This window comes from Cryptomeria japonica, chromosome 10, assembly GCF_030272615.1.
Source record: "Cryptomeria japonica chromosome 10, Sugi_1.0, whole genome shotgun sequence".
Classification (NCBI taxonomy): domain Eukaryota; kingdom Viridiplantae; phylum Streptophyta; class Pinopsida; order Cupressales; family Cupressaceae; genus Cryptomeria; species Cryptomeria japonica.
Genome location: NC_081414.1, coordinates 346,907,718 through 346,979,806, shown reverse-complemented (window position 1 = coordinate 346,979,806; position 72,089 = coordinate 346,907,718). Strand labels below are relative to the sequence as shown.

At 37.9% G+C, this 72,089-nt stretch overlaps 2 protein-coding genes across 2 annotated transcripts; both read right to left on the bottom strand.

Annotated features, from left to right (window-relative positions):
• Nucleotides 1-30,243: 30,243 nt before the first annotated feature.
• On the bottom strand, nucleotides 30,244-40,794 carry LOC131050904 (protein WVD2-like 2). Its single transcript, XM_057985211.2, has 8 exons — nucleotides 40,357-40,794; nucleotides 34,277-34,750; nucleotides 33,727-34,155; nucleotides 33,442-33,503; nucleotides 32,450-32,552; nucleotides 32,252-32,323; nucleotides 31,913-32,023; nucleotides 30,244-31,106 (listed from the first exon to the last, which is right to left on the bottom strand). Exons 2-8 carry the CDS (start codon nucleotides 34,679-34,681, stop codon nucleotides 30,576-30,578), a joined length of 1,713 nt encoding a protein of 570 aa, XP_057841194.2. The 5' UTR covers nucleotides 34,682-34,750; nucleotides 40,357-40,794; the 3' UTR covers nucleotides 30,244-30,575.
• A 27,280-nt stretch (nucleotides 40,795-68,074) lies between these two features.
• On the bottom strand, nucleotides 68,075-68,704 carry LOC131050899 (uncharacterized). Its single transcript, XM_057985206.2, has one exon. The coding sequence runs from the start codon at nucleotides 68,702-68,704 to the stop codon at nucleotides 68,075-68,077; it is 630 nt and encodes a 209-aa protein (XP_057841189.2).
• Nucleotides 68,705-72,089: the final 3,385 nt, after the last annotated feature.

Here is a 72,089-nt window from a genome sequence, read left to right as displayed (position 1 = left end):
TTATTTTGTATTATATATTATGAACACTCCAAATGGAGAGTGACTTAATGAAATATAATGATATGAGTAGGGTAGATGTTAGTGGACTGGTGTTGGAATTAGCCACCACACTAGATTATGCATTCTTTTAATTTGATTCTACAATATGATGTTATCATAGGAACATTTCAATATGTTGTTTAATATAAACATAGAAAAGTAATGTTATGAGTATAATATTTATTGAGTTCTCTCTTAATCGACTATGTGATCATGAACCATGCTTAGATATGTTATGAAAGAAACTGATTATGCTATAATTGAATTGCTAAAATATTGTAAAACTAAATAGATTCAACTATTAAAATCCTAGTCTTATGTAATGGAATCAAACATAAAACCAATGAAAGGCCTAAGATCATGTAAAAGCATCAAATGAATGGATTATATCATTCACATGTTCTATTGGCATGTCTTCATTGTCCTCCTATCTCCATTGATCTTGCTTGATGTAGTTGTTCTCAGATTTTATGTGAGAACAACAATTCAATGGTGAATGGATGGTAGTTGAATATGTAATTCAACAAATTTTGGATACTTGATTACTTTCTTCAAATGAAAAGAGAGAGGAAGAGGTCTCTTTTATAGAAAACACCCTAGAAATGGAGGGTTAGGATTAAGAGGGTAGAAAATAGGAAAATATTAGAAAGGTGGTTAAAGGTGAATCAAGAGATGAATGACAAGTGTGATGGAGGGAAAAAAGCTAATTAATTAATTAAATATATGAAGATTAATTTAATTAATAGAAGAGGTGAGGCCAATCAAATAAATAAAATATTTATTTAATTTAGGAAAGGGATAATTTAAATAAATAAGAATATTTATTTAAATTAGGATGGGATAGAAAAATATTAGTGAATTAATTAAATAAATAAAAATTTATTTAATTAAAGGAAGGCTTAAGATAAAATAATTAAATAAATTAAATATTTATTTAATTAGGCTAGGACAATTTTTGGTGCCTATATTTTGCCCCTCTTTGAGACAATGCAACTTGTTGCATTGTTTCAAAGAAAAATAATACAGTAACACAATAGGTTGCCCCTAGTAAGGAAGACAACATGCCCCCTCGAGAGATTGGGTGAAAAATTTGTGAAAAATTTGGAGAATTTCTCGATAATAAAAAAGGCTAGGATAGGCCAAGTAGGATGATAATGCGGGTGAAAAAGACAAAGGACAAGTGTAAAGGGAGGCTTAGGGGATCACGATGACCACAAGAGGTTACCATAGGTACCTAGGGTTCCCACGCCTATAAATAGGAGCATTGGGTAGGGACCACCTCATTTTCATCCATTACTTTTATTGATTAAGGCATAGAGCAAAGGAAGGCTAGTAAGCACAGAAACGGAGCTATGTCTGAACATTTCCACATATTCGAGCGCATCCAATAATACAAGCGGTGAGAAGAGTACGAGAAGTTGATAAGTACATTCTCGCTTTTTTTATTTCATGCATTTATTGTTTCATTAATAGGTCTAGGATTTAGGTCGAACCAAAAATGCAACAATAAGGATAAATTTTGAAAATGGGTATGTGTCGAGTCTTAGCCTATATAGGCTAGGTTTCAACGTATTTATGTTTAAAATGTGTTTTTGCTTGCTAAAAGTGCATCTATGTCATGTATAAGTGTGCTTATGTCAAAAACATGTATAAGAGACTCCTTAAAAGTGTGTATATGTATAACAGTAACACGTTTATGGTGCAAGTGTGAATGTGTTGGGTATAACCGTGTGTATGATTTATTGATGTGTATGTGTGTAGTAGTGACACATATGTGTATCTCGATGCATTTATGCACACTCAAAGTGTGTGTTTACTTTTCTAGAACATATATGATAAACTTTAGCACATATATGGTCGAAGTAGGAGAAAAATAAGCTACCGATTGGATAAACAGAAGCAACCAGTAGGTTAAATAGTCAAATTGATGAAACTCGATGATTGCCCCAATAGGATAGGTTGTGTAGTGATTGATGAAGTTGATAAAGTTGATGAAGTTGTGAGATAAAGCTGACAAAGCTTGACTAAAGTTGATAAAGTTTGACACTAATGCGATTGCATTTGTGATTGCAGGCAGATCTAATACCCTTAAAATATCGGAAGAGATTCCCATGGACATAGAGATTGAGATCACAATTGACTGAGGACGACCATTTGACCCTATCAGTAATTGGATTGTGGCACACAACCTTTATGTCTGATATTCAAGATAATCTTAGTTTGTTTTCTGGTTTAGCGAAGAGATGGTATAGTGATTACTATAATTTCCACCTACCGATAGGTGAGATGTTTGTTACACTCGAGGATGTCTATTAGATTTTGTGGATTTTAATTCTTAGGGAGCTAGTGGTCTATGATAGAAAGGGAAACGATGTAGATGTGTTGCACTGAGTCTTTCATTTTATGGACCCAAAGATTTTTGGTAGCCACATGAGCTAGGATGAGATGTATGAGTGTGCTCTACCAGGATTAGTCCAAGTAGATATCATCAAAGGAGTGATTAGTGGATACATATGTCCTAACAAGATGACTCATGGCATGTCCATAGGATGGGGTCAAGCGAGGAGATGATGTTGATTGAGGGGACATGGTTTTCTTGGGGGACCTATTTACTAGCACATTTATATCATCATCTTCATCAATTTGCATACCTAAGAGGATGCAGTATCTTAGCAAGGGTGACATTGTTGCAACTATGGGCATACAGGCATATCAAAGTCACCAGACCAATTTGTTAGAGAAGACACAAGGCAAACCAGTCCTATGTGCATATGTATAGCATGATTGTCTCCCAACCACAGCTCGGGATCGGTCTAGTCACAGGCACAAGTTTCATTGCCACAGGTATAGGTAGTACATCCCCAAGATCAAGGAAAGGGAGAGTAGGAGGGAGCGAGAAAGAGTTGGGAGGTAGCAAGACAAAATTATCTTGTACAAGGACAGGACTGGAGATGGGAGGGTAGATATGATCAACCTAGAAAAGGACATGGTTGGGGATGGGATGAGCGAGATGATTTGGTGGGTTTGAGAGACCAAATATAAGTTTTAGAGGGACAAGTCCAAATGCAAGCCACCTAGATTACAACATTATGAGAGCATGTCAAAACTATGACCTCTAAGCAAGATGCAACTATCGAGTGGTATGGTCAAACTAAGGAGGTTATAGATCGGGCTATGGTGACTGGACATGGCGATGTCTAATTTGGTATGGACTATGTGTTTAGAGCAGCCTAGGAGATTGTCTATTGGCAGTGACTATATGAGGAGGTCATACTTGCGAGCCAACAAGAAGGTAGTTTTGTGATGATGTATGAGGTGAGGAGTAGGGACAGGAGGCAGATGTCCAAGAGTGGGGGTTTCATGGAACCTCCCAAGGCAAGGATAATGATAGGCTCAGGAGGGATCAAACCATCTTTGGCAACTTAGAGGCCACATAAACCATTAGGGTGAGGCGGATGGAGTTCACTATAACTCTCTCAAGTCCATATTTTGTATCAAGGTATATTTTGTATGATGATGTAGACACTTGCGAGTGATTTTGTAGCCATTTATAACATTTGAACATAATTGTATCATGACACTATTATTTTTTATGATATGAAAGATGAGACCTATTCCTTGTGGTAGTTATATGCATGATTCTATGTGATGTTATATGATGATTTATATGTGATTATTTTATGCATTTGATGTGATGTCTTTTATTATGCTTCATGTTTCCATGTGATGATATCATGTTGTTGATAATGATGATGCAACTAATATACCATGATTATGTAATGTTATGATTCCTAGATAAAATGTATTATATGATATATTTACCTATGATGATGTTGGGATGATCTATGTGATACATTTCTATTTATGATGTTATTGTAATTCAATTTCAATTTATGTAATGCAATTCTTCTATATTACTCTCTATAATAATGCATGTCCTATTTTTGTATATGCTTTCACCATGATTTATGCATGATGTGACATGACTTATGTATGCCCCTATTTTGATTAAAATTTATATGTTAACTTATATGGATGTAGGATGTATGCTTTTGATTATGAGATGATTTATGATATTCATGACTAACATGTGGTGATGCAGGATGCAATGCGTGACTCTATTTTTGGTGTGTCATTATACTCAGTCATATGATGTGTAACTACATGGGATCAGGGATACAGAAAGGATTTGGATGGTGGAACTTAGAAGATATGAAGGTGAATGAGCTTCTTGTGCATTATAATCATTGAGCTTATTATGTTAAATGCTTGAGGCCATCCAAATATAGGTTTGACCTAGATAGCTAATGTATCATTTGCTTGGAGATCAGACCATCGCAAACAAGGAATGCCCTTATTCACACTAGACCCATAATGTCCTCATATCCTTGTATAAGTCATAGTGTTACTAAGAAATAATCTACAAGAAGCACTCAGCTGACCATGCCCCATCTCAGCCACTCTATTCCTTAGATATCCTTGAGAAGCATAGGAAACATGACACCACAAAGATCAAATCAAATAAAAATCAAAGACCTAACACTAATAGATATCGAAATCCTCATGTTCACAAATATTTTCTTGCCGCATATGTTAAAGTGTTTGATCCAATTCGATGTTGTATCATGGTACATGACAGATAGCGTAAAGATCTCAAAATACTATTAAAACCATAATCTACCAAAAGATTGATTTGTTGAAATCCTAGTACTACTTGTGTGTCATCTAAAAATTACTCAATCCATGAAACTAATACTTTATTACGAAGAAGAACATAACCTTTATTTCAGCTTTACAATGCAAATAAAATTTTATTGTGGATTATGCACAAAAAGAAGGAAGGTATGAAAAAAGTAATCCTCCTCACAATCTATGATGCCAAGGATCCACTTCCGTCACTAGGTCAAGGATATGCCTCCAATTATATATAGTACCTGTAGTCACATAAATCTGTCCAGCTTAATTAAATAAATATTCGCTATTTATTTGATTAAAAATCCACCCTTGATTAAATAAATAGTACCCTTGATTGAATCTTTCAATCTCAACCATCCATTGCTCCATTTTCCCTATAAATAGAGCTCATTCCTTCATAATCCAGATCCTGAAAACTTGTATGCATCTAAGCTATAGACATTTTAGAGAGCATTTTAGCATAATCATCTAATACCTTGTTATTTTGGTTAAAATATATCATTTTAGCATCAATAGCATAGCATTAGCTTCTCATTTCATACTCGAAGCACAATATTACAATCTCAATCCTCCATAAGCATCCATAGTGCAAAAAGCTGCTGAGAGCTACACTATTTTGGAACTTGGAGAGGACAGGAACAAGGGAGAAAGGAACTAAAACCATGCTAAGAGGCATTTGGAGATGCCTCGTTATCTTTGCTTCTTTAGTTAGATATATTAGCTTGCTTTTAGCATCTCTCTTGGTATGCCTTTTTAGATTAGTTTTTGATTGACTAACACTGACAATCTAACGTTTTTGTGTCTTTTTGTGTTGTTGATCATTCACTAACCTTGTGTCATTTAGGAGGGCATCATTTGGTGAACCCGACGTGAATCGAACCACCAAAAACATCTCATTTTTTTTCTAACTAACATGTTTGATTGTTGAAAGTGTCACACAGGTTGCGCTTTAGCGCTATTGAACACATTCTGGCCCTATTGACACTTTTTCTTTTAGCGCTATTGCTCTTACAATAGCGCTATTGTAAAAGTTTCAGCGCGTTTGTCACTATTCTAGCGCTTCTATTCTTCTTCTAGCGCTACTGAGTATCTTTTAGCGCTTTTGACTCTCTGTCAGTTTTGTTATTTCAGCGCTTCTGTGTGAAATAAAGCTTCTGTTTAAACGCAGACTAGCGCTATTGCAACAGAATGTTGTAAAACTCACTTTGTAACCGAAAAATTGAAAGTCTTAGGCTTGTGGAAACCCCCCTTTGGACATAGATTTTACTAACTATTCATTGTTTTTACAGGTTTAAAAACTCATCACTAAAATCACAAATTTTCCTTTAGTGCTCTTAAAACACTTTAAAAACAAACATTTACTTCCATTGCTAGTTAGGATTCATCTTTATTTTGGTGCTTAAAATCAACACACAAATTTTCTTTCTTGCATCAAACTTAAAAAATCACAATCCACACTTCAATTTTTGGACAAGTAAAAACTTACAATCCACTTGTTCCAATTCTTGCAAGCGATTTACTTCAAGCAAAACATGTTTTTCATTAAGTTGACCAGGATTTTCGAATTCTAGATTACAAAACACATTGCCTTTGAAGTTAAAATGAACACCATGGTTGTTGGAGCAACATCTCCAAATAGTTAGATCACATTTGCAAAATGTTGGATTAAAAAGAACAAGTGTTTTACATGTTTGGCACGCTTGTGCAAAAAGGTCAGTCAAGTGGTCCTACCTCTAACACACATTATCCTCTCCCTTGGCTCTCGTGGTCCTAGGTGCAAGAGAAAAGTGTTAGTAACGCTCAAATTTTATCTTTTTAAGAGAGGCCTGCCAAGGGATCGATACTCTTGGGAACGACCTCGAGCGGTAAATCCTTCGAGCCACTATAGAAATCAGGTGAGAGCGAAAGCTGTAGCCTTGGGTATAGCTGTTCCTACAGTGTAACTGGTCGAAAGGACAAATGGGCCCCACCACCAATTACAAGGCTCTTAAGTGAGTCACTGCAGAATGAACTTATGTCCAAAAACATCGAACATGACTAAACACCTTTAAGTAGTAGCCCACCCATTCTATTGATTGAGGATATTTGCGATATCATTTAGTGCAAGAGCATAGATGGTTTTGCTCCCAAGATACTCACCATACATATTTCCTTGAGTAGAAACATAGCTTTTTGAAAAGTCACTTGTGGCTTCATGAAAGTGGTGACTCCCCCATCATAGGGATCATCTATTTGTTATGCTCGCGCAAGACTTAGTATATCACATCCTTACCTGCCACGACGGGATTCATAAGGTATGTAGTACCAAAGTCGAAGAAATATCAAGATGTGGGCTAAATTTATCACAACTGGCCATTTGACCTTAGGGATAAGAAGTGTTTGAGGTGTGTTCATTTTAAAGACCTAGTGCAAATTGAGCCGACTTCAGGCTTTGGAAATACACCTTAAAATACATCTAAAGGAAGGGTCATATACAAGTCCAAGGATTGGGTTGATCTAGACCCATGCTCATTTGTGCCTTTGAGGCAACATTCTTGTGTTTGTGTGCTTGCTTTGTTTTCTTGTCAAAGAAAAATCAGAAAATCACTTCCCAAAAACAAAGTATTCATCCAACCAAACATCTGTCAAAACAACCAAAAACATCAAAAACAAAGTGCAAACAAAGAGTCACAAACTTTATGACCATTCTTCACATCTTGCGAAAGAAGAAGTGTCATCAGAATATCAACTTGAAAAGAAGACCATTAAGCTCAAAGGCTTTTATCAAAAGAAGGAAGTTCTTCTATATCAATCGACAAATCTTTGTCTCACATAAAGTCTTTCTACATCATATGCGTTTCTACCTTCAAGGCAAAACAAACGAATTTGATTCTGAATCATTGAACCGCAGAGCTTTTATGCAATATAGAGCTCTGAGTTATCACAAAAATCAAGGAGGAAACATTAATCCAAACTTCTTCCCAAACATCTGCATCACCTACAACACAGCTCAAGAAATACCACCAACACCCGAAAGGGAAGAGATAGAGTTTGTCCCATTTGTAACACAAAGTTTTTATTGAAAGTTGAAAACATTTTCATCCATCCTCTCACTCATACATCATCATTTCATCATCAATCCATCCCCAACTTTCAAACTCAACCCTTGATTGAATCTTTCAATCTCAACCATCCATTGCTCCATTTTCCCTATAAATAGAGCTCATTCCTTCATAATCCAGATCCTGAAAACTTGTATGCATCTAAGCTATAGACATTTTAGAGAGCATTTTAGCATAATCATCTAATACCTTGTTATTTTGGTTAAAATATATCATTTTAGCATCAATAGCATAGCATTAGCTTCTCATTTCATACTCGAAGCACAATATTACAATCTCAATCCTCCATAAGCATCCATAGTGCAAAAAGTTGCTGAGAGCTACACTATTTTGGAACTTGGAGAGGAGAGGAACAAGGGAGAAAGGAACTAAAACCATGCTAAGAGGCATTTGGAGATGCCTCGTTATCTTTGCTTCTTTAGTTAGATATATTAGCTTGCTTTTAGCATCTCTCTTGGTATGCCTTTTTAGATTAGTTTTTGATTGACTAACACTGACAATCTAACGTTTTTGTGTCTTTTTGTGTTGTTGATCATTCACTAACCTTGTGCCATTTAGGAGGGCATCAGTACCAAATTATTATGGGTGAAGCAAAAGGTGAAAAAAAGGTTTATTATGTATGGTGAAATGACCCTATGTATATAAATGACAAGCCATGATAGGGATGGCCAAATTTATTATGGATTGATGGCATGTGAGTGTGTACAAAGTGAAAAGAGAGTGATGTTGATTCCTGAAGGAGGGAGGAGAAAAAATCCCTATACATGGCACCGGTAACCCAATTTTCACCATGCTACTTTCCTAGGACACCACCGAAGTGGTTTTCACCATTGAACAAATTTGTTTCTCTTCTTTTTTTTCAATTTTTTTTTGTTATATTTTTTTATTTTTTTTGTATTTTTGAGGGATTCTCTGAAAAGCTATATATAGAACCTAGAAAGGTCCATGGTGTTGATAGGATCATAAATTGGTTCCCCTTTAGGGGTAGATAGATTATATGCACCCTAGCTATTAATTGTTACAACAATGTTGGGGCAAAGACAATATTGATTTTTAGGTTTTTCTCTAAGGACCAAGTCACCAACCTAAAATGTGTGAGGTTTCACCTTATGATTGTAACTATGGCTCATGCGTTGTTCATATGCTTTGAGGTGAGTAAAAGAATTTTATATGCGCTCATCTAGAAATTCCAGATCCTACAAATGAGAGACTATAATCTTCGTCACTAATAAGATCACACAAGAAGAGTCATAAAGACGTAACTCAACCTCAATGGGAAATATGGATTTTTTTCCATAGATAAGTGAGTAGGTTGTAGCTTGAGTAGGGGTGTGAACACTTGTGCGCTAAGCCTATAAGATGGGATTGAGTTGGATGTTCCAATTGCAACCAACGTTAGTGACTATCTTCTTGAGGATTTTAAGAACAATTTTATTAGATTTTTCATCTTGACCATTACCTTGGGGATACTATGGAGTGGAAAAGTGATGTTGGATATGAAATTTCTCACCAATTTCATGAACATCTTTATTCTTGAAAGGACACCCATTATCTGTGACGATGGAAAGGGGAACACTATAGTGGAAGATGATGTAATTTAGGATGAATGTTGTGATCTATTTACTGATGATTTGAGTGAGGGGAATAGCTTCAATCCACTTTGTGAAATACTCAGTGGTTGTTATGATGAACTTGTGGCCATTGGATGATAGAGGGTGAATCTTTTCTACGAGATTCAGTCTCAATTGATACAAGGGTCATGGTGTAGCAATCAAGTGTAGTTCCTATGTTGGTACATGTATTAGACCTCCATGAATATGACATTGCTTGCATTTTCTAATGAACTAATATACATCTTTTTCCATTGTAGGCTAGTAGTAACCAATCTTCATAAGTTTCTTGGCTAAGGTTGGACCCCTAGAGTGCACTCCACATATACCTTCATGGACCTCTTGCAACAAGATTTTAACTTCCTCACTTTTTAGACATCTAAGGAGTGTACCATTGAGACCCTATCAGTAAAGGGTATTAACAATAATAGCGTATCGAGAGGTTTGACGAATGAAGGTACGGTGTTGATTATTGGAAAAGTTGGGTAGAAGGGTATTGCCGCAAAGGTGGGAGAATATGCCACCATACCAAGAGGAACCAAGACCAAAAACACATATTATTTCAGATGAAGGGATCTCATATACGAGGACCAAAATATTACCCACCAAAAACTTGTTATAGCCTCTCAAAATTTTGTATAATTTTTCCTAATTTCCAAAAGTCTTTAGCCCTCAACCCCTAATTTATTCACATATTTGTCTCTTCAAGGTTAAAAACCCTCATGTTCTTGGTCTTAGATTTGTAATTTTACTAACTTTTGAAATCCCTTGCCTTTGTCATATCTTTATTACCATTCCTCGTAGTCCCATGAGAGATGTGGGTTAAATCAAAGAGTTAATAGTAGGGTGGCGGTGCCTCAAAATCTCTAAACAAGGCCTCACCGCAATCTCGCATAATTCAATATTTGAAAGATGAGAAACCTTGAGGTAAAGTGGTAAGAACACAAGCTCCTAACCTTCACAAAACATAAGAAAAGGAAGCTTGTGGGGTAGTGGCAATTAAAATAAGCTTAATTTGATTACCCGTTATCATGCGAGAAAGGATAAGTCAGCCAAAAGATCACATGCAGTAGTGTGATGCAAGTATCTGAGTTTATTGTTGGCCCGCTAGAGGAAATAAGTTGACTCACAAGTGCATGGCGGGGGGAAATAAACCCATAAATATTACAAAACATATTTGAGGGAAGGTTGTGGTAAGGTGGCAAATATAGTCACCAAAGCCCCATAAGAATGCAAGATGAGTTTGGAAGAGAAATTGCAGTCGGTATGAGCGTTTATGATCACCACTAACCCACTTGACTTAAAGGATGGATTAGAAGACATGTTGTGATACAACAATGACCTAAAGTATGAGCAGGGAAGAAATCATATGGCCTAGAGTAATTAATTTGGACTCAGTCATTATGGTAAAAATATATGAAACATTCAAATTTGAGAGTCGACCACCTTAGCACGAGAATGCATTATAGTGAAATGATAGATTGCAAAAGCACATAAAACTTGATTTCAATCTTATTTTTGTTACTCTGCATTTAAAGGAATTTCAAACTGGAGCTATATGCAGCTTGTGGAAGAGATTTATCATCAAGTCAAGGTCTTGAGATAAGTAACTAACTTTTTCTTGTATAGTGGAAGGATTCGTTTGCATATTTTAAATTTCAATAATTTTGTGAAGTGGAATTCAAGTAGAGCTAGTTTGAGAAGTGAAAATTTTACAATGGCCTGTAGGACAAAGTCAAATAATAAAAAGGGGGATTGCCAAGTTAGTAATCCCTAATGTCTTTGTGGATTTTGAACTTATTAGGGTATTAGCACAACATTATCATCCTATGACAAAATAATAAGAATGCCTAGTGGGTCTCCTATGGTAACAGTCACTAAAGCTACCGTTATCGAATGCTTTATGTTAAATAAGTAAGCTCTAACTAAAATTGATCTAGAGAAGTTTGAGAAAGACTATAAGAGATTGAAAAATACTTATAGGCATGATGAGATTCCATTGTATAGAAGAAGGAGTCTAAACAATAGAACATTGACCATTGTGGATAGTGTACCCTTTTTAGTAGATGATTTATAGGCATATTTTAAAAGAACATACTTTTCCTTGTACCAAGGACATAAAATGATTATTGGCCTAATGATGATGGTCATGAGAATACAAATTTCAGTGGTAAACATGGAATTTGATTTTGCCTTAGAAATCGAAAGATTGATACATGAACAATTGGTCAAAGTGAAGGGAAAGGCCTACTTGAGTTTAAATATTATTCATTGTTTTGTCATTTGATATTGTATCAAAATAGGAGTAAGTGGAACCAAAGGTTATATTTGGGAATTATTAATAACCAAACGAATAGGCTTCCAATCCAATGATGGTGTTATATATGGGACAAGAGATACCAAAATAATGATTATGTTATTTTTATAAATATTTCCCAATCACCATAATTGCTACTTTGATTTATGTTTCACCAAGATTGCTCGAACAGATAAAGAAAGTGTTGAGACCATTAGCACTGAAGCCAGAGCAAGGACATACACATAATTTTTGTGACTATTTTTTTATGTATAATTACACACTCATCAGAGTGTATGGATGCCCACAAGCCCCACATCATCTACCCAAATTTTTCTCTACAAGGGTAGCCTTTTTGGAATGCATGTGGCAGATGATGTGGATGGAAAAGTATGTTATGGAAAAAATGAAGGACACCTTTTTTCCACATGTCACTGAATGTGTATGTTTTTCAATTGGCTCAAACACCCTAGAGGATGTACAAAATTATTTGAAAAATATGTATTCTTTGAGGTTAGGGATAGAAATGGTTTTTGACCTTAAGGATCATATGAATATTGTGAAACAAAAAATATTAACTAAACAAACAATTCCACTACTATGATGAAGATGTCATAAGAAATTATCACAACACTTGAGGTATTCCAAAGAAAATGGAAGTGGAATATCCTTATGAAACTTGAAGAGAAGAAGAAGAGAGACCCAAGTTTCTTAGGGTTCTTTGTAGAAGAAACTAATCCTATCAAAAAGATTGATTTTTATTTTTATTAAATAAAAATTATATGGTAAAATAATAGTTGAAGTTGAGGGTCAGCCAACCAAACCTACTAAACTCTTGGTTTAAAGACCAAAATGAGTTGTGAGTGTTGAACCTCCTCCAAATGTAGTTTAAGTAAAACAGTATTCACCTAGCCCACCACCAGATTAATCAACCTCTAAGAGACATAAAATTAATGATCATGATCCTCTTGTGTCGTATGATGTTATTGAAGAAGTTGAAGATACAAAGGAGGTGGTCAATGCACTAAGGCAAATGAAAAATGATGTGGAAGTAGAGAAACCATTGAAGTCACCACCTAGGGTTGAAACTAAGGCTCATAATCCTAAAGCTAAGGTGGATGTACAGACCCAAGAAGAATAGGAGCAACATGAAGATAAGAGGATTGTGGCCTCTAATCAAATAAATTAATTATGTACAAAGGATAAATTAATTATATATTTAATTTAATTAATTTTAAAAATCTATATTTTTCCCCTCTTTTATGCAGGGGAAAAATTGGCGATGGGTAAAAGACAGAAAAAGATGCCCCAGCGTGAAGATGCGGGCAATATATGCCCCCTCGAGAATTTAACCAGAAAAATTTTATAATTTTTGGGAAAATTCTCGAAAAGATAAAAAAAGAGCAGGAAGAAAATGGAAGAAATGAAGGAGAGATAGGAAAAGGAATGAGAATTCAGAGGAAAGTGAGAGAAACGAGGAGAGGAGAAGAAAACGAGACAACAAGGGGCCCTATATAAGCCACACGGGTCTCAAGGAGGGGTCATTGTCACACATACACCTTAGAAATTGAGAGAGAGAAGAGCTTAGAAATAGACATTGCACACATCCCGCACCACGAGCACCACGCAAAGAGGGTTTGACGCTTCCAGCGACCGGCTAAGTACGACCCACCAGTATGTACCCCATCCTAGCTTTGTGATTTTGTAGGATAGGGCATTAATTAGGGTCATTAAATGGGTTACAATTGGTCGGAGCATAGACGTCGATCGATGGATCAACGTCTACGTGAGGGATTGACGCATGTGTAGGTGATTAACATCTGTGCGGGCACCAAACAGGCTCAAGGAGGCTAATCCCCGCCCACATATGCGAATACCACCTGCGCAAATGTCAATTTGCGGGCATAGAGAAAAAGAGGGGATAGACTGAGGATTGACGTCTCCGCTCTATGGATCGACGTTTGTGTCGTAGTTTCGGTGTCTCCGCCATGGAGAAACGTCATCTCCACTAAAAATGGTAGAAAAGATTAAAAAAGAGGGATAGAAGAAAGTAGGAAAAGGGGTTGAGGGATCACAGGAATGCCCCAGGGGTAGCACAGGCATATAAATAGGATAGAATAAGAAGGCTAATGAGGTGATTTTGTTGGATGTAGGCGAACCTTGATCCGATTAACTCTTAGGAGCACTGGCCGTCAACGATAGTGTTGTACAAACAGCTATGGAGAGACAAGTGAGAGATGCTCAACGCGGTGGGATTAGGGTTCATGGGCATATGGTCACTGAGTGCTGGGATAGTGAGACATGTACCTTCCACTTACCTATAGGTGAGGTCTCCATCACACTGCTTAATGTCTAGCGGATCCTAAAGGTGCCAATCAAAGGGTGATCTCAAAGTATAGATTAGACCATGGGGATCACTACCTTCATAGCATTTGTGAGTGTGAGGATCTACCTATGGATTGGATGAGGATGTGGCTGGGAGAGGTCATGCAGTTTTGACAGACTAATTAGCGGGTGGATGATGCCAAACCTGATTAGCCATGGATTATCGATCGGATGGGGCCGATGTGTTTACTATATGCTCAAGGACTGCGTAGAGTATGCATGGGGGGCCACTATACTCGACTAGTTGTATCATGACATGCATATGTGTGTATACCAGGGTTACAGGAACCTCGGGATAGGTGTTACCCTTCTACATATCTAGGCTTGGGAGCACATTGAAGAGATGCGGTCCATTGGAATCCAGGATTGATGACGGTGATTTCAATACATTGACCGATACAAAGGCCTTTTGCACTACAGCCAAGTCGGTGCACTATGGTTTTGGAGGAATATTGTTTATAAGCTTATGTTCTTCACTTGGAGGCCATATCTAGATAGCAAGAGATGGAGGGGAGATTGGAAGTTGGCGTTTGCTCAAAGTGAGTTATGGTTTTTTGGGTGCACCATCCACGTCATTGATCAATACCTACCCTATCGGGTGATGAGACAGTTTGGTCACATACAGGATATCGTGGGACATAAGCGCACACATCCTTGAGTTACAAGGGAGACAACCACATGGTGACAGGTGGTGAGCCCTTTTGGGGTTAGGCTCAATTGGACAGGTGCAAATATGATCCCATGGGAGGAGAGGCTATAGGCAGGAGAGGATCCTTGGTGTAGAAGAGCCTCCACATGTTGGTGGGAGGCCCACAGGCCAATTCGTCTCAGCATTCTTGGAGTTTTTGAGCTTGGTGAGCTTGCACCATGTGTAGATGAGGTTGTCGGTGGCGAGGGCAACACACTAGGAGAGGGGGAGGTTGTTGGAGGGGGGAGAGGGTAGAGACAAGGAGGGGGAGATAGGGGACGAAGACAAGTACCAAGGAGGAGGGGGAGGGGACAACAGCTACCTTGAGTAGAGGTACATTTACAGGTACAGGTGCCAGCAAGGCAGATTGGAGCACAGTCTGGGGATCAGGGAGCAGTAGATGGTACAGAGCCAACAGATATACCATCCAAGGAGTGGAGATAGGAGGGAGGAGAGGCAGAGTAGGGACAAGTACCACAAGTCAAGTATGATCAAGCTATTTTGTCTCAGGACATAAAGCAGGCGAGGGCGCAAAGCTTAGAGGATCAGCTAGCTACTAAGAGGCAGCGGGTTGACCAGGAGAGAGCCCGAGTAGATAGTCTCCAGGAAGAGGTTGACCAGTTGAGGAGGGAGGAGGATTCTATTAGAAAGGATTTGCAGACTGCCATCTCTGAGAGGGGTAGCCTATAGGTGCAGTCCGATGAGGTGGAGAGGATGCTCGAGGAGGCATGGAGTGGAGGATCCATAGGGAAGCTTCGAGAGGAGATGTTATGCATGGCTGATGAGTTGGATACCCTCTAATCTCGATTGAGAAGAGAAGAGTCAGACGCCACCAAACTCGGGAGTGAGAGAGATGTGGCTCGGCAGTTGTTGTCTCCCAGCAAAATAGGGCCCCTCCTATCCAAGATCACAGCGGCGAGGCAGCAAGAAGAGAGGATGGGGAGGGATATTTAGTACTACATGGATCTCTACCATCAGGTCGTACTCAGAGACAAGCGAGCACCCTCCTACGATGAGAGTACCAGATCCCACAAGACGCAAAGCCAGTAGTCAGGTGCCTATGTGGAGATGAGGGCACTACGACCAGCACCCAATGGACCCTTAGGTACAGGTGGAGGAGACAGGGAAAGTACAAGCTAGTGCTCATTGATGTATATGTGACATAGTTTTTACCCCTTGGGGCTTATATCATTGTACTATAGTTGGACACATTTATGTTTTTGATATATGAGATGGGATGCAATATTGGCGGTGAGATGCATGTGTATTTATTATGGACTGTATATGGACTTTATTATATGTGATGGATGATGATTATGATTTTTTAATGATATGATGATGCATGTGGTCTGACCTATTTGTGATGCAGGATGGATGGGCATGATATGTATGTTATATAATGTTTTAACATGCTTGTGGATGCAGGATGTATGTATGCAATGTGTGCCTATATGATATACAATTTTTATCTATCATGTTGTGATTATATTTATCGTGTGACGTATGTTGGTGTGATGATTATGTTCTATGGATGCAATGTACATGGATGTTCTATATTAATGTAAATGCCTTTATTTCCACTCATATTTTGTATATCGTGTCTTTATTATATTTATGGGGAAATAATGTTGACGATATGCTCATGGTTTGATCTTTTTTGTACATATGATGTGATGGATGCAATGAAATATGACATATCCTAGATGAATGTAATGTGTCTATTAAAAATGTAAATGAATGCAATATGTAGTAAATGCGTTTATGTATGCAACTAAACAGATGTAATGAATGGACCTAAAATGAAAGATGCAATGTAATGAAAAATGGATTTATAATGAATGTGAATTGTGAATGAATGCAATTACAAAATGTTCCTAAATGGTAATGCAAATGCAATAATGGAATGATAAATGATAATGGTAAAGATGTGCAAATATGGTATTAAATGAAAATGATAATGGGAGTGAAATAACAAAAATACAATAATGATGACAAAAATGAATTGATAATGGTAATATGATAAAATGTTCCTAAAATGAATATACAATTAACTATATGAAAAATGATAATGGGATAGTTTTTGTAATGTTCCAACCATAATACAATAATATAGGACTAGACAGAAGAACAGGGAGAAGTGAATAAATTAGGGTCTCCAAAATGAAAGGCGTGATGGGACACAATGCAAAATGAAGTGGAGGGGAATTTGTTGTTGTGTATATTGTGGAGAGAAAACCTAGTTTTGATATTGCCAAGGATAATCTACATCACTGATTATAGGAATCAAGATGTTATGAGGATCCAAGGTGTGGACTAGACTCTCATACAATAGGTATCTCTTGCACGCAGTTGCATAAACACAGTGATGATGTAGATACGGGACTGCATGTTCTTACAAGAGAGACCGTCAAACATGCCATACCACAAAAACATGCTCCAATATACACCCACCGAAAATGTACCAGGATATAGATGATCTTGGTAGTCGTAGATAGAAGTAGTCGTGGGACAAAAAGATGCAAATCAAAGCAAAAAGTTCAAACCACACAAATGTCATGCACATGGCCAACTGACATCTCTTTCCAAGAGAAGGATTAGGACTTAAGATGGTAATACCGGACATGGCAAGGATGCATCTTGATGGGCAAAGGGTAACTGACAAGACTGTTTAAGCAATAGAGTAGATGGGATGTGCAAACGAATGCGGATAGAGGAGTAACTGCTTGGACTTGGTTAGGCTTACGTGGATGAGTGCTTGGATGATGTGCAAGTCAAGAAGAAGCTCAGTTTGATGAGATAAGCTCAAAGATCGAGGGAAAGATCAGTGTGATGGAGTGATCCTTATTCACAATTCGGACAAAGACTCATCATCTCAAGTTGAGGGAGGGGGATGAGACGAAGCAGGGGGTCTTTGGTTTTGGATAATTTAGAAATCGTTCCAATTCTGTTGTGAATGGGCACTGACTGGAGCGGGCTAGAAAATGATGGATTAGAGGCAAATTTATTCTTGACATCACTGATGGAATGTGGAGGGCGGGAAAGGGTTAATTCATTCCTGACATCAGTAATGAAATATGGAGACAGTGTTGGGGGGAAGATAAATGGTAAAAATGGAAACACCCTACATAGATGAAAGTGGACACACGGAAGGTGGCTTGGAGGCAAATTAATGGCTCACACTACTAAAGAAACATGGAGGTTGGATGAGCGGTGTGTTTGGTAGGGGAAGAAGACGGTCAATTAATGGCTTACATGCGAAGATATGGATACCAGGCAAGAGGGCAGGAGCGGAATACGTTGTGTCAGAAGAGTTGGTTTGTCCTATAGGATGATGGATCTAGATTGTTTACCTTAACGCCTGAAACCAAGTTTTTACCAAGGTACTTTCTCATAGCGCCACAAAGTGATTTTCACTGATGGACAAATTGATTTTTATTTACATTTTTGCTTTTTTCAATTTTTTATTTTTTATTTTTATTTTTTGATATTTTTGATCTTTTTCTAATTTTAAAAAACTGGAAACCTTTGAAGACTAGGCATAAAATCTCTTCAGGTGCATAATGTTCATAGGCTCGTCTAAAGGATGTCCTTCGAGAGTGACCAATTGATAAGCACCTGGTCCATATTTTCCTGTGATCACATATGGTCCAAGACAATTAGGCTCGAACTTGCCTTTTGTTCTCAAGATCCTATAGATTTTTTTTATTTTCCATAAGCACAAGGTCACCGATGGCAAATTCATGGGTTCAAACCTTGTTGTTGTATCTTAACCATAAATGGTTTTTATATACCCAGAGGTGGTTCAAGGCCTCCAGGTGCCTTTCGTCCAGTAGTTCTAGCTCTTGCAATCTGGCAACTCTATATTCTTCATCAGGGAGAATGTTATGCATTGATACCTTGAGTGATGGGATCTTGATCTCAAGGGGGAGGACGACTTTACAATCGAAGGTTAGGGAATATGGGGTAGCACCTGTGGGTGTGTGGATGCTTACGCGATAGGCCCAGAGGGCAGGATGGAGTTGCAAGTGCCAATACCTTCATTGACTATTTTCTTAAGGATTTTGTTTGAAGCCTCAGCTTGGTCGTTACCTTGGGGGTAATATGGAGTGGAAAAGCGATGTTGGATGAAAAAAATTTGGCATAATTCCTTGACATACTAATTCTTGAAAGGTCTACCATTATTTGTGGTGATAACTTTAGGGATTCCATAACGGCAGATGAGATAATTCAGGATGAACTTGGAAATTTGTTTGCCAGTTGTGAAAGTGAGGGGTATGGCTTCCACCCATATAGTGAAGTATTCAGTGGCAGTTATAATGAATTTATTGTCATTGGATGAAGCGGGGTGGATTTTTCCTATGAGATCAAGACCCCATTGTGAGAAGGGCCATGGTGTGATGAACGGCTGCGGATCCTAAGAAGATGCATGAATTTTGTCATTGTGTTTTTGACAGGGGATACACTTCTTCACATAGTGATATGCATCTTCTTCCATTGAGGGCCAGTAGTATCCTATGCGCACAATATTCTTAGCCAACGTGAGGCTACTTGATTGTGCTCCATAAATACCTTCATGCACTTCACGTAGTGCCCATTCAGCCTCATCTTTATCTAAAAACCTTAGGAGGGATCCATCAAAATTCCTTCGAAAGACGGTGTCACCAAGGACAGTATATCGGACAAATCGACAGATACAGGTTTGTTGATGGGTTTTAGTGAGGTGGGGTGGAATGATGTTGTCTCGTAGGTAAGTGTAGGTTCCCTAATACCAAGGGGAGTTAGGACCAACGAGGATGCATGCCATTTTTGGTTCAGAAGCATCATATGTCGGAATTAGGAGTTGCTCGACCAAGAATTCACACTTCTGACTAATTCTCGACATTTGTAGGAGGGAACCAATTGTAGCTATAGCATCAGCAACACAGTTGTTTGCTCTAGGGGTTTGATCAAACTGGATAAGGGGGAAATATTGCTTGAGGTCTTCTACCATGTTGCGATAAGGAAGTAACTTGTCATCATTTATTTGATATTCATCATTGACATGTTTTATGACAAGTTGGGAATCGCCATAAACTTGAAGCTCGGTGATCTTCCATTGGATAGCCAAACGGAGTCCAGTGGTTAATGATTCATCTTCCGCTATGTTGTTGGTACAAGTAAAGGCTATCTTGTATGACTTTGGGATGCAATCTCCTTGAGGTATTACGAGAAAGGTACCTGCCCCCAATCCATTTTATATGTAGGAGCCATCAAAATAAAACTGTTATTTTGAAGATGTGGTGACAATTATAATAGAATCATCAGAGAATTCTATAATAAGGTAGTGATCTCCTTGTATGGGTAATCGGCCAATTGATCTGCTATGACTTGTCCTTTGATTGCTTTCTAGTCTATATACTCAATGTCAAATTCACTCAAGAGCATGACCCATTTTGCAGTGCGTCTAGTGAGAGCAGCCTTGGATGGCAAATATTTGAGGGGATCAATCTTTGCTATTAACTTGGTCTTGTTGTTGAGCATATAATGTCACAGTTTATGTGTGTTGGAGACTAATGCAAGGCAAGCTCTTTCTATGGGGGTATAATTGAGCTCATACCCTACAAGAGTGGGGTTGATGTAGTAAATTGTGTGTCCTTTGCCTTTGTCATTTGTCTATGCTAGTAATGCCCCTAGTGCCACTATAGTTGTTGATATGTACAAAAAGAGGGGTTGTCCTGGGATTGGTGGCATCAATACTAGAGGGGAGGCCAAATATTCTTTCAATTTGTCGAAGGCCTTTTGATAGAGGCAAATCCCACTTGAATTTGGTATCTTTGCATCGGAGGTGTGCAAATGTGTGACACTAATCTGCCAGTTGTGTAATGAATCTGTGGATGGACTAGAGCTTTTCTTGGAGGCTACGAAGTTGTCTGAGTGTTTTAGGAGGAGGCATTTCCATTATAGCTTTCACTTTTGCGGTATCCACCTCAATGCCTCTACAAGAGACTATGAATCCTAGGATTTTTCCTGATGTAATTCCACAAACGCATTTCTTAGGATTTAGGCACAACTTATATTTCTCAAGTCGCTTGAAGATTTATCTTAAGATTGGAATGTTCCCATCTCTTGTTTTTGACTTGCCTAGGAGATCATCTACATAATCTTCAATGATTTTGTGCAAGAGGTCATGGAAGATAGTTGTCATTGCGCGTTGATAGGTTTCTCATGTGTTTTTAAGACCAAAGGGTATGCCTTGATAGAAAAAGGTGCCCCAAGGTGTTGTGAATGTTGTCTTGTGTTGATCTTCTTCAATGATCCTTATCTGGTTGTACCCAGAAAAACCATCCATCAAGGAAAGCATCTCATGTCTAGATGTGAGATCTACGATCATATCTATGTTGGGTAGTGGAAAGACATCTTTCGAATATGCTTTATTAAGGTCTCTGAAATCAGTGAAAATTTTGATGCCCCCAGTAAGCTTGCCAACAAGTACAATATTTGAAACCCACTCTGGATAATCAATGGGTTTGATGAAACCGACATCCAACATCTTCTGTAATTCTGCTTTGACTAGGTGTAATCTAAGGATGCATCTTGTGTAGCTTTTGTTTGAGTGGTTTGGCATCATGACAGGAAACAAGATTATGTACTACCAAGTCAGGATCGAGGCCTGGCATGTCAACATACGACCAAATGAAGTTGATTTTTGTCTCATCTAAAAAGCTCATAAATTTTTGTCTTTCTTGATCCGTTAGAGACTTGGCTATGAGTACATTCTTTGGAGTGCCTTTTGTACCCAAATTGATTGTGTCTGTCTCTTCAATGAGTAGAGGTGATTTTTCCTAATGTAGGGGAACCATGGTAGGGAGGTCAAGTCCCTCATCTTCTAGCTCCTAATCCAAGTTTTCATTAGAAGATGCGCCCTTTATTTTTACTTTTTCTGTGTCTGAAGGTGCCTCAAAGAGGTTTTCACCAGGGGACTTCTGATTTTTCTTTTTATTTTCATTTTTGCGACTGAGGGAGTTGACCTAATTACCAAAGTATGATTTCGGATGAAGTTGAATCCCATTGACGAAAGTGTGGTTCTCAAGGTCTTGCATGTTGAGTAATGTCAGGAGAGCATCATCATCGACACAAATGTCAAGAATAGGTTGTCCTCGTTGGCCCCAGTCAATAAGTTCAGGGTATACAAGTTTAAGCTCAGATGGAGGGGAAGGGATGACGGGGGTGATGGTGTTTACATAGGCATCGTCAAATATGTCATCAATGTATTCGAAATACATTTCATGGAATTCATCTTCATCGGAGTTTTCGACTTTAGTAGGAGGATTTGGCTAGGCACCAGTGATGGTGATCTTAGGTATAGGAGAGTAACCCAAACCTCTATTGTACTTGTAGGAAATCGGGGAGACGGGTGTCTTTATACCTTTTTCTTCTGGTCCAAGACCATGTCCTTTGTAACCCATATTATCTACCATAGCGGGAGCCTTTGGATACATCTATTTTGGAATATATGCTAGTTCTTCATCTTCTTCTCAGTACAACCAAGAGGTGACATCGGTTTCCAAACTTTCTTCATCAAGTGGATGGGCCACTACTAGAAGGTAGTTTTCTTGCACTTTATAGTGGGTTTGTTTGGTTTCTTGATTTCTTTCGGCTTTCCATATGACTTGGGAGAAGGCGGAAGTTAGCCCACGTAGAGAGCATTTTGAAGGGTATACTCTCCACAACCATTATCAATGATCTTGATCTTGACCTTGACCTCGGGTTAAAATGAAGTGGAAGTGACATTTGAGGGATCAAATGGCGGTGGTGGAGCAGGTGAATTAAGCGGACAATGATAGGGGTGCTTCCCTTCAAGAAGTTTTCAATATTAGATGGGTTGCAGGTCAGCGTGGATGGTGATTTGAGGCATTGATGATAAGTGGAGAGGACAACTTGAATAGAATGTATACATGGACAGCTGAGAAGGATGTTATATGGAAGGTCAAGATCCAAGATCTGGCATGTTGTTTCCATAATAGAAGAGCCCCCACTTGAAGAGGTAATGTGATTGTGCCTTTTGAAACCCTTTCTACATCATCATAGGATTTTATTGTGATCTTTCTTGATGGATCAACCAGGTCTTGATCAAAGATTCCCAGTTGCTTAATTAACTTGTATGTACAAAGGTTTAAACCAAATCCACCATCTATAAGGACCCTATTGATTTTGTGTTTCTGGACAATAGATTCAATGTGGAGGGGCTTATTGTAAGATAGTTCATTAGCAGGTGTGTCCTTGGAAGTGAAAGCAAGGTGGTGTTGCACAACAAGGTTGCTAATGAGGGCTTGAATTTGGGTTGCATTGATATTGTTCGAGACACGGGACTCTAGGAGGGCTTGCTCAAGGATTGTGAACGGTGGATGTTTTGAGGAGCTCAAGGATGGAGATCTATGGAGGAGTTTTCCCAAGATGGTCAAGGATATCATATCGGCAAGTGGATGACATGGGGGGCTGCGAGGGAGGTGGAGGAACTCCATGGATGGTCACTCTTCCTCTACGAGTGGTAACATTGCAGTCATTTTGAGAATTTGAAGGTGCGGCACCTTGAATAACCTTTTTTTCTTGGGAGGGTCAACTTGAAGATTGTGGAGGAGGAGAACCTTGGATAGTGATTATGGGTCTATGAGTGGTGGGAAAGGGATCAGCTCCTTTAACCATGATGATGTTAATCGAGGTGTCAATGGGTTCTATGTGGCCTACGAAGGAGTCAAAGTCGAACACATAATTGGTATAGTCATAGTTGATAGCATGAGATGATGAGGTTTCGTCTTTACCATGCTTAGGAAAAGGATCCTAGTACATCTTAAGTTTGTCGTTTGAATTACCAAGTTTCACGATATCAACCTCAATGTCACCCTTGTCAATAAGGTGTTGGATGTAATTCTTGAGTTTCATACACTTGCGTGTGCCATGACCATTGACACAATGGTAGTCATAATATTCATTTTCATTATACCATCGAGGTTTAGGTTGGTTGGGATCAAAAGGGCATGTTATCGAAAAGACAACAGTGTCAGCCTTGACTAGCTTCTAGAAGATGACCTTGATGGGTTCAGCAAGTGGAGTGTACTCGTGTTGGGACTAATTGTTGGAACGGGGAGGTCGACCTTGGACGGAAGGATTATTGCGGAGTTGTGATTGATTGTGGGAATTGGATTGATTGCAAGGGTTGGATTGATTATTGAAGAAGTTACTGGTGGTGGTGGGTTTGGATGGGGTGGCGCTAGTTTGGACACGCTTGGCATCGGTGACTCCATCATTGACCACATGCTTGTTCTTAGACCAAAATTTTGGCTTGTCATTGTAAGAAGAGCCTTGGTTAGTTTTTTTATAATTCTTTAGAGTCCCTTCTTCTAAAAGGACACGTTACAAGGCTAGACCTTTCTTGGATATTTCATCAAAGGTACTCAAGCATTCACAAGTCAAAGGTTTAGATAACTCAGGTACCAAATTTCATTGGAATAACTCAACTTGGTGTGGTTCTGGTATGTCCCAAGTGAATTTATTGATGAGATGTCGCCACCTTTGGAGGAAGTTGGCGAAAGTTTCTTCGGTCCTTTGCTTTGCGTTGCATAAGTCCATCATAGAAGCGTCATTCTCAATATTATAAGCGTAGTGGGACGCGAACTTTTCAGCTAGGTCTAGAAAAGACTTGATGGAGCCATGGGGTAAGGTGGAAAACCAAGCAAGGGCATCCCCACTAAGACTCTTCAGAAAAAGTCTTCTAAGGTAAATGTCACTATAAGAGAACTCTTGACATAAGATGTAAAATTCACGCACATAGTCTCTAGGGTCACCCTTGCCTTTGTATTTTTCAAATTTGGGCATTTCAAACCCGAGTGGGTAGGGTGTGACTGAGATAGACGGGTCATAGGGATAAGGACATATTTCTTCGAACGTGTAGGGTCTCTTGTTTGTCCCATTCTTAAGGTTCTTGATGAGGTCCTTCATGTCCTGGATTTCCTGTATGAGATCGGGTTGTTGATTAGGGACATGAGGGACATAATGACCCATGTTAGGCACAAGGATTTGATGAGATGGAGATGGAATACCACCACCACCAATGTATTGATATGAGGAAGCATATTGTGATGTGACTTGAGGATGTGATCCGCATATAGTGCTAGCGAGAGGCAAACTTGTGTTGATGTAATTGAGGGAGTTGTAAAGAGGTAGGGTCGACCTAGGAGGTTGAGACATGGTTGGATGAGTCATACTTTGAGGTATGAAAATTGGGGGTAAAGATGTTAAGGGTGTGGATGTCACAGGCGGTGGGTGAAGGACAACATCAATGACGGGTTGATCTATGAGGTCATCTTCCAGAGGTCTGTCAAGGATAGACCGGTCAAATCCTGGGGGCAAGCATGCCCCTTGAGTAATGAGATGAGCTACAAGCCCATTAGGATTGTGTTTGAAAAATCTCTCCATCATGTCTTGATTATAAGGATCGACAACAAAAGATTGGACACGTGGAGAAAGCTCAGGTTGGTCAACAAGTTGCTCCTCTTGTTGGGGATCTTGATCGAAGTGGTGACTAGTCTCAAGCATCACGTTGCCTTCTGCGGCCATCTTCGCTTTTTGTGAGTGAGTCAAGACCATACACAGGTAACCTTAGAGAAAGAATATGATAGATGTTTGAAAATGATTTAGGGGGAAATGACGTGCGGACTTGGAAAATTTTGATTTGGTGGGATTGATTTTGGATGAGATTGATTTGATTAAGGTGACACCTTAGTCCTTGGATTAGGATTTAGGCGAGGGATTGATGATGTGGACAACAAGCAAGGTGACAACCAAGCTAAGTAAAAATTTAGACCTTATGATATTGATCAAGTCCTCTTCTACTTAGGGTAGACTAACGTCCCTAAGAAAAATAAGACAAAGGATAAGGGTTTTGATCAACCCACGATGATTAGACAAAGGTACTTGGGGGAGATTCCTTCCCAAGCACAAAAGCTAATTGATTAAATGATTAAGGATGAAGGTCTAAATTCAACTTTTACAAGGTATTACCCCTATGATGAGGTTGATTGATTGATTAGGATGATTGAATTAATTGGATTGGAAATTGATTGAAATTGATTGGTTGTGCTAAGTCCTTAAGGATTGAGAGTGAAAATGATTAGAGGATATCAATGATTAAGGAAGGAAGGAAAATGATCGGGGAAACGTGATGAAATGTAAGGTTACCTTAGGGTGGACCAAGACTCAATAGTTGGTTGTTGGAGAAGGCAAATTGGACAAAGGGATGCGACCACGCCTATTGATGGATTGTGACAGACCTGACCTTTGGTGGAGGGCACGTTCTCTCAAAGACTCCTCACCAAACTCATTGTTGTGACCATGGACATAATCATGGAAACGATGCAAGAAGATCCTATGTTTCAACAAGAGTTTTTTTACTGATATACAAAAAATTTCAACGCTTAAGGAGTTGTTTCAAACTTGGTTTCTTCTTCTTGACTTGGTAATATATTGACTTCTTGGGATGTTTGATCGATTTGGACTTATGGAGGATGAAGAAAATTGACTAAAAGACATCAAAGCAGGAAGGAGACGTTGAAACAATGAGCGAAGGTGTTGAAACTTAGAAATGATAGGGTGGAGACATTGATTGACAAGTTTGACTGGTTTGATGGGAAATTTTGATGAAAAGTTGGTCAAATTTGGTCAAGTTTGGAAAATGTTTGATTGTCAACTACTCTTGGCAAGAAAACATCAAACAAAGTATAGACATTGGCCGAGGATAATGCTTGGTAGAAAGCGCATAAATGATTAAGGGCCTAGATTAGCCCAAACAAATTTTACTAGTATTGCACAAAATGAAGACACACATCAAACATACGACTTAGGCTAGAAAGTGGAAACCATTCAATAGGCCTCTCGCACAAGCGATACCTCAAACAAGTGGATAGATAGAGATTCCGATAGCACTGGCTCCCCCTTACACCGCACTCACTTCTCGGGTGTACCAGATTCTCTTACCCCAAAGATCTAAAGATCTATTGTATGAGGAATTCTTGTCTCATCATGAGTGGGTACATGAGAGGTAACTTCGGGGTACGATCCGCATCCCCTGCACTATGAATGTGGGATTTTGGGCTACTACAACAAGGTTCTTAGTGTACTTTTTGAGGGATCACCAATCCAATGACGGATTCTTGAAGCAAGCCACTTAAGACTTTAACTGAGCTTATCGGTGCAGAGGGGGCCTCCACATACGTCGAATTCACTCAGCACTTAAGTCACCTAACCAGCATATTTATATAGCGGCTCGGAAAACCTGCTCAAAATCACACCGAGAGAGTCGATATTTTCCAAAGTATCCCAATTCAAACTACCCTTGTGGGGTGATGAAATCCCCAATCAAGAATAGCCCTCTACAAAAAAAAAAAAGTGAGTGTTGTTGATCACCTTTCTCTTCACCCAAGGTCCACGAAGGCGAGGAAAGAGGATACTTAGTGCAATGATGGGTCCACCCTACACGTGTGCAAGCGCACAAAACACAGAAGACAATGGTTCTTTTAATCCCACAAGAAAATGTTTATCTAATCTAAGAAAGCAAGAAAATGAACTAATGCTAGTGGGAAAAATTAAGCCTTTGGCAAGCGTGCTGCAGAAAACACATTAGTAATTTCAAAATTAGCCTTGGACACAAAAATAGCTTGCAAAAACTCAAATTTAAATTAGTAACCAAAAATCCATAAAGCCTCAGTGCAGACGTCGAATGTCTACACAGACGCTGAAGTGGGCCTGATTACCAAAATGAAAATGTAGAAAGCGGGAAATTTTAAAATTTGAAATTTAAATTCTAACTACTAAACTATTACCTGCGGAGATGTCAACCTACAGCGCAAACATTAGGCATCTGCGCAAACATCGAAATGCAGAATACACAGAACAACTAAGACAGAAAAATTTTTAATTTTTAAAATTTGAACTTGAGCAGGAAATCAGGTCCAACGCGGACGCCGACCCTGAGCGCAAACGTCGATCATTTGCGAAGATGTTGATACATCGATTTGCCCAAAAAATTAACTACTTAGCCTAGAAATTTGAAAATCTACTAAAAAAAACAAAAATTATAATTGCCTAACTAGTTTGTTTTTGTTCTTTTTAACCAATTTTTTATGTTTTTGTTGTTTTTAATATGTTAAAATGCAAAAATAAAAGCTCTAAGTTAAGTATCAAAAGACATGGGGCGGAGATGCTAATCCACAGGTAGAGACGCCGAACTGCAAAACCTACCAAAAAAAAAGGGGTTAAAAATTCATTTTTTTGGCGGAGACATCGAAACAACGTAGTGGAGACGTCATTTTGTAGTCGGAGACGCCGATGCGAGAAACTGCAAATAAAATCTTTACAAAAACTCACACAAAGGTTTAGTAAAAGGGACGTAGGTCCCATCGGGCGTGCCAAAATAAACTAAGGGAGATCTAACAATGGTGAAAAGTTTATTAAACACAAACAAACATAAAATTCAAACAAAGCACAAAGAACCTTTATACCTTGCAAGAAGTCCTCATGTTCCTTGGTTTGATCCTTCGATGAAACCAAGGATGCACCCTTCCTTAGCTTGATTAGATTGGCTCCTTGTAGATTTGTGGATTGCTCTCCACACACAACAACACAATGGTACATGGATGGATGATTGATGGATGCAAATGGATAACTAAATGTAGTTGTTTAAATTTTGCCTATAATAGTGATGCTCTTGGATATGGTTCTAGCTCTATTTCAACAACATGAGATTGCACTAAGGTGAGATGATAATGAAAGGGAGGATACCCCAATTTATAGCTTTGAGAGGAGAAGAATGGAGGGCGAAGATTGATTTGAAATGAAGGGCCAAGATTGAAAGAAAGAAGTGAAGTGGATTGAGAGGAGAAAGTGTGGAGACCAAAAGATTTGCTAGAAAGACAGAAAAGCATTTCTTGTCTCCACACTTCACAATGTACATGGGAAAGAAATCCCCAAGTACATCGAGAGAATAAAAAAGGAACTAAAAATTCTTTGGGGGAGGACAAGGGAATTAAAAATTCCCAAATAATGAAGTGCATAGAAAAATGGGGAGAGAAAGGGATTTAAAAATTCATTGGGAGATGAGAGTGCATAGGAAAGTGGAAGAATTTGAAATCCTTGAAATGACCAAAGTTGGTGCATTTAAGGTTTGGAAGGTGAGAAGAGACAAGCCATTTATGGCAAGTAGTTGACTTCGCTCTAATCATGAAGATTAAGAATGTGCAAATGATTAGCAAGAAAGATTGGGTGAGATAATAAAGGATTAAAAAGCAAATGAAAAAGTTAGGAGGATTTGACAAAAAGAGAGAAAATGAATGGAAAAATTTAAAATTGAAAAATAACGATGATAATCAGGTTTCTAGAAGAATTAATTAGTTTAAGTGGGAATTAGAAGAAGTGATTTGTAGTAATCACATGACTTTAATTAATTAACTGAAAGAAGATTTAGAAGAATTAATTATTTAGATGATTTTAGAAAAATAGGGAATAATTAATTCATTTGACAAATTAATTATTAGGCTATAATGACAGAATTAATTAAATTCTAAGAAGAATAAGTATAACATAATTAAATATGTAGAAAAGATAAATTAATTAAATATTTAATATAATTAATTTTAAAAGTTTACAACTATACACTTCCTACTCTGTTTCTTAGTGTATCCAGTGCTTTAGGTTCTAATCTGTTTTTTTAGTGTACCCAGTGCTTTAGGATAAGCACCAGTGCAGTCCTAATAGCATTAGATACTGCTTACTCTTCTTTAACATTAGTAATGGAGTAAAGTCTGAACAATATATTGTGTCAAAAGCATCTATTACATTCACTACTTATAGACCTGATATTTCCACAGCCTATGTGAATGAACTGGAATGCTTTTGATGAAAGCTGCACTGAGAGTTTTTAGAACATTTCAGATCATGCTCCATTATTTATCATTTAAACGAGGAAAAGATTTGATCATCATCATCATGAAATGTCATCCAAAAAATTAATATATTCAATACTACTAATCTTGGTAACAAACATTGGACTGCATTGGATGCTCTATATTTTGGCAACAGAAATTAGAATAAGGCAGGTGTATTGGAGCAATTCTCTTCGTTTGGTAGATTAGTGTTGGCGAAGTTCTATTTACATTCCATGCTGCTTACTATAATTTGTATCACTTCCTAACCTGTTTTCTATCAGGTTCAAGGATTTAAAGATTTGCACTGGTTCAAAGATTTGAAGATTAGCGCCTGTGCAGTTTTAATCCCATTTAATACTGCTTGCTACTCTTTAACATTAGCAATGAAGTAATGCATTCCACACTGCTTACTATCATTAGTAGTACACTTTACTGTTTTCTATCAGCTTCAAGGATTTGAAGATAAGCACTGGCGCAGTTTGAATACCATTTGATATTGCTTGCTACTCTTTAACATTAGCAATGAAGTAGTGTTTGAACAATACTAGGAGTCAAATGCATCTAGTAACCTAGTTACATTTAAATACTGCTAATCTGTAGCAACAAAGATTGGAATGCAATGGATATTCTAATCACCACCAAACATTCAATAATCATCAACCATGTTTATTTTTTTTGTTGGCGCAGCTCCCATTGAACCTTGATCACAAGAATAGGCATAATTGGGCTGGTTAAAATGGCAGTGGCACCAGCAAGACATATTCACCAGCAACTAAGAATTGTAGAGGAATTTGCTTTGGATGGTATTCACTTGGAATCAACTGAAACCTGCAGATTTTCTATTAATGCAGCTATCTCATCAACAGCAACATGATTCTCTGATTTCAAAGTCAAGTCAATTTCAATATTGGAATCCAACATCATGCTTTGTCTGTTTAAAGGCTCAACCTCATTTTCCTGTTTAACATAATCACCTTGTTGTAACCTTTTTTCCTCATTAGTTGGACTTTCAGAACTGTGCAATACCACACCTGTGATAACATTCCCGATCTCAGTTGATGCATGGGAATATCCATTTTCTGGCATTCCTAAAGTTTCTTGCTTTGGAGTAATGAGCTCTCTGCTGATGGACTTCTTCTTGGAAGATGCTGTCGGTGTTTTGGTTGACACATTTGGCATAGTCTTCTTTACAGCTGAACTGACTTTGGAGTGAGTCTTGCGCACATGATCCCCATTTGTGTGCTCTACACCATGTTCATTATGATTGTCTTGAGGTTCGAAACCAATAGAGTTCTTCCTTTGCCCCAAATTTGGTGATTTTGCATGAGTTGGAGGTATCTGCAACCAGGCAAGCAAATTTAGATTTTTAAAACAAGGATAGAAGCCCCAAACAAATTTAGATTTTAAAAAGTAGGATGGAAGCCCAATAGATATTCTGATAGACCCAGAATAAAAAGTTTGAATCTTATACAAGTGACTATCATCGCATTGCCTGACACATATATGTTCCCATTTGAGGAACCTGATGCATTATCATCCGGATTAATAACATAAGAGTGATACTATTCTCGCATAAATCTAAATCTCAAAGAAACTTACAATCATATCTATTAGCTAAGGTTTTCCTATGCACATACCACTATTACTGCAACTTAATTATTTTCCAAGTAATGCAACTACCAAGTGCTAAAATGTTGTGGAAATGTGTCCCTTTGTTCACCTTGAAAGAAGAATTATTATCTATTTGCGTAGCAACAACCAGCAGTAACACAATATGCACATTATTAGGCAATTCACATATAGCCAGCATGACCAACAATTGTCATCCAGAAGTCATACAGGATGCCATCTTTCACAATTCTAGACTCCAACTATACCTTATATCATGTGGCAAATGTGCGACAAAGGTCAACCAAGTTACTTGAAATACATATCATAGTATAGGGTTTATTCCTCTAATATTTTTATAAGATACAAATTTCAATTTCTATTGTGCCTTACATTTGCAACTTGGTAGTGTTCTCAAGAATCAGACACAAACGTCAGTCAGTATGCTACGTTGGACCATACAAGTCAAACTTTTAAAATAACATCAAACTCGCATACGATCACACTATGAGCCAAAAAAATTAGATCATTGTTACCTTCTTTGACTCAAGTTTTGGTGGTATTGCTTCATGATAGAAATCTGGAACGGGATTTGCCTTGAATGAGAGACTTCTCCTCATCTTCTTCAACTGCTCTTCCTGCTGTTCCTGTAATTTTCTGTATAAACAAATTAGCATTCTAGAGGCATGCATTTAAAGAACCTACACCAAGCATTAGTCTTTAACCTTAAATTAAGTAAATGCTTGCGAAAACAATGATGCTGAAAGGTTCTTTTTCATGAAATGATGACCAAAAGTATGAAAGACAAACAAGCTCTATTCATCGAGATAATCAGTATCACAGATCATTTTCAGAAAGATGAACCTCCCGTTAACCTTTGTCTTGGCTTGTAATTGCCGCTTTTCTTCTTCCTTTGCATGGAGTTTTTCCTCTAATTTTGCATTAAACTGGGCAATCATACAAAGCAAATAAAGTCAATCTTCACAAAAAAACAATCAATCAGCAAAATGTATAGGATAAGACAATTACCAGAGGACATGATACTTAATTCCATTTTTAGAAGTAATTCTTACCTCTTTTCGCTTCTGAGCTCGTTCATTACATCTAGATACGGTCACAGTGGAAGCAGCAACGATGTTTGTTCTGCTTTTAGAGGCTTCAGTTGATGTTGGAGGCCTAAAAACGTACAAATATACGTGTTAACAGAATAGACCTGTGTCTGGGAGATAGAGTAATTATTAACAGGCAGATGATTCCCAATAATTTGCTATAGTATTCCAAAATAAAACACAGAGAGAAGTTGTTGGTCTGATGGGAGTTGGTTTAGCTAAAAACAAGAAGGAAACTTATGTATATTTTATACAATTCAATGCAAATCTTCTTACTCCAGCTCAGTTTGAGAGATCCCAGGAGGTCATTGAGGCCATTAGGGTCCTGGTTTTCTCTCTCTGCAGCTAGGACTATTATCTAAATTTGGTCTGAATACAATGGGAGCTACCCCCTCCAGTAGCAGTTTGCCAAAATAAAATTTGCTATAGTACTAAATACATCTGATGCATTGCAAAATAAAAACCAAATAGTTAAGATAACAAAAAATAACCAAATAATCCAAGCTTAAATTAAAATTTGCTATAGTATCAAATACATTTGATGCATTGCAGAAAAACACCAAATAGTTAAGATAACAAAAAATAACCAAATAATCCAAGCTTATATAATACCAGAAACCGATGAGATTGAAAAAAATCATGTATTGTTAATCTTAGTGATACTAGTCAACATGAAATTCAACTAGCATCTTCCAGAAATATAACCCAAGAAGACAAACACATCAACAATATGAGTACATTCGTTGCAAGTGTAAAGCTGTGATTTTCGAATAAGTTGCGTGTTATTTACCATAAAAACAACATTTCTGAATATGAGAACAGTTTGACTATTACAAGCCAGCTATCAAATGCACATCTGTTATAGAAATGATTCTAAAAAGTTTCCATAAGGCCCTAATTCTAGAGGAAAACTAAGCAGGCCGCGGAACAAAATAATCAAGATAGAAAATACTCACTTGTGTACAATAGAATGGGAAATTTTGGTTTCTGAAACTCCTGAACCAGATTTTGCAGTCAACTGTACAAATAACAAATAATCCAAATGAAAAATTATGAGTCCGGATCTATTAGCTCACAATTGAAGCACACAATGAATCACCAAAGAACATTTCTCCATCAAACACCATGCATTACCAAGATCAATAAACATCAACCATCGAATCATTTTCCCTCAGTTAAGATTTAGATGCTCTTCTAAACTATTTGGACTAATCAAATTTTGAAAGATGAAGTCCCATTACCTGCTTTTTCCCAGCCGCTGGGGATGGCACATTACTTGTACTAGCACGCCTAAAATGCTTCTGAGCTGCTTCACCGCCAGTTTGTTGTGATCCAAACGAAGCCCTTTTATCAGTAGCTAGTGTAAAAGGTTGTGGAACAGTGTGATTTTGCTTCGTAGATCCGAGGCTAATTTTATTATGAAGTGGACTCTTTGATGTAGCTGATGTGACTTCAACATTCTCAACCTCAGCTCTGCTTCCTTTATTTGTAAATGCTAAAACTCTGTCCTTGCCACTTTGTATTGAACTCTTTGTTGTTATGACTGAACTCTTTGGAAGCCTTGAATTTTGGCTCTGACAAGTCATATTGTCACTCTTTCCAAGTAAACTATTGCCAGTTTTCAAAGATCTGGAATGTGTCAAACGTTGGTAGGATGGCAACCTGTTTTGCTGTAATAAAAGTGGAGAACAAATGAAAACATTACTGAAACTTTTATCTAACAAGGTTTAAGATTTCTTGTAATATCAATGAATATATACAATATTGCAAACATTTGTATGCACTGTATACCTTGTCAATTAAATTATTCTCCTTTTTCAGTTTGGATTCATACAACTTGTCAGCAATTACTTTAGATTTCTCCTGTTGTTCATCATGTAATTCTCCATTTGCATGGCCACTAGATTCTGCAGCTCTTGCTTCTTTAGCTTCTTTTTTCTTTGAAGTCTCTTCAGATTCAAAACACTCTTCCAACATTTCTCCTTTTGTAGTTTCTTCTTTATTTGCATCAAAAACCAAGTTCTCCTTCCCAAGATTGCCTATGTTAGAGGACTGCTGAGTGACTCGATCATCAGATGATATGCCATGCAGAAATGTTTCCTTTTCCATTTTGTGACTTTCATCTTCTCCAGTTAGCATGCTTTTGGAAAAGCCTTGAGTACTTATAACTGCATTTATAGCTTCTATTTCAGTCATATTTGGACAAATGGATTGCTAAACTCGATTTCTTTGGTTACTTCTTATAGGAATAGGAAGAATTGCTTCCTGCAAAAGCAAAGGATGAACATAAACACAATTTATACTGGACTACCTTGTGCTAAAATAATGGATCTGATTCAAGGCAAAAACAATATATGAAAAAAATACTTTTGCATAACCCAACATAAAAACATGGAACAAGACAAAAAAACCAGGTTCTGCAAGATTAAATTGTAGGAGACACAGGAATAAGTTGACTGGGATATTTTTACATCATTAAACCATCCAAAACATAAAAAAGTCAATTCCTGCCATTCAAAAGGCGTGTAAACATTTTGTCATCAAAACCTCTTGGTTTAGCTACAATCAAGTATTTTATTTTACTGAATTTCATTCATTAAAAATTTAAATGAACTATCAAACTTAATTTGCTAGTCCAACCTAGGCAAACAAAAGACAGGGCCTCACTAAGACTAGGATAAAGATGAAACTTATTCTGTTGAACAAACATGGCAGAATGTCTTCTGGTGATAGTCTTACTAAATACCAAGGCTAGTATGGAAGCACTTTCTATACCATCCGAATAGATTGCATTGTATTTATTCTTGTGTAGAATTGTAAAGAAAACAGTTGGAATATAAATTCCCATTTGGAAGTGCAAAAATGGACCCAAAAAAGAATTTCCTACCCAGGGTCATTTAAGAGCGAAGGCCTAGCTGAAACATTACAACATATAAAGCTGCAACAATGCATGATAGCTACTCCATTGCTGTATAGCTTGGGAAGTAGTTTTAATGGGGATAGAATTGATTGTAGAGTGGAAATTATTTTCGTGCAGATTGAGGAACACGACCCCTTGTCTTATCAGAAAAGGTGTAAAACTAAATTTGAAAAAGATGTTATTACTTTTTCCTCTACTATCTGTTGTGACCTTTTTCACACGTCGCCACATTGTAAATGGGAACCCCCCTGTTTTTTCTTTTTAGGGTTTTTGTTAGAACCTTGTGACCTTCCTGCATCGGTATTGCCAAGATTGTCAGTTTTGAATGGTCTGAATTCTGAAAGTCATGAGTCAGTTTGTGCAAGCCATGGTCAGAACAGAGTCTAGACACCGTCAAAGTGCCTAGAGTAGAAAGACCGAAGGACGAAGATTGCAATTGATTTGAGTGGATTTGGACAACTTTCTATTTTTGGAAAGTTTTGTTTTTTTTTCCTATTTTTTAGGAAGTACGATTATGGCATTTAGAGCACGATCCCCGAAGTGGCTATTTTTAGAAAAAAATTCCTTTTTTTTAGGGATGCTTGCTTTTTCTATTTTTGGAAAGGGGATCTTGGGTTTGCATTATTAGCTCTGAGATTCACTAAAAATGATCGTCAAATTTCTCCGAAATTCAAGTTTTGTTCAAAAAAGCCAATTTCCTAAATTTTAGGGATCATGAGGAATTCAAGGGATGATTGAAGTATGGTTTTCAAATTTCAAGGCAATCCAAGGAATATTGTTCAAGTTATGAAGATTCGAAGTTTTGATCTCATGGTGCGTGGATTTCTTGAAGTCCGGCCTCCTTGGTTCTTGAAATTCATGAAGTCTGCCCAAGAAGATATCATTTGGTGCCTAAGCATCTCAAACTCCGCCCAAGAAGTGAGGGAAATAACAAGGTTGAAAGGTTCTCAAGTCTCCCCAAGTCCACCCTCCTTCAAATCAAGGTGCATGACTTCTAGGAAGTCCGCCCAGCATTATGTTAGATGGTGCACAAGTTGTGCCAAGTCCGCCCTATGGATGATGAAGAAGTTCCTAAAAGAGATGAGATCCGCCCAAGATGAGGGTGCATGAATCCAAAGAAGTCCGCCTTAGGAAGAAAGTTGAAGGGTCCAATGCAAGGTAAAGTCCGCCATGAGTCATGAAGAGAGCAAAGTCCACCTTATGCTGCAGATGAAAGGTTTCTAAGTGAATTGAACTCCGCCCAAGGTAATAAGTGAAGTGCAAAGATCAATCCAAGTCCGCCATGGGAGTGTTAAGGAAAGTATGCAAGGTACATGACTTCAAGCAAGCCTGCCCTATGAAGAGGGTATGAAGTGCTCATGATCCATCAAGTCCGCCTTGAAGCATGAAAGGAAGGAATAAAGCCATTGAAGTCTGCCCCAAAGACGAAGCTAGTGCCCAGCTTAAGACAAGTCCGCCCTACCTTAAGTGTAAGAAGAAACACTTCAACAAAGTCTGCCTAGACTTCAAAGAATAAGCCTCTCCAAGTCGGCCTTCACATGAAACTTGCTAATTTTGAATGAAAGAATATTCCCACACGATGTCAGCAAGATATCTTATCCAAGATCTGATAAGTTAGCCTGAGCTTTCCATTTTGTGTATGCTTAAACTTCCGATCATAAGCACATCCCTTGAAGATTGCATCCACTTTGAGTAAGTTGTCTTAAGTGAGGCGGAACAAAGTGTGGTTTTTGAGTTCACCGAATCAATACCGTCTTTGGAATTCATAGGATTAGAGTAGATTTCTCAACCCTTATCCCTTTGTCCTTTCTTTTTTAAAGTCTTAAACCCCGAAAATCCCAAAAAGAAAGAAAGAGAGAGAGCTTTAATTGACAAATCCATGTAAGTCCCAAAGTCGTTGACAATTCATTCAAGCGTAAGTCCCTTTGTGTATTACCAGCAAATCACAACGCCCATTGAGCTTATCCCAACGTCAAGACCTGACTAAAGAAACATTGGAATCACCATATGATCTTCTAGCAATCTTAGCATATGCGGTGATTTTTCAAGAGAGGATAAATTATCTTTGGGTACTTTATTCTAAATGTTTGGTAGATGATATAACAGACACCAACACTATCATAATTAGAATTTCAATCCAGGAGATGTGGTTGCAAATTCAAATTAACTTCACTTGGCTATGTATGAAGCAAGAAGCAAGAAGAGCTGGAACAACTAAATAAACGAACCAAAACAGTTAGAAGCCTAAATCAGGCAGCTGCCACAAATAAAGACCTTAAAAAAGGCAAGGTATTGCAGGTCGTTGCAAAAAGAGAGGAAGTTGTTCAATCATTTAGGACCCTGAAGAGAAACAAAAATAAATATGTATAAGAGACAAAATAAAGTAGACAACTTCGAAACAGCAACATCAACTATGATCAATAGAGTTGACAGGATATGCATCATAAGCTAAAAAAGACAGCTTTTTTGTCTTTTCATGTTATTGTATTTGTCTATGACATTAGTTAATCTAACCTATCTAGGGTAAAATTATCACCCATCGATCCATTTCCAATTTTCCACATGTTTAAAATAACTCTGCACTTGATATCATACGATTTTATCCCTAGATTGTGTCCACCTTTGTTAGCAGGCCACCGAAAGTAGACATATTTATACCTAGTCCCAGTAAAAAGATATTCTGCAGACCACTAAGCCTAGCCTGTAAATATTTTCAAGTAAATAATAGGAACTGGCAATACAAACAACTTTAAGTAAAGAATCACTTTGTAATAAATATCATTCAAGTTAATTCTGAATCAGCTAATTTCAAAATTACTTAACATATAGCATTAAAAGGCAGAATTCATCATTATGGTCAACATAAGTGCAAAAAGTGTGCCTCTTGTGTTTTAGCAAAGGAGAGACTTTAGCATTTAATGTAAACCAAGTAACTATGTTCTGAAGATCTTAATCAACGAGGAACTGGCCTGGCCAAATGATAACCAAAAAACGCAACAAAAGAAGGAAATGGATTAATGCAAAAAGTGAAAATTTGAAGAAGAAATACATCCAGCAAAAAGCACTAAAGATAGTGCAATTTGCAAATTCAAATGAATAATTGTGTGCCAGAGTTAATGTGGATAAAAATCACCATCGCACTCTTATGTCCTGTACTTAAAGATAAAGGCTCTATCTTGATTACAGATATTTTTTACTCTCACCACTTCCTCAAACTTCTATCATCAAAACCAAGTGTTCAGCAAAAAACTGCCTTTAAGTAAGTAATTAAAAGGCATAATAGATTGATGATGCATAATCTATTACCTATCTATATTCAGATACATTAAAAAGTAATTATCCACAGAATAATAGAGATGTTAGTAAGGGAAACCAGCATCCACTAGTTTATCACCAGCTGAGCAATGGGGTATTGGGGCTCATGTTCCTGAATCAATGTTAGATGCTATAAACCAATCCCCTTCCTCTTGGTCAGTTTCTTCAGAATATGAGGAGGATGAGAATTCTCAAGGCTAGACTGGAAAAAGGAAGATGAAGGCTAAAAAGCAATCTCGAGGTCATACGGTTCTAAGATCTTGAATGAAATCTGGCAAGGCTTGAGTTTTGATTCTATAATGTTTAAATTCTTGCTAGAACTTGTTGAGTTTTGCACATATGTAACTTTTGCTGGCTTGTATGTCTTGGTTGGGATTGGGCCCCACCTATAGAACCCCGAAATTTTGACTAAAAAAGTAAGCGTCACTCCACATTTACCCCGTAAACATTAATTCTCCATGATTACCTGCACGTCTTCGAAGAAGATAATTTTCCTTAACCCCATGAACATCCTAAAAATAGTCCAAAAGCCAAACCTGACTCCTAGACCTGTATAACTGTCTCTAAATCTTCAAGGCCAAGAAACAAACCAGGGAAGAAGACTGCAATGACTCCCATACAGGTACACCAATGTTTTCAAACTTCAATGCTTACTCGTAGAGAGCATCTACTGTCTACTGTCTACTGTCTAAAGGAGGTGCACCCACCCCAAGCGACGGTTTCAACCAGAATAGGTTGCTAAAATATGTGCAAAAAATAGACATGGAGAAAATAATTCATATCTAGGGAATTTCCAGGTCAGTGGGTTAGCTAGTGACATATAGAGAGCAGAAGCTTCATTCTCCACGTGAGCCCAGTCATAGTAACCAAATTAGTGCAGTAATCCTCATTCAAACATGGGTATCATCAACAAAACCTCCCATGATTTTAGCAGTTGAATGCTCCCTAACTTCACTAGTTATCCAGTACATGAAGACAATAACATGCACAGAAGGATACCCCCGTTAGCTGATTGAAAGGGTTTTGACAGGGTACAGAGGCAATAATATTATTTAAGTAACTACCTCTGTTTGCAGAGGATCCTTAAAATATAGTTTTCTTTAACAAATAAGAACCTCTTACAACATCTATGTACAAAGGCAATCTACTCAACTAATAGACATTCCTATTTGTAAGGGCATCCATAAAAACAATATAAAACACGGATGAGAATAACTCGAGCCACAGTTACAATTAGCATCACAAATGTGTTACTCCGTTGAGACAATCTAGAATGCATTGGTAAATTGATTCCTGATCCGCCAACTTGATTTCATCATAACATAACAGAAACAAGCGCTGGCGAAAATACCTTAACATGACAGAATCGATCTAGCATGAAAGAATATAAGCTATGCTAAAACATGGTGAAGCCGATTCTTTAAAAAACACATATAGCAATCTACTGCAAAGAAAAACTATCTTTGGTTGACAGTATAATTTACATGCACCATTGCAAAAAATAACAAAAAAGTACAGCAGTACACAAAAACTCACTGACAAATTAACCAGAAATGAATAACCACCATTCCATTGATTGAACTGAGCTAAACCCAATACAATAACAACAATTGGGTACTAAAATCATAACACATACCTGCAATATGAATCCGAATTGAACTTCTAGTAAAAGGCTTCCTAAAACCAAAGCCTAATCCTCTGCAACAGTACTACAAACAAAATCTTCACAGAATTCTGCAGCATGCATTTCCCAAAACTCAAGCCTTAAACCCAAAAAAACCAATTTCCAAGTTGATCCTTAAACCCTTCTTCTACCCAGGATTCCAAAGTCCCCAGAACAGTACCAAAAACTGGACCAAATTGGCTGAGAAAACTATGAACACATTCCCATTACAAAACCATGCTTCTGAGCACAACAATTAAGAAACCCACAAGCCAATTTAATGGTGGAATTCCCTTCCACTGTTGCCGTCTTGTCACTCACTCTGTTTTTTATTGTTTTGCTGACTATTCTCTGGTATGAACTGGTAATTTGTTTTTTTTCAAATTCAAGAGAACGTTTGAACCTGCCGGACATTTAAAACCCTAAGCTAACCGTGGTTTGCTTTGTACCATTCACATGCGTACGTTGGCCGGCAGACTTATAACCACGGTTAGCAGTTATGTTTGTAATATTCATCTGACGTGTCAGGCGGAGTGGTCAGAAAATGGAGCTACTCTGTTCAGCAGCTACTACTGACGTGGCAGTTCGATGAGCATGTGCCCGCCAGATGTCACTACAGTATCGGTCAACGGTACACACCATGTAGGGTACATATTCAGAAACGGCCGTTTGTTTTTTATGTTAAATTATAATATGGTGTTATAAATATTTTGATGTGGCAAAATGATAATGGAAAAAAAGGACTCTTTTGAATTTTAGTTGCTGATTTATGTTCTTTTTGCATTGGTTTTGGTTTTCCATCTTAAAAAAAAATTAATTAATTTAGATGTATATCTTTCATAATTAATTAGAAGAAATAAAATAGGGATAAATGTTGAAAAAATACATTTAAAATTCAGTTAATTAAGAAATTTTATCATAATATTTTCATAAGATTCTATTTTTTCAACTTGTTTTATTGTCTTTTAGTAGATTGGAGTATATGAAGAAGTATATATCTAAATTACAAGACTTCCTTCAATTAAATAGTCAATCAAAATTATTTATAAATTCACTTTGGTTCAATTATACCCTAAAGATTCTATGATAAAAAAAATTTATATCCTAAAAATTTAAACTTTAATAGATGACATAATCTAAAAAATAGACTATCATCCTTACTATTGAATTTAACCTAGCAATTTTTTTTTTTTGATAGATAAATAGTTGCAGAGGGGCAGCGCCCATTATATCAATATAAAAGATCTTTACATGTATAAGTTTGGAAATATGACCTGCTTCCTACTGCCAACAACCCCAAAGGCCTAATGCCCATGAGCTACATTCGAGAATTCCCAAAAAAACTACCATATAGGCTGACTACCACCAGCATACACATCTATCACCCTGCATATTAATACTTCATTTACAAAATTACAGGCTAATGCCTGTTAGTTATGCCAAAGTTCAAAAAACAGAAACAAAAAAAAGAAACAGTTCCCAAAAGCTCAGACAAAGCCAGCATCCATCTCCTCAAGCGCCACTGCCTCAAGTTCGTTGTCCACCTCCTCCGACAGATTCTACTCACTTTCCTTAGCTTTCTGACAAAGGACCACTTTCAACACCACAGGACAATCCATCCCACAATCAGCATGGACCTCTGAATTAGCCATTTCTTCTGGGAGACAATCATCGTTCGGTACCCATTCTTCGCCACGACCAAAGCCCCATGCATTGTCAGGTTCAAGCTCACTGTTTTCCAGAAATCCAATGTCCTACCTTTCACTCAAGCCCTCCACCAGAACAAACTGCCTCATCCAAGCCTTGCTAGGGCCCGACAAAACGCCAATTGCCTTAAGCATGAATGAAATATTCTTGTCATTCCCTTCCCACTCTACAACCAGGCTCCCCTGATCTAGAGCTTGCACCACGACAAATTTCTTAACCTTTGCTCCCTCTCCCAACAACATGTAGTAGTTTTGTGGTAGTGGGGTGCGTAGGTTGGCATTGATATTATCCAAGGCAGCATCAATCTCACCAAGAAAACAGTGCTTGAATATCATTTGAGTCGTTTTCTTGACTCTCTACTTACTCACCCCCATATAAACTAGCATTGCGACAAACATGGCGGAGATATCTGAGTTTACCCAGTACCAGTGATAAGCTCTAATGAAATCCCCACCCAAAATTATTTTTACAGCATGCAGAATAAGAGGGTGCTTCGTGGCCATGACTGCTAGCAGCCGTTTGTCAGAGATTTCCCCCAAGAAGGTCATCTGTCGTTTGGTGGACTCCAGCATAACAGGTGTATCCATCCCTAGCAACCCTAGCACCCTAAGCCCAACCGCACCGCTATAGCCCAAATTCACTAGGCAGTATGCGAAAAAATTGAAAAAAAGGTTCTATAAATAAACCAAGCATACACTCTCATGATCGCTAAGGGGATGTGGGTTGTCCTAGCACTTTTGACATTAATGAACTCTCATGTTAACCAACTCATATGTCGTCCCACTTGAAGTGAAATATCAAATCCAATCTTACCTAGAGGGTAAGGAAATCAATGATCTCACTGTCCGAGAAAGGCGAGGGTGATGTGTCGTGTGGGAATATCAGGTACCATTGAGGTATGATGTTAGCATGGTACCGTTCAATCATGTATTGACAGACTGCATCGCCGCTTTAGCTAGATTATTTGCTATCACATTCCCTTCCTGGTACACATGGCTTATACGAAAATCTTCCAATTCATTCAATAAAGATTTGATTGGTCGAAGCCATTGATTGAGGATCAGCATGGAGTTTCATTTTTCCTGATCGCATTTACGACATTTAGGGATGTTGGCATTTGTACAGAGCATGATGACATGTTAATATTGTATGTTGTCATTCATGTCAATATGTTGTGTGAACCGGTATATTGAAGTTAAGCAACTGACAAAGAGAACCGGTATGATGTTGTGAACCGGTATATGTGAAAAAGTGAAGCGGTATGCTTGTCCAAGTGAACCGGTATGTCGCAAAGAGAACAAGAGAACCAATATGATGTTGTGAACTGGAACCGGTATGTCAGAATGAGAATCGGTATATGGAATGTTTTGTATCAAGGGTTCATATGGCATGACTACCGGTTGGTAGTCTCAGTCTCAGGGTTTTCGGTTGAAGTGAGCATTATAGTGGAGGTCAGATCGTGTCGCCACGTCAGCCTTGTGCGCGTGAAGGATCTTGCATGAAGGAGATTGATCCTATCTACCTCGAGAATGTGAGAAGTCTCTGCAAACGCTGGAGAATGCGTGATGGGTTATCGCTTCCAAGAAGCAGTGAAGAACGAACGATGGAGAATGTCTTGAGATCTGTTCAAGACCGTTGTATTCAGATGCAAAGTGTTCAATGGTCAGGATTGAACCTACTAAACTTCTCAACCTAAGTGTTTAGGGTTTAGGGTTTATGTTACCGACCTATTTGTTTCCTATAAGGTCGATGTTGTGTTTCCTGTTGAAGTTGTTGGCAAATGTTGTGTGTGTATCTAAGTGCAAAGATATGTGATTCTTGCCAAACCAAATAAGAGGGTTGATACCTGCAAGAGTGTGTATGCAAAAGAAAGGAACTAAAGCGGGTCTGCATTGGCATTGAGTGCTATTACCAGATCATTGTAATACCTGTTGATTTCTAATCACTTCAACAGTTGGAAAATCCCTTAACAGGGTAGCTTTAACCAGCTTGCTGTAAATCCTTTAACAGGGTGACTCAAAGCCATTGAGTTCATAAAATCCTCTAACAAGGTTTAACCCTTAACTAGGTATTCTAGCCATCCCTTAATCGTGTGATCCCTAATAGGATCGGTCCCTAACAGAACCTGATGTAACAGTCTTTAACCGGACTTGGCTCCTAATAGAGCGGACTTCTAAAGAGTTTAAAAACAGCTTGTGGGTATTCATCCCCGTCGTGGTTTTTCCCAGTTTGGTTTCCATGTGAAAAAATATGTGTCATGTGCGATGCCTCTTTCATGTGATGTTTTGTTATTTCTTGTTTAGTGGTAAATCATTGTATCTTTGATGATGGATTATTTGTTTATGCATAAGGACAAAGTGGAAATGAGGGAGTAGGTTGTATGGAAAGCTAAGAAGATTGACTAGTTCATGTCTTTCATAGTTGCACTGTGTTTAACCGATAGTAATCTAGTTCGGATTGGTGTTAGGGATCGCCAATAGTTTACAGTCTACAATCAAACCGATTCAAGAAAAGTTTGTGTGCCTGTACTGATTCACCCCCCCCCCCTCTCAGTATCGGTTTGGTACTCACTGTTCATCATTGAGTTATCAAGGGAGTCGCCTTCCAAATGGATTTTTTGGGCCCCACTCTAGACCCCTACCTGTAAGCCACGTAAAGCAGGTCGAAACTTTGCCATATTGTTTGTAGAATGACCAATATAGTCTGAAACTTCCAATAAAGAATTACCAAATTCATCGTGAATCACACACCCAATGCCACTATGGCCTGGGTTGCCCAGAGAAGCCCCATCAAAGTTTATCTTGACCCAACCAGGGTCTGGAGGATCCCACTGAACCGGGGTCTGGATCGAAGCGGAGGGTTGCAGGAATTGTTCCCAAAGAGAGTTGGAACAAAGAGGTCTGGGAAGGTGAGTTTCAGACTACAATCCCATCTTGTATATACATTTTTCTTTAATGTCTTCCCTTTTGCAGCTTCATTGGTTAGAGCAATCAAAGAGGATTCTATCTTCTGACATAGGGCACCTGAATCCATCAGCTTATCCTGAAATATGTGCCTATTGCGCTCCTTCCATAATTCCCAAATCAAAAGGGATGGGAGAATTGTCCATAGATCTACAAATACCGCCTTCGAGGTCCTTTGTGGCCATATTTTAAACCATTCGTCAATCCCTATCGGGAATGGACAATAAAGGTTTAATTTATGCATTAAGTACCACCAACACTTACACGAGTATTCACATAACAACAATAGATGATCAGCGGTTTCCGAATTTCTCCCACATAGAACACATCTACTGGGACCCTGCACTCTGAATTTCATGAGCCTATCACAAGTGAGTATTCTCTTTTGTATAGCTAACCATGTGAATATCCTAGCCTTCGGCAAGTAATGCTTGTTCTATAATAATTTCGATGGCCATTCATGATTAGCTCTATCAGCATCTTTGATCTTGTAGCCCAGGTTGACTTTGTAGTTTCCATCCTTGGAGTCGCACCAGCGAATGATATCTTCCTTCCCTATTGGGATGATCATGCGACTCTTCAAAATATTTTCCAAGGTATCTTTTTGTCATTGATCAACATTCAAATTATCTAGGGCCCTCCATTACCATTTCATTACACCATCCTACAACACTATTTCTCCAAAATCACAGACCTTGTTTCCCCACAGCCATGTTGATTCCTCCTTAATATCATTCAGTTCAGGGAGTGAGCTCAGGATATCTCCTCCTCCCCATGAGTCATTCCAGAAGGATGCATTCTGTTTGTTTCCAATCTCCAAAGAAACATGATCCCCAATGATGTCCCTGCATTCTAGTATATAGTTCCAAATTGTCGAGCCTTTGGGAGGGTTGAGAGTTGTCAAAATTCTTTTTAGCTCAATTGAGTCCAGGTATTTTCTCCTGAGTATTCTGACCCACTTTTTCTCACCCCCACTGCACATGGTCCATACTAGCTTGGCACTCATGGCCAAATTCATTAAAGACAATTGGCGAATTCCTGCAACCCCGGATTCCCTGGGTCGACTGATTTTCTGGCAAGCTATCAAGGGAAACTTGTCTTGATCACCAACCCCATTCCACATAAACTTCCTCATGATCTGGATGATGTCGTCTTCATGCCATCAAAAAACAGGGATTGCGACCAATACTGATTTGATCAATGTGAGTCTTCCAGCCAAGGAGAACCACTTGCTCTTCCAGTTATCCAGTTTAGCCTTACACTTCACAATCAACGAATCCCAGCAGCTAATCTTGTTTAGTCCTATGAACACAGGGGTACCCAAAAATCTTCTAGGGAATTTCACAACCCTTAAATTTAGAATTCTAGATAGGGTTCTTTGTAGCCTTGGTTGTGTATTAACAAAAAAGACTTATGATTTGTTCTAGTTGATGCTATGTCTAGATGCTTTGCAATACTCATCCAAGCAAGATTTAATGACTCTAGCCTCACCCCTGCTCGAAGCACCAAAGAGGATTGTGTCATCTGCAAATTGTAGGTGAGTAGTATGCTCAACTCCATTTACAACATTCACCCCCACCCAACACCCATCTTGATACAGGTCGCGGATAGATCTTCCCAAGGCCTTTGCCATAATGGTGAAAAGGAAAGGGGAGAGAGGGTCTCCCTACCTAATCCCTTGGGTGGAGGAGAAAAAACCATGAGTAGACCCATTAACTAGCACAAAGAACTTTGGGGTGGTTAAGCAGCTTTTAACCCATTTGATCCAACTATCCCCAAAACCAAACTTATCCAAAACCTCGAAGAGGAATTCCCTATCCACTAAGTCATATGCTTTCAGAATGTCCAATTTCAAAATCATGTAGGCATCCCTGGATTTCCTAGCAGAGTGTAATGTTTCATGAGCCGCACGATGATACCTTCCACAATCGATCTACTCGGGGCGAAGCCACTCTGCTCATCAGATATGATGAATTTGAGAATCTGTTTCAACCTATTTGTAATGATCTTTGTTACAACCTTGTATACGATATTGCATAGTGCAATAGGCCTGAAGTCCCCCATCTCCTGAGGGATGCTCTTTTTAGGGATGAGATCAAGGAAGGTGTGATTGATGGCTCCCAGCATGGTCATCCTCTTTCTTGACTCTTCCACAACCCAGTGAAGATATTTCCCTAAGATGTCCCTAAAAGATTGGAAAAAAAATGTTGGAAAACCATTAGGACCAGGGGCCTTATCCAGGTTAAGTTGAAAGGTTGCTTTCTTAACTTCCTCCTCTTCAATGCATCTGTATAATTATTTGTTTTGGTCTTCGGATACTATCATTGAGATGGAGGCTAAAATCCTATCCCTAGCTGCCCTATCCACTTGATTACCCCTATTTAGAATAGATTCAAAAAAACTTACTGCTTCAGAGTTGACTTCCTCCGAGTTCTGAGCCATGCTACATCTGCTTTTTGATTTGTGAGATCCTGCTCCTATTTCTATTAGCTATTGTTATTCTATGAAAATAATTTTTGTTTCTATCACCTTCTCTGAGCCATATCTCTCTTGATTTCCGCCTCCAATGAATTTCTTCCCTTTTCAAGATCTCATTGAGCTCGTCTTTAAGTAATTTTTCCTTGAGAAAGTCATCATTTCTTATTCTATTGCTAATGACAACTTCACTGATTCTTTCAAGTTCATCCGTCACCCTCCTTTTTTCTACAAATATATTCTTAAAATGTTCCTGGTTTCATTCTTTGATCCTCATTTTAGTGTACTTCAACTTCAAATTGAATTTATACAAGTGTGAGTTATACCTAACATCAATCTCACTCCACTAGACTGATATCAGATCATGAAGATTGGGGTCCCTGCACCACATCTTCTCAAATTTGAAGAGGATGCCACCTCCAGGGTGGCATGAGGAGATATCCAATTGAATAGGGTAATGGTCAGAGCTTGAAATAGGATGGATAAAGGCTTCAATCAGATGATTCTGTGAAGTCCAATCCCCACAAATAAAAAATCTATCCAATCTTTCTACAATATTGGAGAAGCCAACCCTTCTATTTGTCCAGGTGAAAACACCATTCTTGGGGACAATATCCAAAAGTAAGTTGCGGTCAATAAAATTTTGGAAATCCCTTTGGACAACATTGGGTCTCTGAATACTACTCGCCTTCTCATGATCATTTAGGGTCACATTGAAATCCCTAGCAATGATGCTTTTTGCCCTATTAATTCCATCAAGTTTGCTTGATATAAGATTCCACGACTCCCTTTTTTTCGGGGCGACAATGGGCCCATAAATATTGAATATAAAAAAGGATTCATTGCTACTTAGTAGAGCTATTTTGCATTGTTGTCAATGTTTCCCCTCATCCACCACTTCTCCTTTTGACCAACAGTGGGGTCCAAATGATGCCAATACCTCTCGAGGCCCCTTCAGCTTCCACAAATTTCCTAGTCTATTGTCTCCACACATGCATCCACCCATCAATATCTGATATGTTCCACTTTGTTTCTTGAAGCACCCAAATGTCTCATTTTGCCTCATCAATTTGACGCTTGATCAAGCACCACTTGTCAGGGGCATTTAAGCCCCTGACATTCCAGATCATAATCCTCATTGCTCTTGGGGAAGGGGAGCACCCTTACCTGTTAAGAGTTTGGTTTGTCCAGCAGCCATTGCTGTCATCTTCAACATTGTTTTGTTTGATTTGCGACCTCTCTTGCCCATAGGTTGATGTTAGGCTTGTTGATTTTGGATACAGAGGCTTCAAAACCTTTCTTGTTGCAATCATCCAATTCTTCAACTTCACTACCAACTTCCTCCTCCCATTCTGAACCAAAATTCTCATCCCCAATCTCATTATGTTGAAACTCCTCAACTTGAGTGTTTGAGCCTTCCTCCCTATCACCTATGATGTGCTCAGTGTGCATGCTTCTTACCTGCTGTAGATTCTGACTTCCAGATTCAAGTCTAGCCATGGTGTTCACCTCTTCTTTGTCCCCATTGGGGAGTATGGGAAATTCCTCATCATGAGGAGTTTGAAGGGTCTTCATCTGAGATTCTATTTCTGCTTGAAGGGATTTTGCCTCCTGAAGTAGTGAGTGCAATTCTACTGAATTACCTCTTGCATGACTGTCAGCATGGGCCTGGCCTAAGTCAATCTAAAGTAAGGATCCCTGACGAGTTCCTTGTGAAGGAATGACAGGGATCTCAGAAACTCCTAACTTTCCCTCAACCAACAGATTTTTGTGGGGCACATCATTGTCATTCATCCTCTAAGGTGATTCAGAAACAAGGGAGGGAACCATGCTTTGTTCTTTGACCCTATTATCCACCTGTGGCAGCTCAGGCATTTGTGTGCATGAGTATTCTCTGGAGATTCTTGTTGACACAACATAATCCACTCCAATATGCTCCCTCAAAAAATAGTTGGGACAAATGAACATTTGGTCTTCTCTATCAATTCTTTGTGTCCACCCCTCTTAGTTTCCCATGATCCAGATCTTATTCGGCATGCTTGATATTTGATCGATATTTACGCAAATCCTTGCAAAACTTCCCCAAATCTTGTCTTCCAGAATTTCATCTACAGATATAAAGGATCAGAAGCAGTTGCCAATTTCTTTCAGGGCTTCGATATTCCAGTATTCTGATGGTATATTGTAGAGCCTCACCCAAACCGAGCATTCAGACAACTTGTGGGTCATTGGATTTAAGTTTGGTTGCCAGTTTATTAAATTAACAATACCATCCAACATAAAGGGGCCTCTATTAAGGGTATTCCACCTCTCATTTCCATCTAGAAATTCAATCAAGAAATAATTGTTGGGAAGCGACATGACCTTAATCCCTTCCCCCCATTGATCTCTACACCAGGTGGCAAAATTTCCCCTGCCCCAATATCCCCCACCCCATTTGGTGAAGAAATATTTGTTTTGAAGATCTTCCCTAATTTCATTAATTCTACTATCATTCAAAAGGATTGTCAAAGTGGAGGGATCACTCACTTGGTTTTGAACTTTCGTTTGCTTCTGGGAGCTTTCACCAATGCCTTTGGGATCTTTCTTTTTCCCCCAAACTTTGTTGGTTCGGACGGTGATACCTACATTCTTAGATCTCCAATTTTCCACTTGATTCGCTTTCAGGATATTTGTTTGCCTGAACCACCCACTCTTGCCTTTCTTAAACCCTTGCTTTTGGAGATGCTCAGCCACACCAACGGTTAGAACAGTGCCTTGATTTCTTAGATTTTGTTGCTAGAATGGCCTTCGTCTTGACCATGAAGGCCATGATTTTTTTGGTTGTCTCTGTTGCCCCACGCTTACCTCCCTTCTCTGGGATGACCCTGCCTGATGCATATTTTGGAAGAAAGGATGACATTTGTCAACCTATCTGCCCCTCTCAAAAAACCATTGGGGTCGACATATCCCTGTCTAAAAGCCTTCCTGTGGCACTAGGGGGTCTAGGGATCTTTCTGAATTCGTCGATCTCCATTTTTCCTTGGGCACCAACACCCGAATTGTCTCCATAGGAATGGCAGCCTCTGCTTCCGTCACCCAGATGACAGCTTTGCTCTGAGTCCAACGCCATGCTCCGCTTCGCCTGCACCTTGTTGTGCCCTCAGAGAATGTTGTCAATTCAATTTTTTGGCAATTCACGCCATCTCTCAAAAAATATTAAAATAAAACTAGCCTAGCAATTATTAAGTTAATAGGAAGATCACTTTTATTATAGCATCACCTTATTACCATAAAAATTCTCATTTATTGATATGCGTTAATAAACTATACCTTCAATTGATATAATTTGATAACTTTATCCCCTTTTACCAAAAAAATTAATAAATAAACTAAACCTTTAAATTAATATAAGAAATACAAGTTAAATGAGGGTAAGTAATACATCAAGCCAAAATAAAAAAATACAAGTTAAATGAGGGTAAGTAATACATCAAGCCAAAATAAAAAATACAAGTTAAATGAGGGTAAGTAATACGTCTAGAGGCTTGAAGTAGATTGTGCTTCCTGAATTATCTTTGTTAATCATTTTCCCTAGTGCCACCACACAGTTAAATTTTACTATCTATATTAGATGTAACAAAGTATAGCTACATCTATTTAATATTAATCTTCGAGTGTTAGTATGGTTTGTAATTAATAAAAAATATTATTATATTATATGTATATATAATTATAATTTCTTAAATTAATTATAAATCTATATAAAATTTAACTAATTCAAAATAAAAGTGCAATTTCTCGAGTTACTAATGTAGACACCTAAATTTGGCTAATTAATTTAATCAAATTTAAATCCTATTCTTCCAATTAATTAATCTAATTAATTAATTTCCTTATCCTTTTCTTCTGATTAATTAATCTCCCAATCCTATTCTTCTAATTAACTAATCCAATTAATTAATTCCCGAACCCGTTTCCTCCTAATTAATTAATTATCCTTGTTGTCTATCCCTTTTAATCAATTACTTCAATTAATTAAATATCCCCTTTCCAAGCCCATGGATTAATTAATTTAATTAATTGATTTGGTTCAAATTCCTATTTGAGCACATGGCTCCTAAATTTTCTCCCTAACCTCCTTCCAATCCTATCCTAACCAACCCTATTCCCTAGCCTAGTCATCCCTCCAACTAACCTTATCCTATCCCTTCTAACCTCCCACACATGTGTGCACATCCTAACCAATTCCTAATTTTGGGGAAAATATCCTATTTTGGGTGGCCTTTTTCAAATGGAACACATGTCACTCTTCTTATTTTTGGGTGGCTTTGCCCAAAATAGGCATGTGTCCTCATGGACACATGACATTCTTTTTCCACCTAGTTGAGCCACTTGTCCTTTTTTGGAGGACAAGTCTCCTCTTCACCTCCCCTTTCCTTCCTCATCTTGCCTATTTAATCCCTCCATTTTTAGACCAAATCCTCTCTGATCCACTTTCACTCAACTGTTTTGTCACTCTATCGAAATTCTCACTCAACTCACACTTCATCTTTTATCACTCATCATTCATCGATTTGCATCGACATCATGGAGCAATATCGAGCATTTGAAGCTATGTCATGAGCACACATCCAATTGCAGAATAATCAAATTAAAGCGGGAATTATGGTTTGCATTTGTTTATCATTTTGTTCTTTGTTTTAGTTTTACCATTATAATCTTGAGGTGTATGATGTATTGTGTTTTGCTTGATTAATTAGCTTGCTTCTTAGTCCTTAGTATTCGCACACACATTTTTCATCTCACGTTTTCTGGCACGCCCAATGGGACCCACTTCATGGGTCAATTTAACATTTTTTATTGTTTGAGTGCATTTTTTGACAGATTTTGAGCACTTGCGGATTTTCGCCACAACGGATTTCTATTTTATCGATCCTGTGATTTCACAAAACAATGGGAACGCGTTATCATTTCTACACAGAAGGTATAAATCTCCATATTAAGTTTCATGAATTTGTAAATGCTTTTTGGCATTTTTCTGCATAGTAGCGGGAACGTGCCCTGAAACAACGGGAACCCACCCTAAATCAACGAGAACGCAAAACAACAAGTTTGCACTATGTTGTAGCGGGTTTTCTCATTATCATTTACATAATTTTTAAAATGTTATTTTTCTACTAATCAACTAACTTGTATGTTGTTGAATGATTTAAATTTTGCAAGTTTGCATTTCAAACCAGTGGGAACATGCCCTGAAACAATGGGAACGCGCCCTGGAACAGCAGGAATGTGCCCTGGAACAATAGGAATGCACCCTGGAACAACAAGAATGCGCCCTGGAATAGCTGGAACGCAACCTGAAACAACGGGTTTGCACTGTGTTCTAGCGGGTTCGCTCATTATCATTTACATGATTTTCCAGAATGTTATTTTTGGACTAATCTACTAACTTGTATGTTTTTGGATGATATTTTGCTAACATTTGTGCAACAAATTGAGCGATAAGAAGACCCCGTGCTTTTAAAACATTAACAATTGGTTGCAGGACCGCTAAAAAGGGGTTTCGCGAAAACATATTTCCTTTATTGCATTTCAATCTTTGCATCTTGTGTCTTATGGGTAATTAGGCACACTTCAATTCAACTAAGGAAATGGACATGTTGTGTCTTTTGAGTAATTAGGCACACTTCAATTTGATTAAAGGAAATGAACCCCATGTCTTTCGTGATTGGCACACTTATGCGCATGTAGAGTGGTCCTACTGCTAACACACACTATCCTCTCCCTTGGCTCCTATGGTCCTAGGTGCAAGAGAAAAGTGTTAGCGACACTGATTTTTCTTTTTATTAGCAAATCACCTCTTGGGGGCCTCATCACCTCAAGGGAGTGTTTCAAAACAGGGGCATGTTGGGGATAGCATCTCTCTTAGCATGACCTCGAGCGGTGTTTTTCAAGCCACTATATAAAAAACCTGGTCAAATGGCCGAAGTGTTGAGTGAATTCGTTATATGTGGAGGCCTTCTCTGCATTGCTAATCTCAATTAAAGTCTCAAGTGGCTTGCTTCGAGAATCCATTGTTGGACTGGACCCGTCAGAAAATTACAACAAACCATTGTTATAGTGGCCCCAATCCTTCTACTTGTTGACTCAAGCATTGTGATACGTGCATGCCGAAGACACCCTCATGTACCCCCCAGTGTGAGATAGAAAATTTCTTGAGATCTTCGAGTCTTTAGAAATTCAAAGCTTTGCATGCCCGAAAAATGTGTGTCGAGGGTGGAGTCAGTGTTGTCAAGCTTCTATCTATCCGGTTGGATGTGGTATTCTGGGCTAAGGGATTCAACAAGTATTGTCATTTGACCATCCTAGGAAGTGCATGACTTTTTTATTGCATTCTATCATTCGTATGTGCTTGTTGTGTTTCTGTCACAACGATCTTTTGCCAAAATCAGTATTAGTCATCAAACACATCACATTTCACATAGTCCTAGTTGATGTCCTATAATGGGTTCGCTTCCTAGTATAGAGGGAATACCTCTATCTTGAGCTAGATTGACATACTTAGAATAGTCACTGTCATTTGAACTCTCATGGGTTTGCTTTGAAAACTCGCAAATTTGCTCTTTACTCAGGCGGGTTTGCTGTCAAACTCACCTGTCTTTCATGATCTTGTCTTAGACATCATTGTGTTGCCATTATGTTGTCCACATTACTTTACAAATTTCTTGATCTATCAGTTGTTTACACCTATCTTTTATGATCTTGTTCTTAGACATCATTGTGTTGTCGTTATGTTGTCTGCATTACTTTACAAATTTCTTCATTTATCGACAGTTTACACCTATCATTCATGATCTTGTTCTTAGACGTCATTATGTTGTCGTTGTATTGTCCGCATTGCCTTAGAAACTATTTGATTCTCTGGCTATTATTTATCTCGGTGATCTCAGTCTTAGACGTCATTACGCTGCTGAAGTGTTGTTCGCATCACGTTAGAAATCTCTCGAGTTTTTCAGTAGTCGGTATCTATCCTTGCATATTTTGAGTCTTAGATGTTGTTGCGCTAACAAAGTGTTGTCCTTGGTTCATTAGTTCACTCTCGATCGATATCTTTGGCTCTTTGCTTTTGCGTTCCAGTTTGGCTTCTAGATTACGTCGTCATTGTCGTCCACTAGGGTCTCGACTTGCATGGTCACTTTTATCATCTCAGTTGGTAGTCATCACCTTAGTTATCATCATCTTGGTTCTTATGTCATCACTATCATCCATTATCACCTCTCATCTACCAATTTGTGTTGCCTTCTTCCTGGGTCATCAATTTGAACATCAGCCATCCAAAATCAAACATCAAAATTCATCCTCTTTCCAGCTTCATCAAACATCAGTCCCCATCCTAGTCTGAGCTAGTCATCCATCCTAGTTTGAGTTGGTCATCCATCCTAGTCTAAGCTGGTCATTCATCCTATTCTGGGCTTTGTTTTGTCATTCTTTCTCATCTTTCATCTCTCCAACTCATCAACTAATCATCATGCCACAATTTTATTATGATGAGTTTGTTCGTCCTTCATTTTCTTCCACTTCACCCTATGTCGATGATGATGAGGGTATGGTTGATCAACCTGATGAGACAGGTGTCCAAGTCATGTCTCAATTTTACTATGATGAGTTTGGTCGTCCTTCATTTTCTTCCACTTCACCCTATGTCAATGATGACGGGGGTATGGTTGATCAACCTGATGAGACAGATGTCCAGGTCATGTCGCAATCTTATTATGATGGGTTTGGTCATCCTTCATTTGCTTCCGCTTACATCCCTAATCCAAATCCATCAATTCATTACATAATCCCTAATCATAGTCCTCCATCTTATCTAAATTCTCCATTTGCTTCTAATCTCCCATCTTATCTTACTTCTTCATCTAGTTCTAATCTTCCATATTATCTAAATTCTCCATCCAATCTAATCTCTCATCTTATCTTACTTCTCCATCCATTTCTGATCTCCCATCTTATCTCACTTCTCCATTTGGTTCTAATCTTCCATCTTATCTAAATTATCCATCCGATTCCAATCTTTCATCTTATCTCAATCCTTCATCTAATCCTAATCTACCATCAATTGTCACACAAGCTATGACCGAGGGCATTAATTACACAATGCCATTATCATTTGTGCCCCCACCTGTCTAATAAGTGCCACAAATGGTCAGTGCCCTGCAATATCACCCTCAAGTGACACTGCGACCTGTTGTTTCAAAACCATGATTCAATTATCTATAGGCATTGCCTTCACACATTGTTGTGATAAACATTCATGAACAAGCACGTGGCACCAATCGCAATCCTTCATCTCACCTCAATCCTCCACCACCCACTTCCTCCTATCTTAGTCCACCATCCACCGTATCTTATCTCAATCCACCAGCTTCCCTTCCAACTCCCACATCTACCATTCCTCTCCCACTTTCTATCATCATCGAAGACCTTTCATCCATTGAGATTATTCCCTCTCAATCCCCATTACCTACTTCTACCATCATTCACACTCAATCCAAGGAACCTCTCATCCTTCCATCCACTCCATCTCTCCCAGTTGATGAATCTCCAATCCTTACATCCACTCCATCTCTCCCAGTTGAAGAACCTCTCATCCTTCCATTCACTCCATCTCCCCCAGCTAAAGAACCTCTCATCCTTCCATCTACTCCATCTCCCCCAATTAAAGAATCTCTCATCCTTCCATCTGCTCCATCTATCCCAATTGAAGAACCTCTCCTCCTTCCATCCACTCCATCTACCCAATTCATCGAATCTCTCATCCTTCCATCCATTTCATCTGAAGAGTCTACCCATTCACCTCTTGTCACACCATCCACACTAATCCCATCATTCCAAGATCTTGTTCCATAGCATGTTCAAAAAATTATTGATCCAATTCAAGATCCTACCATTCCATCCCCTCCATCTCAAGAACCCCTATCATCCCCTATTCCAAGTCAAGATCCTCCCATCCCATATACTCCACCTCTTGATCCTCCATTTCCTCCTATCCAAACCATCCCACCAACATCACCTTATCCCCTTGGTTCGCTTACATTCATCCATGGCAGTTCACTACGCCAGAAGAACATCTCGTATACACCACCCATTCTCCTCCATTTGATAAAGGAGTCACATAAAACGCTCAAAAAAATGAACTATCAAGGAAAAGTCTTAGGCCTACATGAGCAAGGTACTTTGGATCCCATCCATGCCAAAACACATCCAGGATCTCATTATCTTGGTTACATATCCCAAGGCACTTCAAATAAAAATGTTGGTACAACTAATGCAAAATCCAAGTATGCTTCCAAACACCCCATTACATCTCCCCATCATTCTGCCAAATCATTTATTGCCATCCCCCCTCCTCCATCATATAAAGCTAAAACAACCATCCATCTTCCTGCTTCATCCTCTAAATCCATTTTGGGTCCCTATATCCCAAAATCTACCTTTATATATTCCCCACATGCAAAATCCATTTTGGGCCATTGTATCTCAAAATCCCATCCCCCATCTTTTCCTACTCGTCCCTCCATACACAAATCCACTATCTCCATCACCCATCATAAACATCCTATTCCTTTCATTCATAGTCAGGATCAACGAAGGCGCATGTCCTCACATTCCATCCAACATCCTACCTCCATCACTTCACCCATTTTCCTCCATCTCCTACACCTTTGCACACTCATTCCAAGGCTACTAGCAGAAATTTGGATGCCAAATAAAAAATGCATAAAGCTAAACATCCACAACAATATAAAGATGACCATGTCCACTCAAAAAGGCATGTTCCAACAGTGCAAAAGTTGATACAAAAATGCAATGAATCCCATAGGCCGCAAAGGCTCACTAAAGAAAAAGCAAAAATAATGTGGATCCCAAAGCAAAAAGAAGAAGTGCATCCAAAATAAAAATTTCTAATGGAATCCAAGGTTGCTACCACATCAGCTAAACATTCTCCCCCTCCATCTCCTACATCTATTTTGGGTCCTTATGTCCCAAAGCTACCTATCATAATGCCTCCACCATATTCACATGCTACATCCATCTCTCCTCCGCTCATCCCACATCCTTCACAACATGTACCAATGTGGTCCTGACAACATCCCCCCATCACACTCACTTTCCCTCCTTCCATCCAAACACTCGTCACTACCATATTCCTTACATTCCCCATCAAAAGCATCTAATCCAAGCCTTTACATAATCCACTCCTTCCTAATAAAGTTGTACCAACATCCAGTGATCACTCCAAATGGGATCCTAATACCTTGGTATGGAACTTGATGCTTGAGTCCTCCATCCATCTATCCTCCAAATCCATTTATCCTCATCCATGGATTTCCTCCCAAAAAAATCAAAAAATACCCAAAAAAAAAAAATCAGAAAATTCCAAACAAAAATAAGAGAAAAAGAGTTAAGAGAAAAAAATTCATCCAGTAGTGAAAACTTGGCAAACAGGTGCTTTGGACAAGTACCATGATGAAAAACTGGTAAACAGGCGTCATGCGTAATTCCCCTCATCCTTTTGCTCTTCATGCTTGGGGGCAAAGTTCTTATGCCCATCTTGCCATCTCCTCCATCTCTATCTACCTACCATATCCATCATATTGAATCCATTTCACTTTCTCCATCCTCTCCTGGATCTTGATAAAGTAAATGCTTAGTAAATGTGCGATGAAAAATGTGTGTGCGAATGCTTTGGACACCTCTTGGCTTCCACTTCCCTATCACACTTTTCCTTCATGATCCTCATTCACCTATCACCCTATCTTCCATTCACTTTCGCGGCTTCCTGTCCCTTAGTCAGTTATCTCATCATATCCATCCATCCTACCAATTCTTTATCTCCTTGTTCCCCCATCTCTTCATCCATCACTTGATCCATCCACCAATCCTTACCTCCCACTTCCTCCATCTCTTCATCCATAACCTGATCCATCCACCTATCCTTATCTCCCTGTTCCTCCTTCTCTTCATCCATAATCGGTTCCTCTCCCAATCCTCATCTACCTCCATATAGCTATCATTCATCCTTTTATCTTCAAGCCACATCCATAATGCTTCCATCTCCAAATCATTTTCAGCCTATCCTTCATCCTTTCATTCCTCCCATCATATCATTCCATCGCCTCTTGCATCCCTTGTCATTGGTATCTAGCTCTAGTCTACCCCCTCGCTATCCAATGCCATTTCATTTGCTCCTTGCACTCCATCCTCACGCTCGAATCTTATTCGTATACACCTAAAATGTCTCATTGATCATGTACTAATTATTCCTCTAATTGATTAAATAATTCTTTAATTCTTTAATTAAGTTAATTAATCTTATTCTTCTGAATTCATATTTCCTCATCATCTTACTAATTATTCAATTTCAATTGTATCGTCGTTTAATCATTTAAACCATTTTCTAATGTTAATTAAGTATTTATTATTTAATTAATTATGGTTATTAATCCTTCAGTTTAAATAATCTTTACTGTTTAAATAAATTCATTTTCAATTTCTATCTTCTCGTCAATTAATCGTTTAACCCTGATCTAAATATTAATTATTTAATTAATTGTGATTTTAATCCTTTAATTTAAATAATCTTTATTATTTAATTAAATTCGATTTCTAAATAATTAAATAGTTTCTTTAAATTATTTAATTAGCTAATTAATTCTTCAAATTCCAATTCCAAATCCCCAAATTCTAAATTCATTTAATTCTTCTAATTTCATCTAATTTCATTAATTCCTCAATTCCAAATTCAAATTCACGTCTCTTCTAATTTCTTCTAATTCAAATACATGTGCATGATTTCAAAAATCGAATTGAATATCAAAGTCAAGTTCTAAATATATTCAAATAGCAAATTGAATTTAAAATAAATTCAATATTTGAATTAAATCTCATGCAAAGATTAAATTGAAAATCAAAGTCAAAGTGAAAACACATGCTTAATTAATTAATTAATTTAATCAATTATCTTTTCAATTCCTATTTCTATCTTCCACTTTGCTTTTTTCCAAAAAGCTTTCAATCAGTTAATTGTTCCATCTATTTTAATTGATTATTTCAATTAATTGCATCATTTCTCCAATTCTCTCCAATCATTCTTTTTCTATCTTCTAGTTAGCTTTTTCTAAATAAAGCTTTCTTTGTCAACTATCAATCAATTATCCTCCAATCATTCTTTTTCATCTTTCAATCAACTTTTTTCTCAATTAGTTAACTCAATTAACTATTCAATCTACTCTGTTCCACCTCCAAATCAGCAGTTCAACTATCAATCAGCATGTGAGCTCACCTAAGTTCCACCTCTTAATCAATTTGTTCCACCTCTCAATCAATCCTCTCTAATAATCTATAAATTGAGTATTCAATCTTCATTTTCAACAATCACGAACTTTGAATCTTTGTGTCATTTGCGGGTTGCCAACGTAATATTTGAGAGCCATCATACCAAAAAGAAGAGAAGAACAATGGAAGCCATATGTAGTCATGAAATATGGAGTCTTAATTGAATATTTTATATTCCTATTACTTTGTTTTGCAATATTTCATTGGTTTATTTAGGATTCTTCGGTTAGATAGGGATTCGTGATTTCCCTTTGATTCTAATTGAATAATGATGAATTTTAGATATGACATTTTGGTGAAACTAACATGAACAACAACTAATTAACCCTCTGTGTTTTCTATGTGATTTTGCAGGATCATACAGATTTTTTAGATTTTTTGCAGGTTTTGTACGAATTGCAAAGGCGGATTTAATAATCACACAATCATGCAAATATCATCACGCAATCGCATAGACATAATTATGCATTCAACCTGATAGGGTCACGCATTCGCTTAGACATAATTACGCATTCATGCTAATACCTTTACGCATTCGCTTAGACATAATTACGCATTTGCCATTTTTATTCAGGCATTCTGTTTGTTTTGTTTTCCTATTTTTTAATCCTTTGTTCTGTCTAAATTATGTATTCACTTCTGCAAATCTGAAGATTTTTTATCCTTATATGATGATTTCAATATAACATCTCATGGCACATAAGGTCAAATTTAAGATTTCAGGTGCTTGAAGAACAATAGAACAAAGGAGGCAAGCCAGAAATTACTAGCAAATCCTAAAGGCAGAAAAGAGAATACAAGACCTTAAAGACCAACTAGCTATTGACAGATACAACAACCTTGTTCTATCACGTAGAGTGAAATATGACTTGCTTAATATATAATGGTTGATGAGAGATCTGACTAGGGCCTCACTGTCTGTTTTGCAGGTTTCTGGTGAAGTTTAAGCTTTTTTGTAGATTTTCTTAATTCTTTGTTTGTCTGTCACGCATTCGCTCTATCAGTTTTATGCATTCGATCAGTCATCATAACACAATTGCCTAGACGTTATTACGCATTCGCTCAGTTAGGATCACACATTTGTTTGATAAGTAGTTTGACTTTCTATTTTCTAGTTTTTCTATGTGTTTTCTGGTTACCAATTCCCTATTTGCAGCGTGTGGCAAAATTACAAAGAAGACTTGATCATCCCATATTATTTTGGAAACCACTAACAATTTGATTGCAGGATCCTTTAGGGTTAAATCACTTTTGGATTTTGGGTTTAAAATTGACATGCATGATCTCACACTTCAACATTGGTGCTTAAAATTAATCTTGGATTAAAATTGACATGCATGATCTCACACTTCAGCTTGGTGCTTAAAATTAATCTTGGATTAAAATTGACATGCATAATCTCACACTTCATCTTGGTGCTTAAAATTTATCTTGGGATTAAAATTGACATGCATCATCTCACACTTCACTTTGGTGCTTTAAAAAAGACATACACATGCGTATCTCACACCTCAGTTTGGGCTTTAATATTGATGTTAATTTGGCTTATGAATAAAATAAATCACACATTGCAGTATTTAAGGGAAAAAATAACTTTTTTGTGTCTTGGGTGGACCTATTGTTGCATTAAGTACATTTCCACCCACCTTTGGGGTCTTGGGAGAGAGGGAAAGGTGATAACAACACCCACTTTTTCTTTTTAGTAGTGAGGGGTATCTTTGACTGGGGATTTCATCACCCCACAAAGGTACTTAGAATCAGGATGCATTGGGGATATCATCTCTCCCAACATACTCTCGCGTGGGTTTTTCGAGCCGCTATATAAACATATTGGTTAGGTGGCTAGAGTGTTGAGTTAATTCGATGTATGTAGGGGCCTTCCCTGCATCGATAAGCTTAACTAAAGCCTTAAGTGGCTTGCTCTGAGAATCCGTCGGATCGGGATCCCTCGAAACTTCCAATAAGAACCAAATTAGTAGCCCAAATCCCACGTTCATTGGTTCCGAGTGTGCGAATAGTACCCCATAAATACCCTCCATGTACCTTGCATGATGAGACATAAATTCCTTGGTGATAAGATCTTCGGATCTTTGAGGTAAGAGAGACTGGCATGCTTGAGAAGTGTGTGTTGTGGAGTGGAGCCAGTGCTGCCAAACTCTCTATTTGTCTGTCTTGTCTCAATATTTTGTTGTGAGGGCCCCATTGAACGGTTTCCACTATCCAACCTAAGATTGTCTTCTGTGTTATTGTATGTATCATTGTGCTCGACCAATATTGAGTCAGTATTTGGGCTATTTTAGGCCCTACCTTGCTTAGCTCTGAATTCTCAGAGTTTGTCAAAACACAGTTCATCCAACTATACTTATCTTCAGACAGTGTTCTTAGAATTGAAAAATAGACTTGTCCTACAAACAGAGTTATTTGAAATAGAGTCTACCTTGAAACATTTGACAGTCCAACAAAGTCCAAAATTTTCATAGTGAAAAAACATCTCACATACTTGTGATCATAGGTCTTCCTATAGTCCATAGGTTTTGCATCAGTCCTTGCATTATAGTCCTTACATAGTCCTCATTATCATCCTCATTATAGTCTTCGTTTTCATCTTGACTTTGCATAGTCTTCATTATTGTCCTTATTATAGTCCTCATTTACGTCCTTGCTTTGCATAAGTCCTTGCATAGTCCTCATTATCATCCTCATAGAGTTCCCATTTACATCATTGTAATCTTTACACAAGTCTTTGCATAGTCTTGCATAGTCCTTGTAAAGTCCTCATTTGTATCCCATTAGCATCCTCATAATCTTTGCATATAGTCCTTGCACAGTCATCATAATCTTGGCATAATTCCTTGTGTATTCATCATAATATTTGCATATAGTCCTTGCACAGTCGTCATAATCTTCACATAACTCCTTGCATATTCATCATAATCTTCGCATATAGTACTTGCACAGTCGTCATAGTCTTCACATAACTCCTTCCATAGTCATCATAATCTTGTATTATAATCCTCATTATCATCCTCATTATAGTCCTCATTTACGTCCTTACTTTGCATCAATCCTTGCATTAAAGTCCTTGCATAGTCCTCATTATCATCCTAGAAATTCATACCCCAAATATCCAAAACACAATCAGAGGATCAATCAAACTCAACCTCAACCTCAACTCAAACAAGTTTGTCAAGTTCAACAAATTAAACATTGTCACATTTAGAGAAATGGAGAAAACATCTTATCTGTTGCAATCTTAGGTCCAAACCAATCAAGCAAAGATCATGGAATAACGTTATGCATTTTGTAGGGAAGGTGAAGAGTTCATCCCTTCCATTCCTATTCCATCACCATCCATAGAGATTTTAGCTCAACAAATTAAGACTTTGAAACAACAAATAAGAGACATGACTAGTCCTAACAACCATACGGATTGGTTAGAAAAAATGATGAGGGAAGTGATAACCACGAGGGAAACATTATCAGGCCAACCTTGTTTTTCTTGTACACCATTCAAATAGGTCAATCTTCATTCTTCAATAAAATCGCCCCTATTTCAGTTCAACCAACATCAGAGTCATGTCAACCTTCTTTTTCTTTCAACCCAAAATATCAATCATACCAATCACATCAACCCAACATTCAAACCCCTTTCAACCAAAATCAAATCCCATTCAACCAAAGTCCAAATCAATCATATATATCCACCATTTCATCATCCAACAATGCAAGTCCAACAACCAATACAACAAACAACACAACTCTCAACACCACAAAAAGTGCAAACCAGTCAACCACTACCAAGGTCACACATAATCACATAGTCACTTTCGCCTTCAGTCACATCACAAATCTACGAATATCCTCCCATGTCTTCAAATACACCACCAAGGGTGTCCCAAATGAATGCAAGTGTAATTACAAACATGTCACCATTTGGACATCAATTGAACATGGTTAATGTGTCACCTATCATGCAACAAGGTCATCTGCCCATGTATAGCAATGGTTCTTCCCATCAAGACTTTGCACCTCAAGTAGCCTCCATATCTTCCAACATTTCCTCATACCCTAAAGTCACGCAAGAGCAGTCCATACCATCTTTATCCAATAACGCAACCTCCCAAGGGCTATCCATAATACAAATCCAATCTAATTCAAGTCATGATGCTAGTCCTTTCCATGCTTTAGAAATTCAAGATCCAATGCCATCATATATTATATTTCCAAGAAAACCCACTTCAGAGAGTCTCATTCAAAATCCTTTCTCATCAGGCCAATGTGTTGAAAAATACCAAGAATCTCCCATGCATATCCAAACTCCTTCCTCGTGTCAAGAGGATGATCCAAAATCAAAAGAAATGAGTCTTGAAACAAATAAAGATCAAGAACAAACCCTTCCATCCTACCTAATTTTTTATCAAGAACCCACTGACCAAGAAACTTATGATGATCCCCTTGCTCTTTTCTATTCCATTCATAATGATACCCTTTTGTCTCAAGAACAAAGTGTCCTTTCAAGTCCCATCCAACATCCACCTCCTAAGCAATATCAGGACATCCCTTCCATCCTTCCTAATAATCCCTTTCCAAGTCAAGATCAAAGTATTCCTTCACCTTCATGTCCTAAGAAAGATCCCATTATTTCTCCAGATCCTGATCAAGATCCCTCCATTCCTTAATCTCCATGCCATAATCCTCCATGTTACTCACAATATTCCCTCTCAAATGAACTTACCATTTCTCCTAGTCCCCCTCATGATCCCAATCCCTCTACACAAGTTTTTTATGAACTCCTTATCAATGAAATCACCAATCTTGATCATACAGCAAAACACAATTTATCAATGATTGTATGTGTGTCATTTTCACATGCCAATGTGGTCACAACTTCGGAACTAGAATCTATTTTCCTCATACACCCACACTTGATAGATTGGGGGCAAGAGAATCTACCACAGTTGGATTGCTTTGAAAATGATAAGGCTATAGCTGAATTCATGGGTTCCAGAGTTGAATTTCCCTCTGATGATCCATAAAATCCCAAAACTAAGGAAATCAACATTGGAGATGTTGAACATGTACACTCAGTTGAGTCCTTATATCTTGTTGGAAAAGATATCTCTATCCGACTATCCAAACAAAGACCAATGAACTACCTACACAAAACTTCCTGACCCTATGAATAGCATGCACCTTAAACAATACTACATATAAGGGTTGGGTTAGTTTAGGTTTTACTTTCCGCATTGCATATAATTTTATTAAAAGCACTGCATTACATATAGTTTATTTTTCAAATGCATCACATGCACAAAACTTTTGCATTAGCACATATCAGCATTAATAAAACAAGGCAATTGTCCAAGTATATCATTTGTTTGCATTCAAGAGAAACAAGGGTCGTCTCCTTTCTTAGATATTTGGACATGAGGTCTTTGAGGTCCTAAGGTCATTTATTTTCAACATTACCCTATGACGATGCTTTACTTATGGTTGGGTAGTGATTTCACTATTTGAGACTTGTTAACCCAAAATCTATCAATTGCTATATCTCAAACACATTAACAAAATCTCTAATTCATTCGAGACACCTAGTTGATCATATGACTAGTGAAATATCTAAAATTCTACTTCAGCGTTGTTGTTATTGTCACACCCAAGTAGGTTTCATTACTTACAAGTCAAGGCAAGAAAATAAAAAAGAAAAAGTGTTATACCAAATATTCATCTCAAGGCAAAAGAGCAATGATATATAATTGAAATATCACGCATGCAGGTGTGACAAAAAGCTTGACTATGGGAACATGAGAGTAACTCCATCAGGGCTATGGACACTGCTGACAATGGAGCAATATTCGAGAAATTACAGTCTATAACCTCGGCGGAGCTCTAAAATATTGTTGGTAGTGAGGCTCTATTCAGGATGCTTTTGAAGTTAGAACAATCCACGTAGCTAGTCATATAGGATGCTAAGGATATTTAGTGAACAAAAGAGTAGGAATTAACTCATTTGCACACACATGGAAAAAAGAAGATCAAAGTTTCAAGAACCAATGGGGAAGTTTTTTGCATCTCCATTTGTAAATCCTAGTCACTAAGTGTGTTCATTTGGATGTTCCAAGGGACCTTAAGGATCTATTGACTGCTTATCTATGAAATGTTTTGTACCTCCAATTCAATTGGTGTACTACAAAATGCTAAACAAACACAGTCATCCTTGTTCAAATAGGAAATGCATCTTCATCATGCATATTGCATTAACATAGGTCATGTCAAAAATTCATTGTCTCCACATGCATTATGCAGATCATCATGTCATATAGGTCTGCGTAGTGGGGGCATAACTGAAAAAATCATAAAAAATCGTTAAAAAAAAATCATTTTTTTTTTGAAAGGCACAAAATCCTAAAAATCAAATAGATTCCTGAAAAAATACCAAAAACATTCAAATACGATCCTGAAAAAATCACCAAAAAAAATTCAAATATCAATCCACAAAATCCAAAAACAATAAAAAATCAATCAATAAAAAAACTTGCAATAAATGTCAAGCAAGAATCAAACACCCTAGCAAATATCCAGCAAACACTTCACACGAAGTTAACAAAGGATACAACTATCCAATCAAACATCTGCAATCAACTGATCAAATCGTCTTATCAATCGTATCATATCCATATCAAGTGATCATTATCTTGTCTTAAACAGAGATGGATGCACTCAAAATCAGACATATCAGTCTTAAATAGGGTCCGCAACTTTCTGAGATTAGACATTATCAACCATCACATCAAGCAATTGAGAACGAAGGCACAAATCAATATAGCTGCTGAATTTTGTCCAGTTCAGTCTCTATCTTTTATCATTTGGCGACAGATTATGTCCCTGTGCTACTAAAGGATGTCCACAAGTGACTAGAGGAGCCATGATGGGCATTATCTTTTTCTTTATTTACTGTTTGTGGTGTGAACCAATGAAGTTCTGGGGCAATTGCTCTAGTGGGTGTCTGTGATAGGAGCATTCAGCTTGTGAATGCCACACATACCTTGACCCCTAGCATAATTCCCAGAATAGAGGGTTCACTCCTTGTCTGCTACGTGTTTGTTTCTTCAATGAGATATCTTTACATCTTGACTCCTTATACCCTAATGTGCTAAGCTCCATTGTTCCATAATAAAGCTCGGTGATGAATATATATTGCGCAATAAATAATGACACAAGTTCGTGAATCAATCATTCTCACTTGATCTCATTTGCTTTTTTTTAGTCCGTTGATTCTTTTCTTATCATATCTTTCAAAATCATTTTCTATCATCTAACATTATTCTTTAATCAATATATTATCTCTTTCATCTTACTAACATTTCTTCAAAGTATATATGAGTTAAAAGAGATAAAGCAATATTCTGACATTATCAAACAAAGACAAATTGCATTCATTTAGTCATTCAAATAATATTCATATAGTTTATATTACATTCAAATCATATTACATATTACATATAATATAGATTGCATTCATTTTAGGACATTTGCTATAATATAGGTTGCATTCATTTTAGATCATATTCACATAGTCTAAATTATATTGCATTAATCATTACATCCAAAACATATAGAAAGCATTGCATTCATATATATAGAAATCATTCGTAAATCATAGAGACATGGATCACATAACACATAGAATCATACATCATACATAGAATGCAAAGCATAATGGATCGCCGCCAAAAAACTGCATATCATATAATAACTCAAAAATGGTAATGTGTCAGAATACTATCATCATAAAGATGTCTGCGGTGGACCCATGACGCCAGCACTACTAGTATCTCTCGAGGTAGATCTGCCCGATCTCCTACCAGCTATATACACACTATAGCTAAGACCTCACTCTCCCTCCGAGACAAGTCTCTCATACTCACGATGCCAATACATAGCTCCTCAAACAACTAAAAAATGCGCTCATCGTGAGCTAGCCTACCTGTATCAGAAGCCTTATATTGATCATATGCATCATATGCCAACTGCATCCTCCTCATTGTGTCATCTCTCTCCCTCTGGAGATGATCCCTCTCACTAGCAATCTGGTCCCTCTCTCTCTCTAACCCACCATAATCCTCGCAGAATAGATCCCGCTCAGCACCCCATCGCTCCCTTAGTCACGCCACCTCATCCTCTAGACTCTTAATCCACACTCTAAGAATCTGCGGATCATCATCATCTTCGTCACCACCCTGTCCTCCATCCCCACCCCCCTCTACAACTAGTGCAACCTCTAACTCAGGTATGTCATCATCGTCCCCATCCTCGCTACTTGATGATCCTAATGTCGAATCATCATCGGCTCCACTTTTATTGGACTCCATATCTCCATCGATGTTTATATCCTCGTCTCCCTCCTCATCTATACCACCTTCCTCATCTCCTCCTCTGCCCTCATCTCCCCCCCTCTCCTCCCTATCAACCCTCCTCTGTTGTCTCATATGAGGTATCTGTTGAGGTGTGATAGGAATTGTCGAATCAGTAAGTGGAATAGACCTATGTCTATCCCACCATGCATCATATTGAGGTGTGGTCCCCAAATCTATGACACCTACTCTCCAACCCCACTGTAATTCTTGAAGTGCATCAAACTCTGCAATAACCACACGCGGTTGTATACAAACACCCCAATCTGTAACCTCACGAGAAACACAAGCAAAATAAGTTGTGACGGTAGGTACTCCCTGTACCTCTCCAAACTGCCTAAGTAGCTGTCCTGGTAGGTACATCTCAATGATCCTCTGCATCTCAACAGTCCTCCCAATGAGATATCTCTATTATCTACAAAATGGTAAATCTTGAGCATCATCTGCCCAACCAGGGCAATCCAAGTAAGGTCTCCAAATGAAATGTTGCAAGATGTCAAGCTGATGATGCAAGTACAATATGTTACTCGAACCCTTGTGTCTAATATCGAGTGTATATCTATAAGCATATGACTCCTTGGGTTGCAAGTCAACATGAATAACTGACCTAAAAATAGAAATGTGCGCCCAAGCCCAAGTCTGGAGCAATGCAACACCACAACTGACATATTTGTATCTCAAGTAAACAGTGTTGTGCATCTGGTAATAAACCATTGCTAAAAGTCATGGACCTTAAGCATACACAAGTCAATGAACAATCATATCATGGAGTACTCTGCCCCATCTGATTGGGAATTTGTGACCTCTCCTATCAAGGATAAGAAAACTGCCTACAATATTGCACAATACTATAGTGAGATCATCGTAATCTAAACAAGCCTATGGTATATCATAATGACCACTGTTCTGTAAGTCCTGCTCGTCACACTAAAAAAGGGCACACAGTCGTGTGATACCATCATCGTGATCATATACAACTCTATCTCCATGAATGGGAATATGAAGTATCCGCCAAACATCCTCTAAAGTAATGGACGCCTCACCAGTAGGAGGATGGAATGTACACGTCTCAGAATGCCACCGCTCAACTAATGCAGTGATCAAGGCCCTATTGGTCGTAATCTCTGGCAAATGCAATACATGATACAAACCTAGATGTTGGATGTGAGAAATCTCCTCATCAAGTAACTGATCTCGAAGATCAAGACCACTGGGTCTACTCTATTGGCAGTATAACACTCTAATATTCTCCTGCACAATAAAAAATGATAAAAATGTCAGATACCATGAACACGATGAAAATTCATTCTACACATGACAAGAAAACAATTATTTACAATGAATGTGTGACATTTACAGAGTATGCGTTAAACTTATTACTAATGTGGTACACTTAAAGTGAATGTGTAACATTTATTACTCGTGTGTTACAATGCAAACTAATGCATAAACAAACAGTCTTATGTGTAACACTAAATACCTATGTGTAACACTTATACTATTGTGGTGCATTTAAAGCTAACGCATAACAATTAAGGCTAATGCGTGAAAATCGACAAGCGTATGTGTAAAGCTTAAGAAATCATGACTTTGAAAAAAAATTGGAAAAAAGTGACAAAAATAGGCAAAAAATTGAGCAAAAGGTTGGATACATACCATGTTGCCCGTCTGAGGTTGTCTTTGATATGAACGTACTCGCTCAGACAAGTGTTGTCATGCCCTAATGCTAGCCATGATAATCAAACACTCGCAAGAAAACACTAGACTCGCAATGAACTCCAAGAATTCAAAACAATGCAAATGATCAAATGAAAGGTCAAAATCACTATTTATAGCTCAAAATTAGGGTTTTCTCACTCCGACGGTCGTGGTCCCCCTAAACTTCAAAACACTTGTAGGCTAGTCAAATGGTCTCAAAATCGCACGAAACTTCACACAATTGCTCACTACCATGATATTGAAAAAATGGTCTCAATTTCATAATTTTTCAACCACTTTTTCCAAGGGGGCATATTTACACCCTAAGCCTCACTGGGGCATACTAGCGCAAATTTTTTTTCATTTTCTTTGAAACATCGTTTCGACATTGTCTCAAAGAGGGGCAAATGTAGACACCTAAAAATATCTCATTGATCATGTACTAATTATTCCTCCGATTGATTAGATAATTCTTTAATTAAGTTAATTAATCTTATTCTTCTAAATTCATATTTTCGTCAATTAATCATTTAACCCTCTTCTAAATATTAATTAAATATTTATTATTTAATTAATTGTGATTTTAATCCTTTAATTTAAATAATCTTTATTATTTAATCAAATTCGATTTCTACATAATTAAATAGTTTCTTTAAATTATTTAATTAGCTAATTATTTCTTCAAATTACAATTCCAAATCCCCAAATTCTAATTTCATTTAATTCTTCTAATTTCATTAATTCCTCAATATTTCTTCTAATTTCTTCTAATTCAAATACATGTGCATGATTTCAAAAATCAAATTGAATATCAAAGTCAAGTTCTAAATATATTCAAATAGCAAATTGAATTTAAAATAAATTCAATATTTGAGTTAAATCTCATGCAAAGATTAAATTGAAAATTAAAGTCAAAGTGCAAGCACGTGCTTAATTAATTAATTAATTAAATCAATTATCTTTTCAATTCTTATTTCTATCTTCCACTTTGTTTTTTTCCAAAAATCTTTCGATCAGTTAACTATTCCATCTATTTTAATTGATTAATTGCATCATTTCCCTAATTCTCTCCAATCATTCTTTTTCTATCTTCTAGTTAGCTTTTTCTAAATAAAGCTTTCTTTGTCAACTATCAATCAGTTATCCTCCAATCATTATTTTTCATCTTTCAATCGGCTTTTTTCTCAATTAGTTAACTCAATTAACTATTCAATCTATTATGTTCCACCACCAAATCAACAGTTCAACTATCAATCAACATGTGAGCTCACCTGAGTTCCACCTCTTAATCAATCTATTCCACCTCTCAATCAATCCTCTCCAATAACCTATAATTTGAGCATTCAATCTTCATTTTCAACAATCGCGAACTTTGAATCTTTGTGTCATTTGCAGGTTGCAAGTGTAATATCTGAGAGTCGTCATACCACGAAGAAGAGAAGAACAATGGAAGCCGCATGTAGTCATGGAATAGGAAGCCTTAATTGAATATTTTATATTCCTATTACTTTGTTTTGCATTATTTCATTAGTTTATTTAGGATTCTTTGGTTAGATAGGGATTTGTGATTTCCCTTTGATTCTAATTGAATAATGATGAATTTTAGATATGACATTATCCATATCCATCCTCTATCCAATGCTGACCAATCCAATCATCCAACTGCATCCATGGTCTTGTTCTCAGCCTTGATCACAATCAAATCATCATCATCGGGATGTGTCCTTCCCAATCATCATCATCAATCTCTTATCGCTTTTCCTCTTGACTGGGGCAAAATCATTCCTATCCCTAGGTCTCCCTCCATCATTCGTATCTCTTGTACATCTTGTATATAAGTGTCATTGTACATAGGCGTTTGTTGGTCTTGTCCTTCAAGATCATATCCTATCAACTAGTTCTTCAACAATCATCTTTGAGCATCTTTGTCATCGTGATCATATCATAAACCTTTTGTCATCCCATCGTCAATCTTTTATCCTGGTGTTGTTCTGAGATGTATCCTTCTCACCAACACCCATCATCAGTCTGCGCAGGATGTATCCTTCCTCAAGTCAGACATCATCCA

What these genes read in the sequence shown, in the direction of transcription:
- LOC131050899 (XM_057985206.2), bottom strand. Translation starts at nt 68,704, where the DNA reads ATGCAGAGGATCATTGAGATGTACCTACCAGGACAGCTACTTAGGCAG.
- LOC131050904 (XM_057985211.2), bottom strand. Translation starts at nt 34,681, where the DNA reads ATGACTGAAATAGAAGCTATAAATGCAGTTATAAGTACTCAAGGCTTT. An exon ending in CAGCGGCTGGGAAAAAGCAG is followed by an intron (nt 33,504 to 33,726) that starts GTAATGGGACTT and finishes TTATTTGTACAG; the next exon opens with TTGACTGCAAAATCTGGTTC. An exon ending in AATTACAAGCCAAGACAAAG is followed by an intron (nt 32,024 to 32,251) that starts GTTAACGGGAGG and finishes AGAAAATTACAG; the next exon opens with GAACAGCAGGAAGAGCAGTT.